This window comes from Sus scrofa, chromosome 1 (assembly GCF_054392235.1).
Source record: "Sus scrofa isolate SSC_HxYL_T2T_F1_AM1 chromosome 1, Sscrofa_HxYL_maternal_Yorkshire_Landrace_v2.0, whole genome shotgun sequence".
Lineage (NCBI taxonomy): Eukaryota > Metazoa > Chordata > Mammalia > Artiodactyla > Suidae > Sus > Sus scrofa.
Genome location: NC_139383.1, coordinates 101,317,640 through 101,389,728, shown reverse-complemented (window position 1 = coordinate 101,389,728; position 72,089 = coordinate 101,317,640). Strand labels below are relative to the sequence as shown.

Here is a 72,089-nt window from a genome sequence, read left to right as displayed (position 1 = left end):
CTGCCACATGGTGAATGTGATCTACATACACTATCATCATCATCACTGGTATCATTTTTGTTGGCACTATTTCAGATTTCCTCCAACAGCAATCACGGATTTAGCAAGGAGATCAGAGTGCTGGGGCCACATGCACCCTCTTGGGCTTCTCAGAATATCCTGACCTCCAGGTTCCCTTGTTCCTGGTGTTCCTCGCCATCTACACAGTCACCGTGACAGGGAATCTTGGCAGAATCACCATAATCAGGGTCAGTCCCAATCTGCAAACTCCCATGTACTATTTTCTCAGCCACCTGTCCCTTGTTGACTGCTGTTATTCCCCCACAGTTACTCCCAAACTCTTGAAGAACTTTGTTGTAGAAGTCAGAACTATCTCCTTCATCAGATGCATCATGCAGTTCTTCATATTGTGCTCATTTGCAGTGGCAGAAACATTTATGTTAGCAGTGATGGCCTATGACCAATTTGTGGCAGTTCTTAAGCCTCTTATCCACACAGTGGTCATGTCTCCAAAGCTCTGTGCATCATTAGTGGCCAGACCCTACCCATGGGGTATAGTCGCTCCCTTGATGTTCACCTTTTTCCTCCTGGCATTGTCCTTTTGTGGGTCTAACATCATAAATAATTTTGTCTGTGAGCACTCTGTCATTGTGTCTGTCTCCTGCACTGACCCCTCCATTAGCCAAGTGCTTTGTTTTGTCATCGCCGTATTTAATGAGGAGATCAGCCTTGTAATTATCCTCACTACTTATATATACATTTTGTCACTATCCTAAAAATGCTTTCTGCTGGTGGGCACCAGAAAGCCTTCTCTACTTGTGCCTCCCATCTCACCACCATCACCCTTTTCCATGGGATGGTCCTATTCCTTTATTGTGTACCCAAATCTGAAAACTCATGGCTCATAGTCAAAGTGGGTTCTGCATTTTAGGCAGTGCTGATTCCCATGCTGAATCCTCTGATCTACAGCCTCAGAAACAAAGATGTGAAAGAGAGTGCCAGAAGTGAAAGAGAGTGCCAGGAAGTTAATGAATCGCTTAATACAATGTTGTTGAAGTTTTGTATTTCCAAAAGAAATGTGATCATTACATAGAGCACTGTTCAATGCTTCTCGTAGAGACGGTGATTCCAATTACATAGTCAGCTTATGAGGTTTTTAATCATATAGTCATAAACCACTTTTTGATCATTTGGTTTCTATTCAGTTCAATGTATAGTAAAAGAGCTGTAAACCAAATGTGAAATAACATAAATGTTATGGGTGTATTGGTGTCCCCCCAAAATGTCCACATCCACCCAGAAGCTCAGAATATGACTTTATTTAGAAACAGGATCTTGGCAGATGTAATTAAGGTAAGAATCAAGATAAGATGAAAGTGAACCCTAAATCCAATGCATGTGTCCTTAGACAGAAAAGGACATGCAGAGGTACACAGGGATAAGGGGTATGAAGATGTAGGCAGAGATTTCCCCTTTTCCAATACCCATCAGGGGGCTTCAGGGGCCACTGGAATCTGAGAATGCAAGGAAGGGAGAGCCCTACCTGCTGCTAGAGTTAAGGCTTCCCAGTCTTGGGAACGGTGAGGTAATACATTTCCATTGTTTAAACCACCAAGTCTGTAGTCATTTCTTCCAGCAACACGAGCAACACAATAAATAACAGACCATAAAATCTTGACTCATACACTGATGCAGTAAATCATTTTTTTTTGAAAAATATTATTCCATTCCATGCAAGTAATCGGAATCTCAGGATTAGAGAGGAATTCTGAAAAGTTGTAGCTGACTCAGAGTGTGAATATGGGCCAATTAGCAATGAGAGCCTGGATGGACCATCACTAAAATGAGGCCAAGTTCTTTACTCCTTTCTTCCTGAGGCCTCCTGTGATTTTACTGTAATACAGGAAATGACGTTAAACAAAATGACCCTGACTTTCAAGGAAAAGTATGGATTTTATATCTGGAAAGATTAACAGGGGGACTGGAACAAAAATGCACAATTAACTGTTACTAATCCCACATATTTCACAGCCTGATGTGTCAAACTTGATACTGTAAATTTTATTTACTAATACGATATCATAATACATTCAAAAAATTTCTCTAATTATTGTTTTGCTTTCAAAGGTTAATCATTAGTTAACAACATGTTTTACTTGCATGGCATAAATTCATGTGCCAGACAAATATGGCAGGGTTACACTTATTTTAATTGAACTGTCCTCTAAATTGATTATTCATTTGTTGGTCTTAACCCACTAAGTGACTGAGTTAGAAAATAATTCAAAATGTCATCTGTGTTTATTTCTCGCTGACCATAGTCTGTATCACAGAAGTTTCCTTATGATATGTACTGTATAGATGTGTGATATTGTGGTTCCACATCACCTTTGTGATTAAATAATAGCCACATCTCCAGAGCACATGTGTTGGTCTCAAATAAAACACTTAACTTCACCTTATACTATAAAGGTATGTCACCCTACCTTGTGAGTAGGTAGACAACTATAAAACATAAACAGATATCTTACTTTTATTTTTTCTTAGCTATAAAGCAGGTTTCCCATGTGACTACCATAATATTCTGACCAGTTACTAAAGTACCCTATTGTCCATTTTACAGATAATGCCACTCAAAGGCTAGTCTTCATTCTGGACAATGAAATGAAAATTTTCAGTTTTAATTCCATCAGGAAGGATTGTATCTATCTTTCTTCTTTTTTTGTCTTTTGTCTTTTTAAGGTCACACCTACAGAATATAGAGGTTCCCAAGCTAGAGGTCTAATCAGAGATACAGCTGCCGGTCTACACCACAGCCATGACAACATGGGATCCAAGCCATGTCTTCAACCTAGAGCAGAGCTCATGACAATCCTGGATTCTTGACCCACTGAGTGAGGCCAGGGATCAAACCTGCATCCTCATGGATACTAGTTGAGTTTGTTAACCACTGAGCCATGATGAGAACTCCTCACTCCCTCTCTCTCTCTCTCTCTCTTTTTAATTTTTTTTTCTAACAGCTGCACCTGTGGCCTATGGAAGTTCCCAGGCCAGGGGTCAAATCAGAGCGGCCGCTGCCAGCTTATGCCACAGCCACAACAATGCCAGATCTGAGACAAATCTGTGACCTATACCACAGATCACAGCAATGCCAGATCCTTAACCCACTGAGCAAGGCCAGGGATCAAACCTGAATCCTCACAAACACTATGTCAGGTTCTTAATCTGCTGAGCCACAGCAGGAACTCCCTGGGACTACATATTTCTGTGTGTGTCTGTGTGTGTGTAGTGTGTGTGTGTGTGTGTGTGTGTATGTGTGTGTGTGTTTGTATGTGTGGTATTGGGATGCAAAATGTATAGACACTCCCTTTTCCAAAACACTTATGACAAAGTAATCATTGTCATCCATTTCCCTTCAGAAAGAATCACATTATTCCATACTTTGTGGCACATTGGCTTGCATATGGAGAAAACATGACTTCTCTCTGGACTTGAATTTGTGAATAAAAGAGGAAGAAGGTGATAAAAGACAACATAGAAAAAGGCAGAAAAAAGTGCCTGAATCTATTCATTTATTTTTATTTGGCCAAATTACCAAAATTTCCATCAAACCAAGATAATCATTGGTTTTAAAGCCTTATTCCTCTTGCACACCATTGAGGTGTGCATGAAAACTCAGATATTGGTGCTGTGGTCCTTGATGGACCCAAAGAGTCTGCACTTCTAATAGACTTCCAAGTAAGTGATTCTGGTATTATGTGACATTGGACCAGACTCTGAAAAGTAGGAATCTAAACAGACATTTTTATTTCAGGTAAAATTCAGCTGGTTTAGATGCATGTCGGATTGTGTATGGAGTCATCAGATGCCTCTTAATGTCAACTCCCCCTTTCCCCTTTCTTCCATAGGCAACAGTTTGACTAGTTATTAAACTGATTTAAGTTATGACTGAAATAAAATAATTTTAATCATGAAATTTTGATAATTTCACAAACTTTATAACCAGCATGTTTCCTTAATGTGAAATATTTAAATTAGAGAAATAAAGCCTTCATAACCTTGGGTCTTAGTACACTCCCTTTTTAAATTTTCTTTAAAGTTTTTAAATCTTTGTAGAAGTTAGAAAGGCAAGAAACATACTCAAGCAGGGCTTTGTTGTATATTTTAAGAGCAATAGCTTTTACTTTAAGGGAAATGGGGAAATACGTAGGATTTTAGAAGAGTGATATGATGTAGCCTAAATTTTAAAAGCAACATGTCTAATGTTGAGAACAAACTGTGAGAGAAGAAAAGGGATAGAAATCAGAAGCATGTTAAGTATATGTATATAGTGTACAAAAGATGATGAATTCTGCTTCTCTCTTTCCTCCTAAACCACACACAATTCTTACAAAAAAAGTCTAAGTTTTAGCAGCACTGGTCTTAAATGCTTCCTGAACACTTGTAAGTCCCCGAAAGCTCACAGTTGTCCTATACCAGTTGTGTTCCATCCTCCTGGCTGGATACCACAGTTGGGTATAGACTCTTCCCTACACTCATCCTCTTGATTGTATTGCCTGCTCTGAGCTCATCATAGTTAATATGTTTTGCATGAATATTTTGTTGCCCTTTTGTATCCTGTTCATTTTATCAAGATAATGTGTTTATTTTAGCCAATTTCAATGAATTAAGAAAGTTCACAGTCGTCATTTCCTAGCTTTCCTTTCGATCATTTTCCTAAAGGCACTTTCTACCTGGGAGCAACACAGAGTCCTCCCTACCTGTGTCGTCCACCACCATCATCCTTTCTCTTCATAGTATGCTAAACTCCAAATGCTCATTGGGAATTGTTCCAGGAGGGTCTGTGTTTTTACACTGTGCTAATCCCTACGCTAATCTCACTGATATATACCTTGAGATACTAAAGTGTGAACGATCCTGTGAGTAAGTTAATAGGCTCCAAAATATTTTAGTGCTCAATCTAATATTGATAAATATTTCCTGTGAAATTATTTATGGGCCTATTCAAATGTTACCTTCCCATAAATTCTTCCCTAAAAACTATAATGAGAGAGTCAAACCTTGTCCATTTGATCCGACTTAACGTTTTTTTCATAATAATTGATGATACGGTTAGGGCATGCAATGTTTTGTCTCTTGTTTGTTTCTCTCAGTAGAATATAAACTCTAAGAGTGGAAATTTCTTATATTATTATTATTGTACTTTATATCTCTACTGCTTAGAAAGTACCTAGAAAACACATTTGACCTTCAGTGGCTACTATCTGGATGAATAAAAGAAGAAAGGAAATATACATTTCAGATGAAACTGATAATATTCAGTATTATGTTTTGTTCACTTAGGTAAGACTTTAGGTATTGTCTCCGCAATGAATACAGTTGTCACTTGAGATTCAAAAAGCTAAACAAATGCAAATAATACACTCAAATTAACTGTGATTATTTATGTGAATGCTTCTGCTGATCATTGAACTGTGGAAGATATTTCTAGTCTAATTTTAAGTGCTTAGCTGTAGTTGGATATCCTATAGCCACTTACCAATCTTGCAGTTGTTAGAACCATAAAAATTATGCTTCCACCATCAATGGTGTCTCTTATAATTAGGCTGAGAATAGTTTTAAAAAACTGGTCATGCTTAATTTAAATATCCTTCCTTTTCAGATTTTAGCACAGATTTCAGAAAAATTGAAGAGTTTATTCAGCAATATAGTTAATATTTCAGGCAATATTGGCTCATTGAATTATTTAGACTCAAGAATTCAAACCTTTAAGGCTGTAGGTATAATTGATAAATAATATCCATAGATTAGATGGACCCTGGTTCGCCATAATGGGAGAAAGTTGTGTATAGCTTTGATTAAGTACCAGAACACTTCTGGATCATTCCATATATTTCTGGCTAAATTTCTTTGGGGCACTGGCCAAGCAATAATTTTGCTTGTTGTAAAGACTGAAATAATAATGTATCACCACCAGAATTCTTGAAGTATAGAACGTCAAAAATATTTAAGATTCATAAATAATTATGCACAATTCACAAGAAAAAGTGTCTGAAATATGTAAGTAGTCTGCAAAATATCTATGCAAAGCCCTCTGTAAAAAATAATTTCTATTAAGAAATCTTGGAGTTCCCTTTGTGGCTCAGGAGGTTAAGCACTCAACATTACCTCTATAAGGATGCTGGTTTGATCCCTGGCCGCAATCAGTGGGTTAAGAATTTGGCATTGCCACAAGCTATGGCATAGATTACAGATGTGGCTCAGATCTGGTGTTGACATGGCTGTGGTGTGATTTGCAGCTGTAGCTCCAGTTCAGCCTTTTGCCCAGGAACTTTCATATGCTGTGGGTGCATAAAAAGAGAGAGAAAAAAAGAATTCTTATAGGAGTTTCCACTGTGGTGCATTGGGTTAGGGATTCACCATTGTTTCTGTGGTGGTGTGGGTTTAATCCCTGGACCAGCACAGTAAGTTAAGGATCCAGTGCGGCTGTAGCTGTGGTGTAGGTATGGTTGCATTTGAGGCTTGAATTCAATCCATGGCCCAGGAACTTCCACACACATCAGGTGCAGCCTTAAAAACAAAACAAATGAACAAAAAAGGCCTCTCTTAAGACAATAAAGAAAATTTATTTGCAGTTTCGGAGTAGGCAAACACTCAAAAAGTGAAATAAATGTTACCACATTAAAATTAAAGCATATGTCATTGAAGAACATGGGGATATTAAAAAAGAGAAGCCTCAGAAGGAGAGAAAAAATTTGGAACATATTTAAAAGACTAAAGATCAACCTCTAGGAGTTCCCATCGTGGCGCAGTGGTTAACGAATCCGACTAGGAACCATAAGGTTGCGGGTTCAATCCCTGGCCTTGCTCAGTGGGTTAAGGATCTGGTGTTGCCGTGAGCTGTGGTGTAGGTTGCAGACGTGGCTTGGATCCTGCATTGCTGTGTCTCTGGTGTAGGCCGGTGACTACAGCTCCGATTCAACCCCTAGCCTGGGAACCTCCATATGCCACAGGAAGTGGCCTTAGAAAAGGCAAAAATACAAAAAAATTCAATATCTATAATAAATATGTGCTAAATATCAATATTGCAATATCCATGACAAATTAATTGGGAAAGTCATTAAAGAAAGTGATAGTACTGGGAAAATAAAACAAATCATCTTCAGTTTTTCCTTGTGTATCCTCTAAATATTATTTTCTGTGTATATCATGTTATGAGAAAAAGGGGGAAAAATCACTGCTCTGGAGAAACTCAAACACATATGCACAAAAAGAGGTCTACAAAAGCTCTTAAAGGAGTTCCATTGTGGTGCAGTAGGTTAAGGATCCAACATTGTCCCTAAAGCAGCTTGGGTCACTGCTGTAGTATGGGTTTGATCCCTGGCCTAGTAACTTCCATATGCCTCAGGTATAGCCAAAAAAAAAAAAAAAAGATTCCATTGTATATAGCTTATAATTTAAAAAAAGCAAATAGCAAAATAAATATTAAAAATAGTTACATTGAACTATACAAGTTAAAATTATATTAGAAAAAATATACCAGTTAGTATAAATATTATTGAAAATCATTTAAATAGTTGAGAATTACAATGAAAGTGTTCCCTGGTTGCCTAGTGGTTAAGGATTTGGCATTGCCATCACTGTGGCACAGGTTCAATTCTGCATACTGAGGGAAAGGCCAAAAAAAAGTGCAATGAATACTACACACACACACACACACACACACACACACATATGTATATTAGTTATGAATATTCACTTAGGAACAAAATAAATTGTATCATGAAAATGAAAATCACCAAATTAAAGATGAAGTTAGCACTGAGGAGGGAGAGGGGTATGAAATATCTGGAGGTTATGAAAGGGTCTTTGATCTGTAATGTAGTTTCTAAAAAACAAGTACATGTTAATTTGTTTCAAGTCAACCTCTCAAGTACTTTATAGGGAAAAAAAATCACAACAAAATGTTTCAGTGTTCTTTCATTCTGCCCCAAGGGAGATCATTAAACTGGAGCAAAATATCTTTTTCTAAGAAGCAATTACCTTTCAATACTCAGGGAGCTTGGAGTCAGTAAAACAACCTGTCTTCATATGTAGTTTGCTTGCTTACACCCATTATGACCGATTTCTCTGGTGTAAACCCAAAACTGTTTATGCTTTTATAAGGCAAGAAATTTCACATGTAGAAGGTTAGCAAGTTTCAAATCGTAAATGGTTCATATTTAAAGGTATATTGGTAGAGAATAAAAGAAACTCTAGAAAATTAAAGTATAAAAAAGCTCTTTAACTGAGCTTATTCGGTATTCTGAAATTATCTCATTGAAAAAAATTACGAAGTCTCAGCTAAAAGAAGGGAGTCACCTTGATTTACAACATAATTATAATGTTCTTCTTTTTCCTAAAAGAGGTAACGTATTATTTCCAAAAAACATACAAATGACCAATATATACACGAAAACATACTCAACATCACTATTAGGGAACTGGAAATCAAACCCAAAATGAGAGTTATCACCTCATACCTGTTAGAATGCTTATTATCCAAAACACAAAAAAGATAGAAGAAATGCTAAAATGGCTTAGTTTCTAGTAAGGAAAAGACAGAATCCTGGTGCACTATGGATAAGAATGTAAATTTGTATAACCACTGTGGAAAATAGTATGGAAATTCCTTAAAAAAAGGTAAATTAAAATGAAAATAGAACTACCATATGATCCAACAATCTCATTTCTGAGTATCTATCCAAAGGAAATGAAATTACAACTTTTTATTTTTTTTTCCACTGTGCTTGCAGCATATGGAAGTTCCTGGGCCAGGGATTGAGCCCAAGACACATCTGTGACCTATACTGAAACTACAGAAATGTCAGATCTTTAACCCACTGCACCACAGCAGGAACACATTTTTTTAAAAATAACTATATCTTTTTTTTTTTTTTTGATGGGCACACCTGTGGCATGTGCAAGTTCCCACTAGGTGTTCAAGCACAGCTGCAGCTTCTGGCCTACCCCACAGCCACACCAATGCAGTATCCGAGCCATATCTGTGACCTATACCACAGGTCACAGCAACTCCAGATCCTTAACCCACTGAGCGAGTCCAGGGATTGAACCTGTGTCCTCATGGATCCTAGTCAGGTTCGTTACCACTGAGTCACAGTGGGAATGCCTAAGTCACTATATCCTGAAGAGATATCTGCTCCTCCATACCTGGTGCAGAATTATTCACGATAGCCAAGACATGGAAACCACTTAAATATCCGTTAAAGAACGAATGGATAAAGAATTATATAAAGCTGGAAAAAGAGTTGAGCTAATCTATTCTCTTTATTCAGTGGGGCAGATGATACATATAGAAAACATAAAGATCAAATAAATAAGAATAGAAATACTAAATGATTGTAACACCAGGTCCTGAGAGAGGGGAAGTATTTCCTCTTAATTAGGAGCATTGCCTAGCATTTCATGGAGCTTAATGAAAGAAGATAAATAAATAAATACTGAATATACAAACATATAAATGCATACATACATACACACATACATAAAATGTCTTCACTGAGCAAAAGTAGAGGATTACTGTGATAGATTGAAGAAGGACCCCAAAGATACCCAGGCTTTAAACTCTGGAATCTGTGAATGTTACCTTTTAACCAAAAGGGACTTTACAGATATGATTACAGATTTTGAGATAGAAATATTGTCCTTCATTATCTGACCTGATCCTAAATATGAGTGTCTCTATAAAAGGGAGGAAAGGGGAATTTGTTAGGGAAGAGGTAGAGATGTAACCATGGAAGCAAAGATTGGATGCTGCAGCCATAAGCCAAGGAATGTCAGCAGCCAGCAGAAGAAGCAAGGAATGGATGTCCTCTGGAACATCCAGAAGGAACCAGCTTTGCAGACTCCTTAAGGCCCATGAGACTCTTTTTGGACAACTTGCCTGCAAGAACTCAAGATGATAATTAATGTGGTATTTTAAACCACAGCATTTTTGGTACATTTATTATTGTAGTGACAGGAAACAAATACAGTAATCTTTCTAAATAATGAAAACTGAAAGATGCATGATCAGAGACTAAATAAATATGACCACATTGACTAATCTCTTAGCCAAAGAGTTGGGACAAGAACATCACAAGAAAATCAGAAAACTTACTTAAAGTGAGGAGTATGTTCCTATTCAGTCCAGGACATTAAGAATCAGACTGACCTCTGTCTAGGAAAATCATGGAGAAAAAGGAAAATGGTTATTGTGAGGATGTCTCTGGAGTGTTTCCTTATTCCTATGATGGAAACGAGGTTACAGTGATACTCAAAGAAAGTAATTATGCTGTTTCAGAACACTGGCCCAGGTAAGCCTAAATATTTCTCTCCACAGTGTTGATCAAAACTTTTCTTGAAATATAAAATAAGTCCTATTTGAATACTATTCAAAACAGCCTGGGGCATGTTTCAAAAACTTATTTATCCCCTCCCAAAAAAAAAAGAAAAAAAAAGAAAAGGACGACAGTTTTATAGAATTGACAAGGTAGTTTTGTGAGCTATATAGAAAGAGACATTTGTTTAGCTTACTAGATATTTTATACAAACTAAATGAAAGAGCAATGATGAGTTCAACCATGAGGAGGGAGAGGAACCCATTGTAGTATTTTTCTCTGATTTCGTTTGGACAGAAATCACCTACTTATGGAATCCCATTACACACAGAGTAGCTGACTGTGAATTGATTTGTGTTCTATTTATGATAACTCACACACAAAACATATCTCAACCAAAGACTTTCTAGGAAAATAATCACATCAATGGGTACAGTGAGTGTAAAAAAATATTTTTTCATCCAAACTTCAGGAAAGTATATCTGAATCTTGTCATTTTTTGGTAAATGAGAAATAGATCCAGAACAGAATAGGTATTATACTATGTATTCAAGAAATAGACAAATCAAAATGCAAAGAAAATGTTGTGACTCAGCTTCCAATTGTGAACCTCAATTTATACATATATATAAAATGTTGCCTTTCCTTAGGTTAGTTTTATTAATTCCAGAGGGCATTTCAGTTATGTGCAAACAAAGCCTAGTAGTCAATTTGAAGCAACTGTTACTCTGTGTAATTTTAAAGAAATTCCAGTCATTAAAATGGTAAAAGAGACCTGTCATTTGCTTTAATGACCTGTTTTGATGCTTGTGGGGAATAAATTGCCAGTGATCCTCCAGAGTTTGAGTCCCCAAGGGCTACAAAGGTCGATGTAAGAAACTAGGTGCTCCAGAAATACCCACTTTACAGAGAAACGGGGTGGGGGGTGACCTGCTTCTCTGTAGCAGGTAAGTTTTCAGGCTGTTTATGAAGCAGTAAAAGGATTACTTTCTTTATATGGTAACTAGGATCTTTTTTAACTTTTCTTTTTATGTTAATTCACTGTAAATGCTATCCAATCCTGAGTCCAATAATATTAAAGAAAGAAGTGAACAATCATGCAGAGTTGGCCTCCTGACAAGTGGAAGCTATTTCACAAATAAGATAACCTCCTGGATGTAAATATTTATACATATTGCTCTATATGCACCTTAATTTGATATATAAATTTTCACAAGAATGAGGACAATTATTAGTTTTTAATGGCTGCACTTGCAGCATATGGAAATTTCCAGGTCAGGGATTGAATCCAAACCATACCTGCCACCTATGCTGCAGCTGTGGCAAAACAATATCCTTTAACCCACTGCACTGGGCCAGAAATTGAACCCATACCTCTTCAGGGACCTGAACCAGCTATGGTCAGATTCTTAACCCAGTGTGCCCCAATTGGAACTCTGAAGGAATTCTTACCTGATATGTCTTGTGGGCCTTAAGAGATATATATACAATGGAAGATAATTCATAGTCTATAAATGTTAATGAAGTATACACTCCATTCAGAATTCAAAATGAGCCCTTGTCCTCCTCAGCAGCTGAAATATTCCTTGAGAGAATTAGCCATCACCGAACAAAAGGTGCTAAAATGGGATTGCTATGTTCTGTTCTTAGATTTCTCTTCTAATTTACTTTATCCTTAGAAGAGAAACATATTGATTTGTGTATGCAGGCAGAATATACTAGCAATGCATGTTGTTCTTTGCAGCCAGCATGTTATGTTTTTTCTTAGACTCCTTCACTAGTTTATGCATTTATGTGCAAATGTTTTCTAACAGTTATGTGCATGTTATGTTACTAGCTAATGGGTGGATTTATACAGTATAATATGATAAGTATTTCATATGGAAATACCAATTGCAATGGGAGAGCAAGGACATTTCAGAGACTCAGCTTGGTTTAGTATATCCTTAGCCGTTATGTGTATGAGGCATGCTCTGTTTGGAAGAAACTAGGGTTTAAGATGGATAATTCTTTCTCCTCATTTTCCTTAGTCCACTGTAGAATGTCATGACATGTTTTCTACTCATTTCTGTATATCTTCTCTTTGTCAGGAACAACTCTCTTCCCCCACCCCTTCTTTTCAAAGACATTATGCTAATGGCTTCAAGAAACTTGAGTGTGGAGACAACCTTTGCCCTCTTGGGTTTCACAGATTACCCAGAGCTTCAGATTCCCCTCTTCCTCGTGTTTCTGATCATGTACATTATCACCCTGGTAGGAAATCTTGGGATGATAGTAATCATCAAAATTAACCCCAAGTTTCACACCCCCATGTACTTTGTCCTTAGTCACCTTTCTTTTGCTGATTTTTGTTACTCTTCCATTGTTATTCCCAAAGCTCCTGAAGAACTTGGTCATGGCTGATAAAATCATCTTCTACTCTAGCTGCATGTTGCAGTACTTCCTGTCCTGCACTGCTGTGGTGACAGACAGTGTCCTTCTTGCTGGCAGTGATGGCCTATGACTGCTTTGTGGCCATCTGCAATCCCCTGCTTTATACAGTGGTCATGTCACAGAGGCTCTGTGCCCTGCTGGTGGCTGCGTCATATCTCCGGGGTATGTTTAGCCCCTTGGTACTCCTTTGCTATGCTCTCCAATTGAACTTTTCTGGGCATCACATAATCAACCACTTTTTCTGTGAATACACGGCTCTCATTGCTGTCTCGAGCTCCAACATATGCATTCCCCACCTGCTACTCTTTGGCTTTGCCACCTTCAATGAGGTGAGTACACTGCTTATAATCCTCACTTCCTATGTCTTCATTTTTGTTATGGTCCTAAACATCCATTCTGTCAGTGGTCGCCGCAAGGCCTTCTCCACCTGCGCCTCCCGCCTGACCGCTATCACCATCTTCCACGGGACCATCCTTTCCCTGTACTGTGTGCCCAACTCCCAGAACTCTCGACAGACTGTCAAAGTGGCCTCTGTAACTTACACAGTGGTCAACCCCATGCTGAACCCTCTGATCTACAGCCTGAGGAATAAAGATGTGAAGGATGCCTTCCAGAAATTAATAGACACAAAAGTCTCATTTCACTGATGTCAAGGGGCGTCTTAAATCTCCATGAAAAATAGGAGCAGAGCCTTCTATAACCCATAGCATATACTTGCATGAGGTTTTTATAGATGTCTGTGATGTTAATATGTTAATTTGGTTAGTTCAAATCACTTGGTAATGCAAAGGAAGTAAATTCTGGGACTAATTTGACATGAGTTTGGTCATAAAGCATCTATTTCTTAAAATTCTCTAAAAGCAAACAAATAAAATATTACAAAGCAAAAGCAAAGATTCAATGTGGGACACTAGTGATTGGATGATGTTAACTCATCATAGAAAAGGATTTTCTTTTTTGTTACTGCCTATGACAATGACTCACTTGCCCTTAAAGTTTCTTGTATTGCATCTCACTGAAGCATCGTGTAATTGTTGAGAGATAAGATGGATATGCTGTGTGATAAAAGTGAGGGGACACTTTTATTTATTTTCTGATACTTTCATCCTTTGGGTTCTATGGATTCCATTGATGGACAGTCTTATACTTCAGTCAGCTTACGTGTAGAAGTACAGAGGGCAAGGACACTTAGACCAATTGTGTAGGTGAGGACACAGAGGTTCAAGAAACTGATCTGAAAATGACTGACATGAGAGAGGAAGGCACTTCTGGTGATTCTAAATCTAGTGCTTTTTTACCATGGTACTTCTAGGTCACAAAAATATGTTTTGTCCTTCAGAACGGACCATCATTTTTGTCATTTCAATACTCTTTGATATTATTGGATATTATTACTCAAAAGGCTTCAGTCTCAGTATTACTAGGTTTGGAAATCTCTACAGGCATTATCTAGTCTCCTTCATATGCATTAAAGCTGGTATGGATATAATATACATTATATCAGGAAATACTGAGGTCATATTTTAAAAGTTCTGTTCCAATGTTTATATGAATGACTAAATAAGCACAAATATCTGTTTACAAACCACCTAAAAATTAAAGCAAATTATATTACAAAGACTATCTGTATATAATTAAAATATTAAAACCCCATTATTAAAACAGTGTCATATTGGGACAAAGCATTAGCCATATGAGAAAATAATACAATTAGATCTTGCTTTATTTCACACATCAAAAGAGAGTTCTAAAAGTCACTTTAAAACTAACATTACATGAATATATATAAAACTTCTTGGCAAAATAGTAGAAAATGAAATAAAATTACAAATAACAAAGTGAGAAAAAGTTACCACTATGTCATATACAGCAGAGGAAGAAATGACAATCCTCTAGAAAAAGTTACAATAAGATGTAATTTCACAGTCTATACAAAAGAAATACAAATAGACCCTAAACGTGAAGAATTGTATAATTGTATAATTCTCATAATAACTGAAACACAAATGACAACTTCTCTGAGCTCTTGTTTTATGCCTATCAGAATGTCCAAAGCCCTGTTAATGCAGCTGTGGGGAAATAGACATTTTTATACATTGGGGGCATGAAGGTAGCATGTTACATGGAATTTGAAGTAATAGCAATGATACATGTGCATTTATCCCTTTTCAAAGCATTTACAGATCAGTAGGTATGCAGTTGTGTAAATGAAAATAGGAAGATTTCTATATATTGCTATGGCGTATCCTCTAGAACATAAGTGAATAAACACAAGATGTAGAAAAGATTTTATACTATGATAAATTATGTGAAAGGAGAGAGAAAGGCAAAATAAAAACCCATAAGCATAAGAGGAGATGAAAGAAATTGATTAGCAGAGTTCCCGTTGTGGCACAGTGGAAAAGAATCAGACTAGGAACCATGAGGTTGCTGGTTCAATTCCTGGCCTCTCTCAGTGGGTTAAGGATTCAGTGTTGCAGTGAGCTGTGGTGCAGGTTGCAGATGAAGGTCAGATCTGGCCTTGCTGTGACTCTGGCATAGGCCTGTGTCAACAGCTCTGATTAGACCCCTAGCTTGGGAATCTCCCTCATATGCCGTGGGTGTGGCTCTAAAAGGACAAAAAAGACAAAAAAAAAAGATAAAAAATAAATTGATTAGCAATGTACCTTATAGCTTTAATTTGGAGGACATTCAATATTTCACATAGTTTAAGACATAGGTTTATATCAAAAAGTATACCAAATATATATATATAATTAAAAAGAATAATCTGATTATAAATTTGGAAACATGGTCAAAAAGAGTGAAACATTTTCTATAAAGGACTTTAAACCCAGCATTTTGAGTGTACCATCTCATTATGTAATGCTTTATTGAAAAGCATTTATTTTAGTGAAAAGTAAATAAGTGAAATGACATAAATTATTAACATGCAGGTGAAATTCAAGTTATTAGCATGAGAGGAGAGTTACAGCTCTAAGAGAAGGTAAAAAGAAAAAAAATCATTTCAATTTAAATTAGAAATTCAGTTTGAAATACTTTTTTTTTCTCTTAAAACAAATATCACTAATAGTGACAATTCAATAGCAAAGAACATCTCTACTCTAAAAATTCCCTCTGAAAGGAAATCATTACCATCTGAACCAAAACAGAGCTTTTTGGAGAAATGGCTGATTTGAAGTATGAAGAAGAAAATAAAATGAGTCTTAAGCAACTTAATTTCCAAGAAACAAGAACTATAATAGTAGCTAGATGGATCAATTCAAAGAGACACAGGAGGCAATTTGAAATGGCTCCCACTGGCTTTTGATGAACATAAAATTAAAATTAAGTTAATATAAAGGCAGCAAATATGTTTAAATCTAAAACATGTCTAGTTACAATAAAATAAAAATAAATTATTTTTTTAATGTGTGGGGAAAGGGCAGACTTTTCTGTTGTTTTGTTTTGTTTTGTTTTGTTTTGTTTTATGGCTATGTCTGTGGCATAAGGGAGTTCTTGGGCTAGGGATTCAATCTGAGCCACAGCTGTGACCTAAGCCACAGCTGTAGCAATGCTGGATTTTTAACCCTCTGTATCAGGTCAGGGGTCAATCCCTCACCTCCACAGAGACCTGAGCCACTGCAGGTGGATTTTTAAGCCACTGTGCCACAAAGGGAACTCCAGGGCAGACTTTTTAATAAGTGTTTTGGGGATAATTTAACAGACATATGGGAAAAGATAAAATTAATTCTGTTCCTTATGCCTATCAAGATAAATTAAAGTTGGTAGGGGTATCAGGTCATTATTCTGAGACTTGGTAAATAAATGAGGTAATTGTTTATTCTGTCTTTCCTTCCCAAACTGTATTTCAGGGTTACCCAACAGTTATGAGGGGAAATTCAGAAGAAATACAATTAAAAAATAATTAAAAAAAGGATGGGAAGATCAAGGCATGACTTCAATGGGTATTAAAATCATTAATTGAGTAGTTGGTAGGAAATGTTAAAATGAAGTAATTAAGCTGACAGTACTTGAATCCACAGATAAGACTAAGCATGACTAAAAGTCAGACAACCAGCTGACACAGAGCTCACAGGGCAATGCAACTGGCAGCAATCAGAACCACATATGAAGAATTCTTGCCTAGAAGAAACTATAAGTGTGACTCTGAACTAATACAGCTTTTTTTTTTAATCTACTAATCTTCATGCATTTTTCTTAGGGCTGCACCTGTGGCATATGGAAGTTCCCAGTCCTACCTCACAGCAATTTGGGATCTGAGCCGCATCAGTGACCTACACCACAGCTCATGGCAATGCCAGATCCTTAACCCACTGAGTGAGGCTGGGGATTGAACCTGCATCCTCATGGATACTAGTCAGGTTTGTCACTGCTGAGCCACAACAGGAACGCCTACCTGCATTTTTTATTATAGTTGACTTACAATGTTCAGTCAATTTCTGCTGTACAGCAAAGTGACCCAGTTATACACACACATATATATACACATTCTTTTTCTCACATTTTCCTCCATTATGTTCCATCACAACTAGCTAGATATAGTTCCCTGTGCTATACAGCAGGATCACATTGCTTATCTGCTCCAAATGCAGTAGTTTGCTTCTAATAACCACAAACTCCCAGTTCTTGATGTAACAGTTTAAAAAATTTGTTTAGGAATAAATCAGATGACACCAAATAAAGCAATAAGTCAAATACAGGCTATGAAGCATTCTACAACTGATACAATTTCTCAAAAATAATTACCTAAACACACACACAAGGAACTGTTACATAATATCACATAACACTGGAATGGTCATATAATAAAGGAAATCTAGTTACAACTAAATTTGTTTGAATCGTGATTCAAACTTCCTGTAAAAATATATCTCGACGACACTTGTAGAAGTTTAAACATAGATCTGGTATGAAATTACATTAAGACTATGTTATTATTTTTGTTAGGTGAGATTTTGGCATAGGTATTTAATCAAATTCTTACTTCATTTGTGGTTACACCTTTTTAAACCACCATTAATGACTTAGTTATTTTGGCAAGTGGATTGATAGAGAAACATAATGTCCTACCAATATGATTATGTTTTACACCACTCCAGTTTATTGAATTGAAATGAGGGATTCACTGTCCTTGGAATGTCCTGATTCTTCAGGACGGACAAAGAATGATCTACATGCTCTCCTATTCTAATGCTGCATTCAGGAATATGTGGCCAAAAATTACATCTGGGACAGGAAAAAAGTATAGCAAGCTGTTCTTAAAATTATGATTTGAGGCTTGTAGCTTTGGCTTGAGTACTTTTTATTTCCTTGAAAATCTTCAAAAGACTTAAAATTTTAATTTTTTTTGTGTTTCAGTATCCAGATTATTTATGTTGAGCTTCAATTATTTAATAATAATTTATTAATGAAATTGAACTGGAAAAGTATTTTACAAGTGTCATCCCATATTTTGTTATTTTTCTAAGAACTGCCAATTCAGTGAAATAAATACATTTAAAAAAATACCTGTAGATATTCTCAGAAAAGTTTTCTTTTTTATTTCCTGCTATAACTAATGTCACTCTGATATATATATGAAATTTAGAATGCCTGGAATATCACTGTAAAATGCAGAATTATTGAGATGCATTTTTCTAAAGCTATTTGAAAATAAGTTGTGGATTTCCCGTCGTGGCGCAGTGGTTAACGAATCCGACTAGGAACCATGAAGTGGCGGGTTCAGTCCCTGCCCTTGCTCAGTGGGTTAACGATCCGGGGTTGCCGTGAGCTGTGGTGTAGGTTGCAGATGCGGCTCGGATCCCGAGTTGCTGTGGCTCTGACATAGGCTGGCAGCTACAGCTCCGATTGGACCCCTAGCCTGGGAACCTCCATATGCTGCGGGAGTGGCTCACGTAAAGGCAAAAAGACAAAAAAAAAAAGAAAAAAAAAGAAAAGAAAAGAAGTTGTTTTCCATTCCCTTTGCCCAAACTCAACACTCTTCCACCATTTATCTGTATAACTTTCTCCCTCACTTCATAATGGTCCATGCTCAAAAAGCACCTCATAGTAGACTTGTCTGAACTCCCTATTGAAAATGGTGCCTTCAATTATATATTTTTAGCACTTAGAATTATTGGAAAATGACTGCTATATGTATTTTTGTGTGTCGCCCATCAAATATAAATTGTTGACAAAACAAAGATCTTTTTCTTTTCCCCCAATATCTAAGAACCTAGCTCAGGGTAAACCTATAATAAATATGTATTTAATAAATGCATGAATGAATGTAAGAATGAGTAATTATGTATCCTCATTTTGTACTCAATAGTCTCTATTGCTTGTCATATAACAATTAAATATATCTACTATTCTTCCCTTTTAAAGAACCCTGATTAAAACAATGAAGAGTTTGGGAGTTCCCATTGTGGCTCAGCAGAAATGAATCTTACTAGTATCCACAAGGACATAGGTTCGATCCCTGGCCTTGCGCAATGGGTTAAAGATCTGGTGTTGCTGTGAGCTGTGTTGTAGGTTGTAGATGAGGCTTGGATCTAGGTGATGCTGTGGCTCTGGTGTAGGCTGCCAGCTAGATCCCCAGTCTGACTGACCCCTAGCCTGGGAACCTCCATATACCACAGATGTGGCCCTAAAATGACAAAAAAAAAGAAGAGTTTAGAAAATTTTACATGTTGAATTCATCAAAACTTTCTTCTAAAATGGTATTATTTTAGGTGGATTAAATACAGTTCATCAAAAACTTAGAACTTCATATTTAGATTATTCAACTTATGGGATAATGGTCATGAAATAAATTGCAATAATATTTTAATATTTAATTTTTAAAAAAAACCACTTTCCGACTCTTTATGATTAAGATAAACAATTAAGAAAAGCAACTTTCCTGTGAGTGGGTTGCTCAGATAGTGTAAAGTTTCACTGCCAATGATGGTCTTTATAGATTTTGTTTAGTTTTACTGTCATGAGACTCTTTCATTCGGGGGATATATTTTGTGACAAGAGGTTCAGGACAACAAAAAAAAACAGATACTAAACAAATCTCATCAAGCTATTAGTATCTAATTTCAAAACATCATTGTATTGGCTGAAACACATCTAAAGCCATTATTTTCCACAATAAATTGTACAGGTAGGTAGGTAGATAGATGATAGAAAGATAAGGATATATAGACTTGATTAAAGCTCCATGGAAATAAATATTTCACAGAGCTCTTATGTTTTAGGTTTTTGAAGGCTGCTTTCATTTTTTTTTATTTTCCCACTGTACAGCAAGAGGGTCAGGTTATCCTTACATGTATACATTACAATTACATTTTTTCCCCACCCTTTCTTCTGTTGCAACATGAGTATCTAGAGATAGTTCTCAATGCTATTCAGCAGGATCTCCTTGTACATCTACTCTTTTTTTTTTTTTTTTTTTTTTGTTGTTGTTGTTGTTGCTATTTCTTGGGCCACTCCCGCGGCATATGGAGGTTCCCACGCTAGGGGTTGAATCAGAGCTGTAGCCACCGGCCTACGCCAGAGCCACAGCAACTCGGGATCCGAGCCGTGTCTGCAACCTACACCACAGCTCACGGCAACGCCGGATCGTTAACCCACTGAGCAAGGCCAGGGATCGAACCCGCGACCTCATGGTTCCTAGTCGGATTCGTTAACCACTGCGCCACGATGGGAACTCCTGTACATCTATTCTAAGTTGTGTCTGATAAGCCCAAGCTCCTGATCCCTCCCACTCCCTCCCCCTCCCATCAGGCAGCCACAATTCTCTTCTCCAAGTCCATGATTTTCTCTTCTGAGGAGATGTTCATTTGTGCTGGATATTAGATTCCAGTTATAAGTGATATCATATGGTACTTGTCTTTGTCTTTCTGGCTCATTTCACTCAGTATGAGAGTCCCTAGTTCCATCCATGTTGCTGCAAATGGCATTATGTCATTCCTTTTTATGGCTGAGTAGTATTCCATTGTGTATATATACCACATCTGCCAAATGCAATCATCTGTTGATGGACATTTGGGTTGTTTCCATGTCTTGGCTATTGTGAATAGTGCTGCAATGAACTCTCTTTTAAGTAGAGTTTTGTCCGGATAGATGCCCAAGAGTGGGATTGCAGGGTCATATGGAAGTTCTATGTATAGATTTCTAAGGTGTCTGCAAACTGTTCTCCATAGTGGCTGTACTAGTTTACATTCCCACCAACAGTGCAGGAGGGTTCCCTTTCCTCCACAGCCTCTCCAGCACTTGTTATTTGTGGATTTATGAATGATGGCCATTCTGACTGGTGTGAGGTGATATCTCACGGTAGTTTTGATTTGCATTTCTCTTATAACCAGCGTTGTTGAGCATTTTTTCATGTGTTGGTTGGCCATCTGTATATCTTCTTTGAAGAACAGCCTCTTCAGGTCTTTTGCCCATTTTTCCATTGATTGATGGGCTTTTTTACTGTTGGGTTGTATAAGTTGTTTATATATTCTAGAGATTAAGCCCTTGTCAGTTGCATCATTTGAAACTATTTTCTCCCATTCTGAAAGTCGTCTTTTTGTTTTCTTCTGGGTTTCCTTTGCTGTGCAAAAGCTTGTCAGTTTGAGGAGGTCCCATGGGTTTATTTTTGCTCTTATTTCTATTGCTTTGGGAGACTGACCTGAGAAAATATTCATGGTGTTGATGTCAGAGAGTGTTTTGCCTATGTTTTCTTCTAGGAGTTTGATGGTGTCCTGTCGTATATTTAAGTCTTTCAGCCATTTGGAGTTTATTTTGGTGCATGGTGTGAGGGTGTGTTCTCGTTTCATTGCTTTGCATGCAGCTGTCCAGGTTTCCCAGCAATGCTTGCTGAATAGACTTTCCTTTTCCCATTTGATGTTCTTGCCTCCCTTGTCAAAGATTAATTGACCATAGGTGTCAGGGTTTATTTCCGGATTCTCTATATTGTGTTCCATTGGTCTGTCTGTCTGTTTTGAAACCAGTACCACACTGTTTTGATGACTGTGGCTTTGTAGTATTTCTTGAAGTCTGGGAGAGTGATGCCTCCTGCTTGGTTTTTGTTTCTCAGGATTGCTTTAGCGATTCTGAGTCTTTTGTGGTTCCATATGAATGTTTGGATTGTTTGTTCTAGTTCTGTGAAAAACGTCATGGGTAAATTGTTAGGGATTGCATTGAATCTGTAGATTTCTTTGGGTAGTATGGCCATTTTTACAATATTGATTTCTCCAATCCAGGAACATGGAATATCTTTCCATTACTTTACATCTTCTTTGATTTTTTTGATTAAAGTTTTATAGTTCTCGGCATATAGGTCCTTTACCTCCTTGGTCAGGTGTATTCCAAGGTTTTTGATTTTGTGAAGTTCAATTTTAAAAGATATCGTGTTTTTGAATTTTTTTTTTTTGGTATTTTTGTTGTTGTTGTTGTTGTTGCTATTTCTTGGGCCGCTCCCGCGGCATATGGAGGTTCCCAGGCTAGGGGTTGAATCGGAGCTGTAGCCACCAGCCTACGCCAGAGCCACAGCAACACAGCATCCGAGCTGCATCTGCAACCTACACCACAGCTCACGGCAACGCCGGATCATTAACCCACTGAGCAAGGGCAGGGACCGAACCCACAACCTCATGGTTCCTAGTCAGATTCGCTAACCACTGTGCCACAACGGGAATTCCTGGTATCATATTTTTGAATTCCTTTTCTAATATTTCATTGCTGGTATACAGCAATGAAATGCGACTGACTTCTGAATGTTAATCTTATATCTTGCTACTTTGCTGAATTTATTAATCAGTTCAAGTAGTTTTGGGGTTGGGTCCTTAGGGTTTTCTATGTATAGTATCATGTCATCTGCACACAGTGACAGTTTGATCTCTTCTCTTCCTATATAGATGCCTTTTGTTTCTTCTGATTGTCTAATTGCTGTGGCTAGGACTTCCAAAACTAAGTTGAAGAGCAGTGGTGAGAGTGGGCATCCCTGTCTTGTTCCAGATTGGAGTGAGAAGGCTTTCAGTTTTTCCCCATTGAGGATTATATTTGCTGTGGGTTTATCATAAATGGCTTTGAATATATTCAGGAATGTTGCCTCTATACCCACTTTGGCAAGGGTCTTGATCATGAATGGATGTTGGACTTTGTCAAATGCTTTTTCTGCATCTATTGATTTGATCATATGATTTTTGACTTTTCTTTTGTTAATGTGGTGTATGATGTTGAATGATTTGCGTATGTTGAACCATCCTTGTGAACTTGGGATGAACCCTACCTGGTCATGGTGTATGATCTTCTTGATATGTTGTTGAATGCAGTTGGCTAAGATTTTGTTGAGAATTTTTGCATCTATATTCATCAAAGATATTGGGCGATAGTTTTCTTTTTTGGTGGTATCTCTGTCTGGTTTTGGAATGAGGGTGATGGTGGCATCATAGAATGTGTTTAGGAGTATTCCTTCTTCTTCAACCTTTTGAAAGAGTTTAAGGAGGATGGGCACCAGTTCCTCTTTATATGTTTGATAGAATTCACCTGTGAAGCCATCTGGTCCTGGACTTTTATTTGTAGGGAATGATATTATGACCTCTTCAATTTCATTTCTAGTGATCGGTGTGTTCAGTTGGTCTGTTTCTACTTGATTCAGTTTTGGAAGGCTGTAAGATTCTAGAAAATTGTCCATTTCTTCCAGATTGTCAAACTTGTTGCCGTATAGTTGTTCATAGTATGCTCTTACGGTTTTTTGTATTTCTGCTGTATCCCTTGTTATTTCTCCTTTTTCATTTATAATTTTGGTTTTTTGGGTTCTTTCTCTCCTCTTTTTAGTGAGTCTGGCCAGGGGTTTGTCAATTTTGTTCACCTTTTCAAAGGACCAGCTCTTGGTTTTATTAATTTTCTCTATTGTTCTTTGAGTCTCTATTTTATTGACTTCTTCTTTGATCTTTACAATTTCCTTCCTTCCGCTGACTTTAGGATTTCTTTGTTATTCTTTTCTTATTCATTTAGGTGGAGGGTTAAGTTGTCCATTTGGGATCTTTCTTCTTTTTTGAGAAAGGCCTGGATTGCTATAAATTTCCCTCTGAGCACTGCTTTCGCAGCATCCCATAGATTTGGAGAGGTTGTGTCTTCATTATCATTTGTTTCAAGGTAGTTTTTAATTTCCTTCTTGATTTCCTCATTGACCCATTGGTTTTTCAGTAGCATGCTGTTTAGTCTCCATGGAGTAGGTTTTTTCTCTTTGCTTTACCCATGGTTGATTTCTAATTTCATGGCATTGTGGTCAGAGAAGATACTTGAGATAATTTCTATGCTCCTAAATTTATTGAGATTCGCTTTGTGTCCCAATATGTGCTCGATTCTTGAGAATGTTCCATGAGCATTTGAGAAGAATATGTATTCTGATGTTCTTGGGTGTAGTGTCCTGAAGATATCAATGAAGTCTAACTTTTCTATTTTTTCCTTTAGGATCTCTGTTGCTTTATTGGTTTTCTGTCTAGAGGATCTGTCCATTGATGTGAGGGGGGTATTAAAGTCTCCTACTATGATTGTATTCTCATCAATATCTCCCTTTATGTCTGTTAATATTTGTTGTATGTATCTGGGTGCTCCTATATTTGGGGCATATATGTTGACCATAGTCACATCTTCTCCTTGGATGGATCCCTTAATCATTAAGTAGTGTCCTTCTTTGTCTTTCTTTATGTCTTTTGTCTTAAAGTCTATTTTGTCTGATATGAGCATTGCGACTCCTGCTTTTCTGTCTTGTCTATTGGCGTGAAATATTTTCCCCACCCTTTCACTTTCAATCTATATGTATATTTTGTCCTAAGGTGAGTTTCTTGTAGGCAGCATATTGAAGGTTTTTGCCTTTTTATCCACTCAGCCCCTCTGTGTGTGTCTATTGATTGGGGCATTCAGTCCATTGACATTAAAGGTGATAATTGAGAGATGATTATTTATTGCCATTTGAACCTCATGTTCCAGTTGATTCTATGGTTCTCCTTTCTTCCTTTCTTTATTCTTTTTTTTTTTTTTTTTGGTTGGATGGTCTCATGTTATTATCTGCTTGAGTGTTTTTTTTTTTTCATTTTTTGCAAATGCAATATTTGCTTTTGGCTTGTGGTTGCCCTGTTTTTTAAGTATGCTAACCCCTTCCCATAATTGTGTGTTTTAGTCTGATGGACCTGTAAGTTCAAACACTTCATTACTATATTAAAATGAAGAAGAGAAACATACAAACAAACAAGCAAAAAGGGTTATTTACTTCCTAACATCTCTTGCCCACATTTTATGGTTTTGATGACTCTTTTTTATTGTTTTCTTTTTAATTTTATTTTGCTTTAAACATGTTCATGATTAAATCTGTATGCTGGCTTATATGAGTGACTGCTCTCTGATTGCAGTTTCCTCAGTCCTAGTTCTTCCTCTTCTTTTTTTTTATTTTTTCTTTTCTTTTTTCTTCCCTTTCCTTCCTTTCCTTTTGGTTTAGAGAAGCCCTTTCAATATTTCCTTTAACCTGGGTTTTGTGTTGCTGTATTCTTTAAGTTTTTGTTTGTTGCAAAAAATTTTTATTTCCCCTTCTCTTTTAAATGATATTCTTGCTGAATAGAGTATTCTAGGTTGCATATTTTTTCCTTTTAGCACTTTAAATATCTCTTGCCATTCCCTCCTGGCCTGTAGTGTTTCTGTAGAGAAATCAGCTGATATTCTTATGGGGGTTCCCTTGTAGGTAACATTCTGTTTTTCTCTTGCTGCCTTTAGGATCCTCTCTTTATCACTAACTTTTGCCATTTTTATTATGATGTGTCTTGGTGTGGGTCTGTTTGGGTTCAGTTTGTTTGGGGCCCTCTGTGCGTCTTGTATCTTGAACCCAGTATCCTTTAGATTTGGGAAGTTTCCATCGATAATTTCTTCAAATATATTTTCCATCCCCTTATCTTTTTCTACTCCTTCTGGAATTCCTATTATGCGTAGATTGGCCCGCTTTATATTATCCCATAGGTCTCTTATATTGCTTTCCAGTTTTTTGATTCGGTTTTCTGTCTGTTGACCAGATTGAGTGATTTCCATTATTCTATCTTCCATATCACTGATTCGTTCTTCTGCATTATTCATTCTGGTTTTTACTGCCCTTAGTTCAGTTTGCATCTCTGCAAATGAGTGTTCTAGTTTTTCTTGGGTCCTCATATTTTCTAGTTCCTTTCTGAGGGCATCTGCTTTACTGTTTATATCTTCTCTTAATTCCTTCAGTATTTTCACTCTTTCTCTTTTAAACTCCAGGTATGTCTGACTGCAGAGATCTGTTTCATTGTTGACTGTTTTAGGTGAGTTCTGTTGGCTTGACTGGGGGTGGTTTCTCAGCTTCTTCATCTTTTTTGTTGTTTTCTTTCTCCTGAGGGAGTTGTCCTCTCTGTTATCGGGCAGTGTTTGCCTTGTCACTGCCGTGGAATATTTCCTGAGGGCTGGCGTTGTTGGTCAATCTTTTTTGAGGCAGTGTGGCTTTTCTGGAGTGTTGATGGGGCTAACAGTGTTTCTTTGAAGCAAAGGAGGACTTCCTGAGGGCAGACAGGACTGGGAGGTCCACACCACGATGGTAGCAGATTTCACTTGGTCATGCAGAGCTTGCTCTGGCGTTTTTAGGCTTTGGGGTTCTTGCAGAGGTTTGGCGGTGTTGGGCAGCTGTTCCTCAGGAGTGTAGCACTCCCTGATGCCTGGAGAAGCTATCCGGGTCACTGAGAACCTTTGAGGCTCTTCCCTAGGGCAGCCCAACTCAGAAGGACGGCCTGAGAATGTAGTTGGATATTTTCACATTCTGGCCAAGCTTCTTGCAGCTTTTCTGGGCTTCAGGGCCTCTTCCAGGGGGCTGGTGGTGCTGAGCAGCTATTTCATGGGAGTGGGGCACCCCCTGGGGGCTTAGGTGGGTAGAAGGGCCAGTGGAAACCCAAGAGGTTCCTCCCCAGGGCAGCCTGACTCAGAAGGATCGTCTGAGATTTTTTCCCAGCCAGGCCGAGCTTGTTGCAGCTTTTCTGGGCTGCAGGGGGTCCTGCCTGTAGCTGGCAATCCTATGCAGCTGATCCACTAGGTCTCGGCACTCCCTGGGGGCTTTGTTGGGTAGCAAGGGCTCTGGAAGCCCAAGAGGCTCCTCCCCAGGGCAGCCCAACTCAGAAAGACCGTCTGAGATCTTTTCCCGACTCGGCCAGGCTTGTTTCAGCTTTTCTGGGCTGCAGGGGGTCCTGCCTGGAGCTGGCAGTCCTATGCAGCTGGTCCACTAGGTCTCGGCACCCCCTGTGGGCTTTGGCGGGTAGCAGGGCTGTTGGAGACTCAAGAGGCTCCTCCACGGGGCAGTCCAACTCAGAAAAACCATCCGAGAATTAGGCAGATCTATTCACGGCCTGGCTAGGCTTGTTCTAGCTTTTCTGGGCTGCAGGCCTTTTCTCAGGGGCTGGTGGTGTTTGGTGCTGCTCTGCAGAAGTGTAGCCCCTCCAAAGGGCAAGCAGGCCTGTGCAGGGACAGCCCCTGCGGTGGTAGGCTTCAGGCAATTGTTGAGGCCAGCCCTCCTGGATGGCAGGTAGCCCCAAGTTTGGCGAGAGAGTAGGGGGTGGTGGGGGTGGGGGGGTGGGGGGAGGGGATGCACTGGGAAGCACAGCTTTCTGCTAGCTAGCGGGCCTGTAAGCTTCCTGTGGCGTGGGGGGTATTCTATGGGGACCCACCCCTTCTTCTCTCCCCTCCCCAGCATGGGCGCAGACCAGGCTCTTCTCCCAGGTTCCCTCTGATGCGGCTTTCCACTTTCCTGCCCCTAGAGTATTGCTCCCTTCCTCTGCAACAGCTTTGTTTTCTAGTCTCCCAGGCAGTCTCTGCCCCGTCAAATGGTTTCTAGACCTCCCAAGCAGTTTCCGCTCCACCCCGCCCCCCAGCCCATTCTCAGGGTCTAAACTCTGGAGCCGAGGTCTCAGTGCCCAGCCCCCACCCAGGCGTCCCCCGGCCCTTTCTCAGGGACTAACCTTCGGAGGCGAGGTCTTGGTGCCCAGCCCCCACCCAGGCGTCCCCCTGCCCTTTCCTGGGGACTAACCTCTGGAGCCGAGGATTCAGTGCCCAGCCCCTACCCAGGCGTCTCAATTTTTGGTGACTGTTCTGGTAGTTCAGATGGTCCATTCGGTTCTAGATCGGCTTTTCCGTACTCCAACTTACTGCTACACTCTTCTCTGCATCTGGAGATTCCTCCGGTTCGATTGATCTTTCTCCCGTGTAGGTGACTTTCCAGGGTGCAGGATCCCTTTCTCCTCCACAGTTCCCTTTCGGGAGCACCCGTCCCGCTCGGATTCACCTTCTCTCACTCTCCTCTTTTCTCCCATTCTGCCCAGTAATGTCACGAACTTCTTGCCGTTATTGGAGTTTAGGTTCCTCTCCAGTGATTGGTTGCTGTTCTGTGCGAGTCATTTATTCTGTAGATGTGTTTTTTTTGCTGTGTTTGTGGGAGAGGGAGATTGTGTCCCCATACTCCTCCGCCATCTTGTCCTCTCTCTGCTTTCATTTTTTAATTTGGATAACTCACAGAGTAATAAGATAAATCCTTGCTTTTAAAAAAATGAAAGAGTGGAAAGTGAGAGTGCTAGGTGGAATGGAAACACAGAAGAACTATTCAATCTCAGGGAATTATCAGATTGATCAGTTTTAGGGAAAACCTCATAGGTTATTGAGAATTTGGAAACAGATTACCTGAAACTAATTATATTTAAGGAACTCCTGAAATATTTGGTGTATCCAAAGACACAAACCACATACTGCTGTTTACACACTATTGGTTTAGGGAGACATTCTATAGTCAGCAAAGGAGCAGATCTGGGAGAAGTCCTTCCAGCAAACCTAATAAGTGGCCTCTGGCATCAAGTAGAGAGTAGACTATTCAGGACTGTTCAGTAGTTCTGCTATTTACAGGATTGTGTGGGTGGCACAGGCCAAAGAATTATATGTGAACTCATTCTATCAGCGATTCCACTTATGGCTTTGTGCAACTTACACCCGTCTGTGCAACTGTCACCTCATTCATAACGGTGCATGATTATACTTAACTCACTTATTTCTGGAAAGTGAAATGTGTTAATAGGTGTATTCAGAATACTACCTAACACATAGGAAGTGGTTAGTGTACATGAGCAGCTTTATTCTCATAAAGAAATTCATCCAAAACAAGACAAAGATACCACCAAAAAAGAAAACTATCGCCCAATATCTTTGATGAATATAGATGCAAAAATTCTCAACAAAATCTTAGCCAACTGCATTCAACAACATATCAAAAAGATCATACACCAAGACCAGGTAGAGTTCATCCCAGGTTCACAAGGATGGTTCAACATACGCAAATCATTCAACATCATACACCACATTAACAAAAGAAAAGTCAAAAATCATATGATCAAATCAATAGATGCAGAAAAAGCATTTGACAAAGTCCAACATCCATTCATGATCAAGACCCTTGCCAAAGTGGGTATAGAGGCAACATTCCTGAATATATTCAAAGCCATTTATGATAAACCCACAGCAAATATAATCCTCAATGGGGAAAAACTGAAAGCCTTCTCACTCCAATCTGGAACAAGACAGGGATGCCCACTCTCACCACTGCTCTTCAACTTAGTTTTGGAAGTCCTAGCCACAGCAATTAGACAATCAGAAGAAACAAAAGGCATCTATATAGGAAGAGAAGAGATCAAACTGTCACTGTGTGCAGATGACATGATACTATACATAGAAAACCCTAAGGACTCAACCCCAAAACTACTTGAACTGATTAATAAATTCAGCAAAGTAGCAGGATATAAGATTAACATGCAGAAGTCAGTTGCATTTCTGTATACCAGCAATGAAATATTAGAAAAGGAATTAAAAAATACAATACCTTTTAAAATTGCACCTCACAAAATCAAATACCTCGGAATACACCCGACCAAGGAGGTAAAGAACTTATATGCTGATAACTATAAAACTATAATCAAAGAAATCAAAGATGTAAAGAAATGGAAAGATATTCCATGTTCCTGGATTGGAGAAATCAATATTGTAAAAATGGCCATACTACCCAAAGCAATCTACAGATTCAATGCAATCCCGATCAAATTACCCATGACATTTTTCCCAGAACTAGAACAAACAATCCAAACACCCATATGGAACCACAAAAGACTCAGAATCGCTAAAGCAATCCTGAGAAACAAAAACCAAGCAGGAGGCATAACTTTCCTAGACTTCAAAAAATATTACAAAGCCACAGTCGTCAAAACAGTGTGGTACTGGTTTCAAAACAGACAGACAGACCAATGGAACACAATATAGAGAATCCGGAAATAAACCCTGACACCTATGGTCAATTAATCTTTGACAAGGGAGGCAAGAACATCAAATGGGAAAAGGAAAGTCTATTCAGCAAGCATTGCTGGGAAACCTGGACAGCTGCATGCAAAGCGATGAAACGAGAACACACCCTCACACCATGCACCAAAATAAACTCCAAATGGCTGAAAGACTTAAATATACGACAGGACACCATCAAACTCCTAGAAGAAAACATAGGCAAAACACTCTCTGACATCAACACCATGAATATTTTCTCAGGTCAGTCTCCCAAAGCAATAGAAATAAGAGCAAAAATAAACCCATGGGACCTCCTCAAACTGACAAGCTTTTGCACAGCAAAGGAAACCCAGAAGAAAACAAAAAGACGACTTTCAGAATGGGAGAAAATAGTTTCAAATGATGCAACTGACAAGGGCTTAATCTCTAGAATATATAAACAACTTATACAACCCAACAGTAAAAAAGCCAATCAATCAATGGAAAAATGGGCAAAAGACCTGAAGAGGCTGTTCTTCAAAGAAGATATACAGATGGCCAACCAACACATGAAAAAATGCTCAACAACGCTGGTTATAAGAGAAATGCAAATCAAAACTACCGTGAGATATCACCTCACACCAGTCAGAATGGCCATCATTCATAAATCCACAAATAACAAGTGCTGGAGAGGCTGTGGAGGAAAGGGAACCCTCCTGCACTGTTGGTGGGAATGTAAACTAGTACAGCCACTATGGAGAACAGTTTGCAGACACCTTAGAAATCTATACATAGAACTTCCATATGACCCTGCAATCCCACTCTTGGGCATCTATCCGGACAAAACTCTACTTAAAAGAGAGTTCATTGCAGCACTATTCACAATAGCCAAGACATGGAAACAACCCAAATGTCCATCAACAGATGATTGCATTTGGCAGATGTGGTATATATACACAATGGAATACTACTCAGCCATAAAAAGGAATGACATAATGCCATTTGCAGCAACATGGATGGAACTAGGGACTCTCATACTGAGTGAAATGAGCCAGAAAGACAAAGACAAGTACCATATGATATCACTTATAACTGGAATCTAATATCCAGCACAAATGAACATCTCCTCAGAAAAGAAAATCATGGACTTGGAGAAGAGACTTGTGGCTGCCTGATGGGAGGGGGAGGGAGTGGGAGGGATCGGGAGCTTGGGCTTATCAGACACAACCTAGAATAGATTTACAAGGAGATCCTGCTGAATAGCATTGAGAACTTTGTCCAGATACGTATATATCAACAGAACAAAGGGTGGGGGAAAAATGTATACATGTAAGGATAACTTGATCCTCTTGGTATACACTGGGAAAAAATGAAAGAAAAGGAAGGAAGGAAGGAAGGAAGAAAGAAGGAAAAAAAGAAAGAAAGAAAGAAAGAATGAAAGAAAGAAAGAAAGAAAGAAAGAAAGAAAGAAAGAAAGAAAGAAAGAAAGAAAGAAAGAGAGAGAGAAAGAGAGAGAGGGAGGGAGGGAGGGAGGGAGGAAGGAAGGAAGGGAGAGAGGGAGGAAGGAAGGGAGAGAGGGAGGAAGGAAGGAAAAGAAAGAAGGAAGCAAGAGACAGACAGTAAGAAAGAAAGAAAGAAAGAAAGAAAGAAAGAAAGAAAGAAAGAAAGAAAGAAAGAAAAAGAAAGAAAGAAATTAAGAAAGAAGGAAAGAAAGAAAGAGAAAGAAAGAAAGAAAGAAAGAAAGAAAGAAAGAAAGAAAGAAAGAAAGAAAGAAGGAAAGAAGGAAAGAAAGAAAGAAAGAAAGAAAGAAAAAGAAAGAAAGAGAGAAAGAAAGAAATTTATTATTCCCATCCCTTTCTGGTGTTCGGCACTACTCTGCTGTGCCTTCAGACCCTCAGCCCACCAGGAGGGAGCCTGTTGAGTAATAGACAGGCAAAAGTAATAAGACGTATTCTATTTCATGATGGTAACATGATCCCTGGTTCACTGAGGGATGTTAGGATGCAGTATACAATGCTCTAATATTCTTCATGACCTCTGAAGGGGAGCATGTCTTATTAGAATGATATGTACCAACTTGGGATAGTTACTCTCATCAAAGTCATTAATTATTTGAGTCCCAAGATATCATTGTTTTGGTCATGTCTTGTGAATGTCCCACAGAGATCAATGATTGATTTTGGAAATAGGAATATGGTCTCCAGGGACACACATGCATAAAAGGACAAAGCCTGTAATGTTTACCTATCCTAGCATCTTTAGAAACAGGAAGCAATCTTTATGCCACAGGTTGGTTGGTAGGACTACACTCTGATTGTTTGGGGAACTTGAGAGCAGTTGTATTGATGTGTGTTTAAGAATCTGTATCTAGTCCTCTTTTAATCAGAAAGTGAAGAACTGCAAGGATTTGGCACTCCTATAAAAATAAGTTTCCCTTTTTGTCCTAAGAAACCATCTCAATGGGAAATGGTAGCAATTTAATTGGCAGAAGGGAATATCGTATAACAACTCTTGGTGTAACAGGGAAGAGTGATTTCAATCTCCTTCCCTCTTCCTCCTCTCTCGATTTAACTCTATCCATGGCACCTGGCAAAGACAGCATGGAGATTGTCCTAACAGTCATTCTAGTGCTGAGAGTGAGAATGAGCGGTCTCCAGGACTGTTCATGAAGGGACATAGACATGGTAACCAACTCTGAAACAGATAGGAAAGGAATTACTTGGACCTTGTGCCAAAGGGACATTGAGATGTCTTTCCACAGAAAGTGTCTAGATAATGACATTTTTGGAACTGAGTTCTAATTCCTCTTCCACCAGGAATATCTGGCTCCTCTAAAGCATGTATAACTAACAAGGATCAGGAGAGAAAGATAGGAAATAAGCATGTTTGTACCCCTGTTGCTATTTTCTAGATATCAAAGTCCATTCCTAAAAAATCCCACCATCCTTTCCCATACCACCCCATAATGCTTATATTTTGTGAGAAATCAGACATTTCCATCTCATTTTTTTAAGTTATCTGGAATAAAATATTTATGGTTCAATATTTTGTGAGTATTAAATATGTACAGAAATATAACATCCTATCTATTCAATCTGTTTTACTATCTTTTAACTTGATATCTTTCATAATCTTTTTTCAAGGAATTAAAAGTTCTTAAAAAAGCTGCAGAATTTTCCATAATATATATGTGTCATAGCTTTGACCACTTCTCTGGTGTTTACTGTTTGTTTCTAAATTTAAAAAAAAACACTGCAATGCAGCAGCAAGCATTTATATAAATTTTATAGTCACCTCTTTGTTCGGGTTCTTCAAATAAGTAAAAGCAGTGATTTATTCATTAAATATGTCTTCATAAGGCTTTAGAGTTAGTTACAGAAATTTTGTATCTGAGTACCAACATACTGAATGAGAACAGACATTCTATAGCATAATTAACAAAATATCTATGCAAATTTTGTAGAAAAATGCTAATATTTTATAAAGACTAATTTTCTATCTAAAACATATTGATAAAAAATTAACACTCATGGTTTAATGACCTAAAATAAGGATGTTTCTCATCATTTCAGTGGGAATAAAGAAAGTTAGTATGAGTTATTTTAAAAATTATTTCTTGGAGCAACAAGTTACTACTATATAGCACAGGAAGATATATCCAGTCTCCTGGGATGGACCATGATGGAAAATAATATAAAAAGTAGTATATAATATATATATATGTCATATATATGTATGACTGAGTCATTTTGCTGTAGAGACGAAATTGGCACATTGTAAGTCAAGTGTGTATATATATATATTTATATTTATATTTAACATTTTTTTTCTTTTTAGAGCCACACCCATGGCATATGGAAGTTCGCAGGCTATGGATCAAATGGCAGCCACAGCCACAGCAACACGGGATCTGAACCATGTCTGTGAACTACACCACAGCTCATGGTAATGCCAGATTCCCAGTCCACTGAGTGAGGCCAGGGATTGAACCACCATCCTCCTGGATACTAGTCAGATTCGTTTCCACTGAGCCACAATAAGACCCCCAATCAACTATATTTTAATAAAAAAGTAAAAAATATTTCTTAGGATCTCAATATTTTCAGTTGTGTTTAATGAGTCTTCCATTAAAAAGAAATTTGAATTTCATAAAAAATATGGCAAATTAAATTACATTGGATGTCTTGCAGTTGATTCAATTCCAAACTTTAAATTGTGTAGAGCAGATTAAGTAATTATACAGGCTCTTATGAATATCAAACTTTTTCTGAGATTTGTAAATAAAACTATGAGCTCTATGCATTTGTGTGATATAAAATCTGAACTTTTCCTAAACTTCACACTGGTCTATTTATTTGCTAAAAAAAATGCTAATCTTATTTATTCTTATGTGTGTTTTAGGAGAGAGAAAACTAGACTGGGATGATATAATGAAAAATAACTACTAAAATGTTTCTCCAGCGCCAATAGTATGGGGTCCATGGGCGAGGAAAACTGCACCTCCGTCACAGAGTTCATTCTCCTGGGATTCTCAGATGTCCCTGAGTTGAGAGTCTTCCTCGTCCTGGTGTTTCTTGTCATCTACGGAGTCACCGTCTTGGGTAACCTAGGCATGGTTGGGCTGATTCAGGTCAGCCCTCGACTCCACACCCCCATGTACTTTTTCCTCAGCCACTTGTCCTTTGTGGATTTCTCTTACTCCACGATCATTGTGCCCAAGATACTGGCTAACATCATAAACGAAGACAAAGCCATTTCCTTCCTGGGGTGTGTTGTGCAATTCTACTTGTTTTGCATATGTGGAGTAACTGAGGTCATCCTACTGGCTGTGATGGCCTATGACCGCTTTGTGGCCATCTGTAACCCTCTCTTGTACAAGGTCACCATGTCCCGAAATGTCTGTGTGGAGCTAGTGTCTTGTTGCTACCTGTGTGGGACTGTGTGTTCTCTGATTCACCTGTGTTTAGCTCTGAAGATCCCATCCTACAGATCAAATGTGATCAACCACTTCTTTTGTGATCTGCCTCCTCTCTTATCTCTTGCTTGCTCTGATGTCACTATGAATCAATTGCTGCTGTACATTGTGGCCACGTTCAATGAGATCCTGTCCAGTGTGATCATCCTCACCTCCTACTTGTTCATTCTCATCACCATCCTGAGGATGCGCTCTGTGGAAGGAAGGTCCAAAGCCTTCTCCACCTGTGCCTCCCACCTCACAACCATAGCTGTCTTACAGGGAACAATCCTTTTCATGTATTGCCGACCCAATTCTGGAAACAACAGTATGGCCATTGACAAAGTGGCCACGGTGTTCTACACTGTGGTGATTCCCATGTTGAACCCCCTGATCTATAGTCTGAGGAACAAGGACGTGAAAGAAGCTCTCAGAAAAGCAGTGAACTCCAAAGTATTTTCCTAGAGGATATTTTCCTACCAGGACTCAGGTTTCCAAAGTGAGGCTGGAAGAAGCATGAAATGATAGGCTGCCCTGTTGGAAGAGGGAGAAGAGTGAAGGGGTTGGTAGCTGTGGTTGAGTATTTTTGATTCATTTATATTTGTGACTTGTCAATTTACAAGGGAGGCATTGAGAATGATTCAAAATTTGCAGACTACTTTGCTTTTATGCAATCTAAAATGTTTGAAATGCATTTCAGAAATGAATTGTTAAGACATACGCACTTAGTTTGCTGTAAAACTTTCATAAATTTAATGAACTCACATTTTATTTCAGTATCCATTATGAAAACTAATTTATTTCAAAATTTAATTTCTGTCCTTTCACAATTAAAGATAAATCTTCTTCAGCAGATTTCCTTTTTTCATTTCTCTTTAACTGTCCCTCCTTTCTCCCATCCTATCCCCCTCTCCTCAACCTTTTTAACCTTTGGAAATGTGAAAAGAAAGCAGCTAGCAAGGGCATCTGGGGATTCAGTTTTCAAATCCCAGTAGCAGCAGCACAGCCCAAGAAATAGAAGACCAGCCGTGAAAATAGAACATAAAGGAACAGGTGACTTACAATTTATGATGCTAAGAAAGAGATTCTTTTTATCTTTTCATGTCTTCCTTGGATTACATAAATCTCTATAACTGAATATTGAAATATACCTCAGATTTCTTCACACTTAATTTTTGTTATGATGTTTATAGATGCATTTTATTCTTTTTTTTTTTAATTTTTTTACAATGATTTTTATTTTTTCCATTATGGCTGATTAACAGTGTTCTGTCAATTTTCTTTTTTTTTTTTTTTTTTTTTAATTTTATTTTCCCACTGTACAGCAAGGGGGTCAGGTTATCCTTACATGTATACATTACAATTACAGTTTTTCCCCCATCACTTCTTCTGTTGCAACATGAGTATCTAGACATAGTTCTCAATGCTATTCAGCGGGATCTCCTTGTAAATCTATTCTAGGTTGTGACTGATAAGCCCAAGCTCCCGATCCCTCCCACTCCCTCCCCCTCCCATCAGGCAACCACAAGTCTCTTCTCCAAGTCCATGATTTTCTCTTCTGAGGAGATGTTCATTTGTGCTGGATATTAGATTCCAGTTATAAGTGATATCATATGGTATTTGTCTTTGTCTTTCTGGCTCATTTCACTCAGTATGAGATTCTCTAGTTCCATCCATGTTGCTGCAAATGGCATGATGTCATCCTTTTTTATGGCTGAGTAGTATTCCATCGTGTATATATACCACATCTTCCGAATCCAATCCTCTGTCGATGGACATTTGGGTTGTTTCCATGTCCTGGCTATTGTGAATAGTGCTGCAATGAACATGCGGGTGCATGTGTCTCTTGTAAGTAGAGCTTTGTCCGGATAGATGCCCAAGAGTGGGATTGCAGGGTCATATGGAAGGTCTATGTATAGATTTCTAAGGTATCTCCAAACTGTTCTCCATAGTGGCTGTACCAGTTTACATTCCCACCAACAGTGCAGGAGGGTTCCCTTTTCTGCGCATTTTATTCTTTATAAAATTTATAAACGCAGTGTGTCGGACCGCAGCTGTCAACCCCTAAGGCCTACCTATGTAAAATTACATGGTTTTATAGTATGTTAACTATACTGCTTTCCCTACAATTTCTAAAAATTGAAAAGTCTTATATTTCCCTTGGCTGATTGTAACCATAGTAACAAAGATGAGACTTTCTTTGGCAACTTTTCCCAAAGGAATTTTAGTCATCCATAATAAATTCTCTTCACATAAGATAGATTGCAAAGGATGATTCAGAATTTGGAAAGGGGGTGAGGGAGAGGCATAAATTATTGGACCATAGAGAGTAGATAGAGTGCTAAACTTCATTTCATTATTTTATGTCTTGGGTCAAATAAAATGATATTTAAATTACATAAAAGTGTATAAAGAAACATCATCTCAATAGTAATGTTTTAGATATTTAGACTAAGACTTCAGGAACATTCTAATGCTGATTTTTATCCAAGAGTTAGGTTTACTTTTTGTATCAACCTAAACATGAGAGACAAGAGAGAAAAAATAAAAACAGCAGGATGTCTGAAAATGAAGTGTTTTAGTGTTCAATGATTTTTAACTCTTTTCTGTGAGGTTTCTATTCAAACACTTTTCTCACATTTCCACTGGGTGTTGATTTTTTTTGTAATTATTGAAAGATATTTTACATCTTAAAAGCCTTAACCTCTAAGGTTGATATTCATAAAATATCATAATTTGGTATTGTCATTTAGTTTTATGTAATAGGCATGATTTTTGATCTGTAGTTTACATTTTTATATATTTATATTCATTATTTGGTCTTTTGAAGAATCAGTGCAGTGAAAATAAATCTTTATCCATTCTGTGTTTTATCTTAAATTCTTATGACTTTTGAACTTAAATCTTGGTAAGTATTAAGCTTCATTTTTAAACATCTTGCTGTTTTTATTTTTTCTCTACAACATTCATTTTGAAAGATGGGATTTGAACACTTGCCATATCAGTTTACTTTAACTACATTAAATGGTTAGGGTTCAGCATTCTCCCCCCACAGCTATCCAAAACCAGAAATGCTGGCCAAGGTATAAATATTTAAGAAAGATGAATAAATTCTGATGATATAACATATAACAATGTGACTATAATTAACGAGACTGTATTGTTTTCTTGGAACTTACTGAGAGGGTAGAACCTATCTTAAAAAAAAAAAGACCGTACTGAGAGCTGATATATATGTTAATTAGTTTGAAAGTGTGATTCTTTCATGAAATATATGTATATCAGAACATCTTTTGTACAACATAAATATGTACAATTTTGTTTATCAATTTTACTCAAATACAAAAAAGTTATAAAACAATATACTAGAAAAGAGAAACATTTGCTGAGTAACTTTTGTTATCCAAAAATTTTGGAGTCTGTGGAGATGATCATGGAGCATGTGGAGAAGACATTCGATCTTTTGATGAATGTTTCTATAAAATGCTTGTACAACTGCTAGTTGTATTTCTTTAGGTTTTCCAAAACACCAGAATTACATCCAAAAGCAACAATTAATTTTAATTGCTTATTTTGAGGCCTCTGAAAGATGGGACAAGAGATTTTTCTCCAGGGTCCTGAAGGCACAGGGAGGGGAAGACACTTGAGACTTAGCCTGTCCCCCAAACCAGGAAGCTCTCCAGAGGCTGGACAAGGGGCCCTTTTAACAAGTAGTGTTGTCTGAATGTCTGAGAACATATGTATATTTTTACCATGTAAGATATGTAAAAGATACCATAGGTTCAGTCATTTTTCATGAGAAAAATCATTTGGGGGAAATTTTGAGCCTCTGCAAATATTAGGTATCAGTGATAGGAAGTGCATACTTTCTACAGAGCTTTGTAGAGGAGGCCTGGCTTACCCGAGGTCTACATAGTTGTGTCCTGAACAAGTGTTTCCTGGAGTGGGGAACCAGAAGGGCCCTGAGAGTTTTCAGGTATATGTGTCTCTGCTTATATGAACTTTTAGAAGACATGTACATGGGAGAATAAGCTGGTTTTTATACAAGATTGAATCAAAAAGAATTTATATGACTCTTTTGGAGAAATAGGAATAACAGATCAGCTCTAAATAAGATTTTAGAGCATGGGTGAAAGAAGCTGATTCACAGGAGCAAAAAGAAAATAAAATGGGAAGAAATTATATGGATAAAGATTTTAGAAACCTGAGTTCCCATCGTGGCACAGCAGAAACAAATCCAACTAGGAAACATGAGGTAGTGGGCTCGATCCCTGGCCTCACTCAGTGGGTTAAGGATCCAGAATTGCCATGAGCTGTGGTGTAGGTTGCAGATGTGGCTCGGATCTGGTGTTGCTGCAGCTGAGGTGTAGGCTACAGCTCCGATTAGACACCTAGCCTGGGAACCTCCATATGCCACCGGTGCAGCCCCAAAAGGACCAAAAAAAAAAAAAAAAAGGAAAGAAAAAGGATTTTAGAAGCCATTCTTCTCTGGTTTAATGATAATACAAAATGTTTAATCTATATAATAATATCATTTAGGATGAGGGACTACATATTTAATTTGCACATTAGTCAAACAGAAGAACATGAGGGAGTTCCTGTTGTAACTCAGTGGGTTAAGAACCTGACTAGTACCATGAGAATGAGGGTTTGATCCCTGGCCTTGTTCAGTGGGATAAGGATCCTGTGTTGTCTCAACGTGCAGTGTGTAGGTCACAGATGAAACTTGGGCCTGCATTGCTGTGGTAGTGGTGTAGGCCTGCAGTTGCCTCTCTGATTTGACCCCTAACCTAAGAATTTCCATATGTCTCAGGGGCAGCCCTAAAAAGACAATAAAACCAAAAACAAAAACATAAGAATCTGAAATCTGCTAGATTCAAGACAATAAGGCAGTAGTTCCCAACCTCAGTAGATTATGTACCTCGCTTCCCATCACAAAGGGACATTTGACAATATCTGGAGATATTTTTGATGTCTCGCAAAGGAGGGACACAGTTGAGGGTGATACTATCATCTCCTGGACAGAGGCCAGAGATGCTGCTATACATACCAGGCACAGGGTAGTTCCCCATAAAAAGAATAGTACAGCATGAAATATCAATAGTGCCAAGGTTGAAGAACTCTGAAAAAAATCACTGATAAAGAATTTTATAATAATGGGAATTGACTTGGAGAGATTGCCTTCTGATTGATTCTTAAATCCTAGTATATCTGAATGATTTATGTTAGGAACTATCTCACTGTTTTATGTTTTATGGGACCTCTAACTTTTAGTGCTGAAACATCTAGAATCGGCTAGGTCTAAAGTTGTAGGAATAGAGATGATCTTGTCATAAATGTTTATCTTAGAAAAAAATATTTATCATACAGGGGTATGTTTGAGGGATTTCTTTGTTTGTGTGACTTACAGCACTAAATTGAGGACAGTTCCAGGTGAACTGGGTGTGCTGATCACCACAATATTCTGAATTATTCCCATTATTAATATGTTACCCATTTGCCACATACTTTTTTTCAAAACATCCTGAAGAGCAAAGTTTCATGATTTCTACCTCATTTTGGTATTTGAGAGCACTCTGGTATGACTTCAGACCCTATTGCCTCTAGGAAGGAGTTTTGAGTACAGACTTACTCCAAACTCAATAAGTTAATCAGATGTATTCATATATTTCATAATTGTAACATAATCCCTGCATCACAGAATGACTTTTGGATGCAATGTACAATGCTCTACAAGCCATTATGACCTCTGAAATGAATTATGTCCTATTATAACAACACACTTGGGATGATTTTCCCCTGCTTTCATTTTATGAAAGTTAAAGGAGTCCCAAGGTGATTTTTTTTGACATCTTGTCCCACAGAGATCAATGATTCTTGGAAGCTTAATGAATATGGTTTCCAGGAATGCATGCACATAAAAACCTAAAGCCTCTAACATTGTCCATCATAGCATTTTCAGAAACAGGGGAAGCAATGCCTATACTACGGGTTGGTTGAACTGCATTCTATTTTGGGTGAATGGATTGAATATTATCTTGGGTCTAAAAGTTTGTTGGTGTTTCTCATGATGGAAATTCACTATCACCATGTATCAGAGGAAAGGAATTTTTTAAAAAGGCAGTGATAGTAGACTTAATTTTAGAAGTCTATATTTAGCCCTCTCTTAATTAGAGAGTGTCAGGAAATGCCAAGGTTGAAGCACTCCTTTATGAAATATTTTCCATTATTGTACTGAGAGATAATCTCTGTTGGGAATGGGAACAATTTAATCTGCAGAACTAAATATCTTCTAAGAGCTATCAGTGTAAGAGGGTGAAGAGTTGAAAAAAATAGGGAAGAGTGCTTGATTTCTCTCTCCTTTCCTCTTCCTTCTCTCTCACTCTAACTCCATCGATGGAACCTGATGAAGACCTCATGGAGATTGTCCTAGCCATCACTCTGATGCTGAGGGTGGGAATGAAGGGTCCCCAGGACTGTTACAAAAGGACACAGACATGAGAACCACCTCTGAAGCAGACAGCAGAGGAATTACTTTGACCTTGTGCCAAAAGGACTTTGAGGTGCATCTCCATAGCAGGTTTCTCACCCTCGGGATTACTAACCTTTGGGACCAGATCATATTTTGGTGTTTGCATGTGTTGTAGTATGTGTGCAGAGAGGGGTCGGGGAGGCGATGCTCTCCTGTGCCTTGTAGAGTTGTAGAGTGTATGGCATTGTTACCAAGGGTCAGGAGAGAGAATAAAAGAGTAAGTTATTATCTTTTGTTGGCATTTTCAACATGTCAAAGGCTTTCGGTATATTCCTTCTCTATTAAAAAAAATTACAGCACCACACAACACAAGTTTTGTGAGAATTCAGGCCAGTCGTTTCATTGCTTTTTTAAAAAAGTAATTGGAATAGAATGTCATGGGTGTTTTGAGAGTTAATTATACAATGTGATTTATGTATACACATACAATATTCTATTTTTCAACACAGCTTTCTATTTTTTGACTTGCCATTTTATTATAGTCTTTCAAATCATTAAAATTTCTTCAGAAAGCTGCATAATATTCCATATATATATATATATATATATATATGCACTGTAACTTGGACCATTTCCCTATACTTTTACACATTATTTTTAAGTTTTGCTATTATAAATAATGCTGAGATGATGCAGCAAGCATTTCTATTAATTACATATTCATGTATTTTAGTTCTTCAAATAGATTTAAGGCAATGAATTCCTTTGTAAAGTAAGATGCAAGAGTCACAGTTTAAGAAAGTTTGAAAATAGTACCAATTCTCTGAATAATGACAGACCTTGTATAGCCTAATTAGCAAATCGCTAAATTCATTTTTTGAGAAAATGCTGATATAGTATAAAAACTACTTTCCCAATTAAAAATATTGCAAAAATGAACACTCGCGAATTATCAATAGTAACAGGCATGTTTCACATAATTTCAGTGGGAAAAAAGTGCTATTTTTATTTATTTATTTATTTATTTATTGTCTTTTTTCCTTTTCTAGGGCCAATTCCTCGGCCCTAGGAGCTAATCAGAGCCATAGCCACCGGCCTATGCCAGAGCCACAACAACGCAGGATCCAAGCCATGTCTGCAACCAACACCACGGCTCGCCACAATACTGGATCCTTAACCCACTGAGTAAGGCCAGGGATCGAACCTGAAAGCTCATGGTTCCTAGTCAGATTCATTAACTTCTGCATCACGACAGGAACTCCACTTTTTATTTTTTTATATAATGATTTTTATTTTTTTCCATTATAGCTGGTTTACAGTGTTCTGTCAGTTTTATACTGTACAGCATGGTGTCCCATTTAAGCATATTTTTTCTCACATTATCATGCTCCATCATAAGTGCAATGTGCTATATTTAGTTAAATTATTTCTAGGAGCAGTAATATTTCCAATATTAAAAAATCTGCCAATAAAAAGGAATTTGAATGTCCAAAAACAAAATGGCTAATTAAATAATATTGATGTCTTTCTAATAATTCAGTTACAAGCTCTTAATTCTGTAGAACTGATTTAAAGAATCACATTATGGATGTGAATGCATTTGTGTGATTTGTGAATTAAAGTATGAGCTCTATGCATTTGTGTGCTACACTATCTGAATTTTTTTCCTGAACTTCCAACAGCAATGTTCTATTTCTCTGCTGAAGAAGCTTAACTATTTGATTTTTTCTAATGTCTTATTTAGGATGGAGTCAAAAACTGAATTTGTGATGCTATAATGAAAAATAACTACTAAAATGTTTCTCCAGCGCCAATAGTATGGGGTCCATGGGCGAGGAAAACTGCACCTCCGTCACAGAGTTCATTCTCCTGGGATTCTCAGATGTCCCTGAGTTGAGAGTCTTCCTCGTCCTGGTGTTTCTTGTCATCTACGGAGTCACCGTCTTGGGTAACCTAGGCATGGTTGGGCTGATTCAGGTCAGCCCTCGACTCCACACCCCCATGTACTTTTTCCTCAGCCACTTGTCCTTTGTGGATTTCTCTTACTCCACGATCATTGTGCCCAAGATACTGGCTAACATCATAAACGAAGACAAAGCCATTTCCTTCCTGGGGTGTGTTGTGCAATTCTACTTGTTTTGCATATGTGGAGTAACTGAGGTCATCCTACTGGCTGTGATGGCCTATGACCGCTTTGTGGCCATCTGTAACCCTCTCTTGTACAAGGTCACCATGTCCCGAAATGTCTGTGTGGAGCTAGTGTCTTGTTGCTACCTGTGTGGGACTGTGTGTTCTCTGATTCACCTGTGTTTAGCTCTGAAGATCCCATCCTACAGATCAAATGTGATCAACCACTTCTTTTGTGATCTGCCTCCTCTCTTATCTCTTGCTTGCTCTGATGTCACTATGAATCAATTGCTACTGTACATTGTGGCTATGTTCAATGAGATCCTGTCCAGTGTGATCATCCTCATCTCCTACTTGTTCATTCTCATCACCATCCTGAGGATGCGCTCTGTGGAAGGAAGGTCCAAAGCCTTCTCCACCTGTGCCTCCCACCTCACAACCATAGCTGTCTTACAGGGAACAATCCTTTTCATGTATTGCCGACCCAATTCTGGAAACAACAGTATGGCCACTGACAAAGTGGCCACGGTGTTCTACACTGTGGTGATTCCCATGTTGAACCCCCTGATCTATAGTCTGAGGAACAAGAACGTGAAAGAAACTCTCAGAAAAGTGGTGAAGTCAAAAAGATTTTCCCAGAGAACAATATCATAGTGGGTACTCAGGTTTCCAAAGTGAGACTGGGTGGAATTGTGTAATGACAGGTTGCAGTGCTGGGGGTGGGGAACAGTCAAGAAGCGAGGAGCAATAGTGATGTTTTCTCATTCACTGCTCTTTGTGCCTTGTCAGTTTACATGCTTAAGATTGAGCATATTTCAATATTTGAAGCCCATTTTTTTCCTTTATTTAATCTAAAATGTGTTAAATGGGTCTGGGGAATGGATGTTAAGACTTGCTGTAAAGCGTTCATAGGTTTAATGAGGCACTCACATATTATTTCAGTATCTATTATGGAAATGTAAGTTTATTTCCAAATTGGATACTTGTTATTTTTCAATGGAAGACTCACCTTGTTCATTTAAGCTCAGAACAAGATTCCCACAAGTGTATATATTCTTTTATTTCTTACTTCCTTTATTATTTTTTATTGTTGCCATTGCTGTGTCAAGTATTTTTGAGACTTTATATATCATCACATCTGAAAAATTTAGACATTAATGATAACTCATTCATGGAAATCTTAAGAAAGTTATATAATTTTAGGTCATGTGCAAATAGGCTAGAACAATCCCCAGATCATAATAGCTCTCTTTCTCCATCTCTTGTGTCTGTGTTTCTTTCTCTTTGTCTCTCTCTGTGTCAGTGTGTGTTTGTATGCAAAAGCATATGTCTTTTTATTGAACTTCAAATATATTTTGTGTTTTTATTAATCTAAATTCAGTGTTTGTGGCAACTATGCATTAAGTATATTTCAGCCGTTTTTTTTTTCCCCAAAATAAATTATTCACCTCATGTCTCTTTATCACATTTTGTTAACTCTGGCAATATTTCAAATTTATTCATTATTCTGTTATTATTGCGATTGGTAATTAATGGTGATTGATTTACTATACCAAAAAAAAAATGCTATGGTCTGGAACCCAGATTCCAGTATCTCCTAGGTAGTATGCCTCTGTGTGTGTGTGTGTGTGTGTGTGTGTGTGTGTGTGTGTTCATAATGACTTAATAACTGTTATAATGAGGAGCAGGTAGAAAAAATATAAAGAAACACTTTCTCTGTAACAATATATTTTGAATATGATAAGACTTCAGAAAACATCCTAATATTGATTATATCCAAGAGATCAGCTTATTTTCTGTGTCAACCTGAAATTTGGGACGAGAGAGAGAAAATAAATGAAAAGAGCAAGAGAAATATGAAAATGGAAGCATTTTAATGGCCAATGGTTTGGAATTTTTCTGTGAAGTTTCTGTTCACTTTGTTCAAAGCTCCACTGGGAGTCACTATTTTTCAAAATGATTTACAGGACATTTTGCATTTTAGAAGCATTCACCCCTAGGATAATATTTACAAAAACACTATAATTTTGTAATGTCCTTTAAATTTATGTATCAAGTATGTGTTTAATCTGTAGTTTATATTTTTATGTAATGATGGTCTCTCTCTGTCAATTTAAAATATAAATACAATAAAAGAATTAAACATTTCAATTCAAAAAATACCATGGTAAAGAAATAGGGGATAACTGTTCAGAGTAAAAATAGCCCATATTTTGAAATTTTAGAGTTTCTTTAATGATATAGGCACTCTAAGTGGAATCCAGCAGTGACCTCCCCCCATTCCAAGTACAAAGACCTTCTATGTCCCTTCCCTCGTTTGAAAAGCTGAAATTTTCCAGGCCTCCCTCAGTAACAAATAGTAGGTGTGAGCATTTAATGATCAGGACGATAGTTAGGATGGTAGACTCACAGACTCAGTGGTACAGGTTCCTGGGTTGTTATACAGGTACTATAACTGCCTCCAGAGGGGAAAAAAACCCTATCTTCCTCTTCTTTTTTAGGACCACACCTGTGGCATATAGAATTTCCCAGGCTAAGGGTTAAATTTGAACTGCCACTGAGACCAAGGCCTCAGCCAGAGCAACACTGAGCCTCATCCAAGGAGGAATCCAAGCCTCATCAGTGACCTATATTGCAATGAGTGACCATGTGTGTGGCAATACCAGATCCTTAACCCACTGAGTGATGCTAAGGGTTGAACAGGCATTGTTAGTGGGCTCTTAACCCCATGAACTACAATGAGAACTCCAAAAGCTAATTTCTTGATGACTAGACTGTGGTCATGACATAAGCTTCTCCATCTTGAGCAGTACTCATTCTATGGTACTGAAACTGTTCCAAAACTGGGCTTAAGAGACTGGAATTAACACTCTTGCTTATAATAATCTATGTCTCTTTGGACGTAAAAATAATTCCAGCTTGTTCTGTCTGAAACTGTAAGCTGCCCACTCAAACTGTCAGCAAAGAGATGCTTCAAGCCCATGTTTACATCTTTCGTCCTAAGACCTCAATACCTTTTCTAAGCATGAATCACTTATAGAGGATGGACTTCCCTCCCTAATTCCATAGAAATGGAATGATATTTGATGGGTAGGGGAAGGGCGAACAGATCTTTGTAGAAAATTACCCTACACAGGAAACCCCTTTTGCCTTGTCACTACAGCAAAGCTACATTGCAACTAAGTTTTTTTTTTTTTTTTTTTTCAAATGTCCCTGGTATTTAGAAGTTCCAGGGCCAAATATCAAATCCAGGCCATGGCAGCAACCTAAACCACTGCAGTGACAACATCAAACCCTTAACCTTCTGTGCCACAGGGGAACTCCTGTAACTAAATTTATAACCAGAATCCCCTATGCTCTGCTCAACTCCAGCTCTGGCACTCTTTAAAATCTTTTGATCATGCAACACCTTGCCATTAACATGTTGGCTCTTTCTGTACATTAAAGAAATAGAAATGAAGAATAAGTAATTAACAGATGACCAGATTGCTTCCCTAGTTCTCCTTCAGTAATCTGGAGAATAGAATTTAAAGAAGATCATGAGGATTCAACAAGCCTGCCTGTTGTGGGGGAAGGCTACAAGTCTGATCCCCTATCTCACTGGTTAATTGAGATTATTTCCCCTTTTTCCTTTATAAATTTCACAAGCAGAATTTTCAGAGTTTGGTTTAAAAACATGAGCCCACTCTCTCCAAATGCTGCCTACATTCTGACTTAAAGCCTCTTGGCATTGCTATTCAAGTGGTGAGCAGAGCCGTCTGATTTCCATAACAGAAGCAGAACCATCTTTGAAAATACAGGAGTTAGAGTTGTTCAGGACATTTTCAGCCTACAGAAAATCATAATTTATAATTATAATGTTATAACACCAAATTCAGTGTGTGTTTGTTTTTTTTATTTTTCAAATATACAAAACAAACAAATGAACAATGAAACATTCATTCCATTGCATTTTGTCCATGTCACTATCTGTAAGTTTAGTCAAATCCACCTGGACTCTGTGGCCTTTGTTTCATCCATAGTATTTATTCTGAAAGACAGTATTTGGACAGGAATCTCATTTTATTTTCAAATTAATCTTAACTTAGACATGATTACCCTAAATGGAGATTTGAGGACACTGCTACTCAGTCTCAGGAATGCTATCTCTGAATATTTTTCAAGAAATCAGAATTACATCAGACCATAGTAATTAATTTTAATTGCAAATTTGGAGGCCTCTGAGGAATAAGACAAATAATTTTCTCTAGGGTCCTGGTGATACACGGAATGAAAGCAAGTATAGAAGCCTTAGACTCTCCCCATAAGCAAAAATGCTCTCCTGGGGCTGGACAGGGCTGCCTTTTACACCTGCAAGGGTGTATGAAGGTCAGAGAAAATACAGAAAATACAGATATTCTCTATCATATGTGGACTATAAAAGACACCTTAGGTGCAGTTATTTCTTCATGAGAAAAATCATTTGGGAGAAATTTTGAGCCACTGAAAACATTAAGTATCAGGAACAGGAAGCACATAATTTCTACAGAGATTTGTAGAGGGGAACTGGCTTAGCTGACATCTACATAGCAGTGTCTTAAACAAGTGTTCTCTGGGGGTGAGGAGCAGAAGGGTCCAGAATGATTCCAAATATATATCTCAATGCTTCTGGGAAATTTAGAAGAATTGAACACTGGCTAATAGACAGGCATTTTAAAAAACGGAATAAAAGTGAATCTTCTGGAGAAATAGAATCAATAGGGTAAGTTCTAAGTATGATTTTAAAGCATGGGAAAAAGATGCTCATTCACAGGAGCAAAAAGAAAAAAAATGAGAATAAATTATACGGATAAAAATTGTATATCCCTTTTTTTTCCAGGTTTAAAGATAATATAGATTGTTTAATCTATATAATAACATCATTCGGGATAAGGGACTAAATATTTTATTTGCACATAAGTCAAAACCTTTTTCCTTAAAAAATCTAAAAGTATACCTACCATATACATGGGCATATACTTGGGCATGTATCTGGAGAAAACCATAAATTGAAAAGATAAATCAACTATACTTCAATAAAACTTTAAAAAAAAAACCCATACATAGTTAATGTGAAAAAAAAGAGTGAGAGAGAGAGAAATACAAATCAAAACTACAAGGAGATATCACCTCACACCAGTGAAAATGGCCATCATTAAAAAGTCTATAAACAATAAAAGCTAGAGAGAGTGTGGAGATCATTTGAGATCACTAATATGCAGAAACACTTGTTTCTTCTCTTATTTTTCTCAGAATAAACACAACATATATTATTTTATTTCCCAAACGTAACATATGGTAACATTGTCCCCCTGTTATAGAGTTCATTGCTGCTGGACAATCAAATTCAAGTGAGGAGAGAATTTTTCTCTCCTTGCTGTTCCTTCTCCTGTATGGAATCAGTTTTGGCCAACCTGGGCATGCCTGCACCAATTCAAGTCAGCGCTCTACGTCACACTCCCATGAACTTTTTCCTCAGACACTTGTCTTTTGCAGATTTTTGCTACTCCACAATCATTGTGCCAAAGATGTTAATATCTCAAGCATGGAAAAAAAATCCATCCCCTTTCTGGGGTTCATGGTGAAATTCTAATATTTTGCACGTGTGTAGTCACTGAGGTCTTCCTTGTTAACTCGGATGGTCTTATGACTGTTTTGTGCCCGTCCATAGCCCACTGCTGTACAAAGTCTTCATGTCCTGAAAACTCCATACAGTGCTGGTTTCTGGTTGCTTACTTTTATGGAACTGTGTGTTCTCTGACTGACTTGCATTTAGCTCTTGAGATCCCATCCTATCGATCGACGGTAGTTAGCCACCTGTTTTGGGATCTATCTGCCATCTTTATCTAAATGCCTTCTGTGACATTTCAAGTAATGAGCTCATGGTGTCTTGATTAATGAACTCAAGTCCACTTTCAATCATGGCCAGTGATTGGCAAGATCATTGCCAATGTGATCATCCTCACCTCCTGTGTGTTTATTCTCATCACCATCCTGAGGGTGTGCTTTGCTGAGGGAAGATGCAAATCCTTTTCCACCTGTGTCTCCCACATCACAGCATGGTTGTCTTTCAGGGAATAGTCATTTTCATTTACTGCCAGAAAGCTTTGATTTTAGGGTTTGCATTTTAGGGATTTTAGGTACATTGCTGTAAAACAGTCACATAAAATTTTATTTTGTATTTCTTTAAGTGGTTTTATTTTACATATAAAATCTGGTTACTTCTTCACTTGCAAATTATAGGGATGAATATGCATTTCTCATTCTCTTACCAAAAGCATCTCAATTTCCTGGCAGGGACCCAGCCTCTCCTGTTGTTTGTAGGTCCTGGTCTTTGTATCCAACAGCATTTGGTGAAGTATTTTTTCCTTTTTTTTTTTTTTTTTAGGAACACACCTGTGGCACATGGAAGTTCCCACCTTAGGGGTTGAATCGGAGCTGCCGGCCTATACCACAGCTCACGGCAATGCTGGATCCTTGACCTACCGAGCGAGGCCAGGGATCGAACCTGCATCCTCATGGTTTCTAGTCAGGTTCATTTCCACTGAGCCACAGTGGGAACTCCAACATTTGTGACGTGCTCATGGCCAGTCACCAAGAGACCCAGTGATTGGTTTCTGAGTGGACGCTAGTTAGCTATGGACTTAACTGTGGGATTTTTCTGGAATTACTGGAAGATTACTTTCTGCTGAAGTTAATCCTATGGGCAGGTAGAGGCTCAAAATTGCTCATAGCTCTCTTTTTCAAGATATATATATATATATATATTTTTTTTTTATATATAGATATATTTATATTTCTTCGTTAGGCAACATCTTCTTTCTAAATCTCAAGTCTTCAAACATGCCATGGACTTGCCAGTCTCCTTGAAACCCCTTATAGTTTTTGGTTTTGATTTTTTTTTTCCTCTACCATGTCTCATACATTATTCTTTACTTGACAAAATTCTAAGTGTCCAGTTCAATTTATCCTCTTTTGCTCTGTTTTGTATCTAGAACACTATCTGACACAAATTCATAGACTGAATGTATTTATTGAATTAAGACATTCAGATTGATTCTGGACTTAGATATGCAAATTCCATTTGCATATGATGCACATATAGCACATATTCAAATTATTGACTTCATTTGTAATTTCCTTTCTACCTGCATGGGCTTTTAAAAAAAATTTTTTTGTAGTCATTCTACCCTCATTTTGACTTTATGGATCTTCTCATTTTAAACATCTGTGTAGATGCATGTTTTTTGCTTCTTTCCAGTTTATTCCACATCCTACTACATAGAAAACTCTGTTAGATGAGATTATTTGAGATTATTTGAGCACTTTAAATCAAGTTAGATAGCAAGTATCGTAATCCAATTTGATGTATAATAATCAACCACTTAGAAAGCTGTAATATATTTTTTACTTGATACACTATTAAGATGTAGAAGAACATTTCATAATTTTGTGTTTAATCAACTCAGCAGAATTATAATTTCCTGGGTAAATGGTCCCACTGGCATTGGGTATCAGAGTATATGTGCCTGGGATTTGATGTGAGATGAGAAAGCTAATCTCAAAAGAATCAAAGCAAAATATAAAAAGGCTTGCATTACCCTAGAGAACTACCACCTTCCTATGGGAGGCACACCTTTCTTCTAAGAACACAGAAGGCCTGCTCAAATGGATTATAAAAAAAAAAAAAATTCCAGTGGGCCAATTTCTTTAGTGTCAAAGTGTCAAAATTGATTTTTCACATAAAACATGAACTGATGTTAACAGTGTGGTAAGAAGGTAAATGAAAAAGATAATCTGGTAAGTGTTCTTACCTTAATCTTAAAGGTTAAAAGTTGATGGAATTTTAAGTGCTTATCTTCCACAGCCACTGATTTTATATTTAGAAACTGATGTTTTGAGCTTAAACATGTCTGGGGTAACACAGGTTTTAAGTTCTCAAGATTTATCCAACAAAAGCAACAGCAACTACAAAAACATTTAACAGGAGGTTTCAAAAGTGCTGGATTTCAGAACTAAGATTCACTTACTTATGTAGCTTATTTAGAATCTTTTCGCTTTTAATTTTATCAGTGGATTTCAAGCACTGTTAGTAAGTTCCTTTGTTCCTCAGAGGCAAAGCCACATCTCAAGGTAAAAAAGATGGAACTTCTACTCATCAATATTAGACTTCTCCTGGAATGGCAATATTTTATTTTAACTAGGAGAGTAGAGGCTAGTTACTCTGAGTTTGCTGTATAGCAGTGTAATCAACTGCAATCACTTGGTATTGATGGAAAATGAGAGAGCTAATGAAAGTCAGAGTGGAGCCCAGATTTAAAGTTCACCTACTGCTTTGATGGTGTGTCATTTAATGTGGAAAACAATGGCTTTAAGGAATAGAAGTTAATGTTATCAATATATTAAAAAAAACTATGCATTATGCTGTACTTACTGTATATATCTAGATGTTATCAGGATGCCCGCACTGATTTAAAGTTACTATTCTAGGGAGTTCCCTTGTGGTTTAGTGGGTTAAGGATCCAGGGTCGTCACTGTAGTGGTTTGGGTCACTGCTGTGTCACAGGTTCAATCCCTGGTCAGGGAACTTCCATGTGACGTGGTTGTGGTCCAGAAAACAAATACATACATACATATGTAAAATTACTATTCTAATTATTTTAACTATTTAAAAAATTTTTTGTTAACATTGAGGTTATTATTTGCACTGCCATTTTTACTCTGCCACAACCTCAGTAGTCCAGGAGCACAGCAGAGAATGGAGATGGAGTATAGCACTGTGAAGATAAAGTTCTTTCTCATGGGATTCAGTGACCATCCAGAACTACAGGATGCGCTTATTGCTATGTTTTTGTTCATTTACTCTGTTATTGCTCATGGGGAACCTTAGGATGAAAACGTGACCAGAGGCTCACAGGAACCTAACCTTTATTTCTCCTAGGATCCAGGGTTCAATACTGGCTAACTCAGGTAAATTTACAGAACACGGCCAATGCAAATAATGGTAATTGACTGTGCCTGGCAATGAAAATGTCATTGATGAAGTGGGAACCACAAAGGCAACAGAATAGAGAGATAACTGAATGTCACGACACCCATGGTGTGGGTCTGGGTCTGTGCATGGCCTTCTAAGTCACTCTGTGTGGGAGGTCAGTGCCCCTTGCACACCCCTATGTACTTTTTTCTGTGAGTATTGTCTTTCATAGATGCATCTATTCCGTCATCGCCCCCAAGTCACTTGCTGACTTGCTTTCCAATAAGAAGACAATTTCTTACAATGGTTGTGTGGCACAGTTATATTTTTTTTTTTGCTCTTTGGTTGACACAGAATCTTTCCTATTGGCTGCCATAGCTTATGACCGGTATGTAGCCATCTGCAGCCCTCTGCTCTATTCGGTTATTATGTCCAAAAGGATTTGCTGCCAGCTTGCCATTGGAGCCTTTTTGGGAGGCACCATGAGCTTGGTTATTCACACCACTAATATCTTTTATCTGTTTTTCTGCTCCAAATAAATTAACCATTTATTTTGTGATATCTCCCCACTCTTCTCTCTGTCCTGCTCTGACATGTATATACATGATGTTGTTCTGGTGGTCTTCACTAATTTGGTGGAAGCTATCTGCCTTCTGACAGTTCTTCTCTCTTACGTCTGCATCATAGCAGCTATTCTTAAAACAGGTTCTTCCCGGGGAAGAAGAAAATGATTCTCCCACCTGTGCTTCCCATTTGACTGTGGTCACTATCTACCACAGTACCCTGATTTTCACTTATTTGCGCCCGAGTACTGGTCAGTCCCTGGATATTGACAAAGTGACCTCCGTGTTCTATACCTTGATTATACCTATGTTGAACCCCCTGATTTACAGTCTAAGGAACAAAGATGTGAAAAATGCCTTTAGGAAAATGATGAGCAGGAAATTGCTTTATTAAGCAAGGATGACACTGAGCCTGAGAACAGTTCAACACTGTTTCTCAAGTATTGGTTCTAACCAATGGAAAAGTCAGCTTGATATAGAAGTTCCTCAATTCTATAGGCCAAGAGGACTCAACCATAAAGTAGGACCAGAGCCTAACATTAGAGCCAGCCCTTCTCACATCACTTATATTATGCTTAATTCTTTATCATTTTCAAGTTGAAATTTTTATCACATTCATTGTTGGTGGAAGTGAAAATTAGTATTTTTTATAGAAGATTGTTTGCTAATATTTGTTATGGAGCATAATTCATTGAGCATTTAAAAATTAAATATGCATGGACCATTTAAACTAGTAATTCTGCTCCTAGGAATTAAACTTATAAAAGTTCATCACTTTCAAAAATATCTGTTGCATCATACTTTGGAGTAGAAAATTATTGAAAACAATCTAAATGTCCCTGAAGAGGGGACAGGTTAAATAAAAGAAATTTGAATGTTTAAATATGTATTCCACGGGTAGAAATATTATATTCCATATTTCCTATTCTTGCTCCTTTTCTCTTCTCATCCTATGAATCTTGTTATTAGCTAGTCTCAATATTACATAAGCCATTGATATATATCACGAGAAAGGAAATAAAAGCAATCCACTGAAACTCTTTGTTAATGTGATTTCTGAGTAAATACACACACATCTGAGCTGTGTAAATTGTATTCATCATAAAAAGATTTCCTCAAATATTAACACATTCATGACCTCTTTTTCTGACTTCCCTCTTCAGTTACTGATCTTAACTCATATTCTAAACATCACTAGAATCTTCTGTGTTCCTCTTAAGACTCAGAATTTACTTATCATGGAGTTATGTGTGTCTGTGTTATAATCCTGTACTAGATTTATCCATTAATAATTATTCTTTATTTGAACACTTGCCTCTTTATCGCTGTAGCTTCCCTATTGTATATACTAAGATTTTATAAAATATACAAATTTTTATTATTGATTATTTTTAATTTAGATTATATATCTGTAATAGAAATTATTTCTTCCTCTTGCAGTATTTTTGGTTCATTTCTCGAAGGGGTACTGTATACACACATGTCTATTTTAAGATATTGTCAAGTATGATGGCTTTTTACAAAGCAGTTTGTGAATATCAACTACATCGATGCCTGGCTCATAAATTTTTTTTCACAAATAGATTTAGTCTGGGAGTCCTGTCGTGGCTCAGTGGTTAACGAATCCGACTAGGAACCATGAGGTTGTAGGTTCTATCCCTGGCCGTGCTCAGTGGGTTAAGGATCCCACATTGCTGTGGATTTGGCATAGACCAGCGGCTACAGGTCCAATTCGACCTCTGGCCTGGGAACCTCCATATATCTTGGGAGCGGTCCAAACAATAGCAAAAAGACAAAAAAAATTAGATTAAGTCTGAAAAATCTTGATGGGTAAGTAACAAATATTTCTGGAAGATACCCTCTGAGAGCAAGAAATGGGAACTGAAGCAGATGAATGATCAGATGATAGTTTGGTCGGCTGCTGGGGCATGACCAGTAAAGAAGACATGGGTGGAAAGTCTAAAGCAAGTGACAGTGGTTCACATGTACCTGGACCATGTCCACAGGCGGGACGATCTGCCCTACTCTTCCGTGGACAGGTTCCATTTACACTGCTTCCTGGGTGTCCAGTTGGTGACCTTTTTACTCTCAAAAGTGTCCCTATACAAATTAGACTATGGTGTTCACTGCACAATTCTATGCATTTGCTAAAAATCATTAAATAATACACTCACCCTGGATAAATTTCATGATGTGTCAATTATACCTCAATAACTTTTTTTTTTAAGTCAAAAAAAAGCAAAAACCCTAAGGTGAGTTGAATAGAGTAAGAGAGGATGAACTAGAGAGGAAAGCCTTCTGAAAATAAAAATGGATGCCTGCTGAGACCAGCTCAGCAGGGGAGGGCTGAAGAACAGGTGCTGTGAAACTCAAGGAAAAAAGTTAACATAAAGCAAGACACAGAGATATTTATCTTAATTAAGGGTGGGAACCAGGGGACTCAAGGTCTCAGGGACCAAGAGCACCACCTCAAGAAACCACACTGCTTTAATTGTGCTCTTTAGGATTATGTCAAGTGAGGTACAGGATATAGTTATATATATATATATATATATATATATATATATATATATATATATATATATTATTTTAAAAGTTCTTTTATTATTTTAAAAGTCTCACAGCTGGTATATGGTTAATATTTTATTCTGACTTTTTGGCATTTAACAATTATCAGCATTGAGGAAGCTTGGCATTAGCTATCTATGCATAGCATTCTAGAGAATCACCATTGTGCTTCTGCAGACAGTGTGCCTATCTGCAGCAACCCGGGGTGCCTGGGTTTGCACCTCGGTTCTCCTTGCTAATGCATATCCTGCTAATGACCACTCATAAACCACTTGGGACCATGAGGCTCATCTTCCTCTTATTATTTAGAGGACATATCATGTTGTGCAAACAGCATGCCTATCTGCACAGTCCGGCTTGCCTAGACCAATGCAGTATGTCTTCATTCAGCTGACCCTATGAATAACTTATGCCTTTAGGTCTTTGTTCTTAAGCTTAAGTCATTTACCAGCCCTGTGACTGTTTTCCAAGCAGGAATACGGGGTACAATAAAGCAGGACAAGATGGAGTTTTCAGCTTAGAAAATAGAAGCAAAGAGGCTAAGAAAATATTGTAGAAACATGTCTCGCGACAGACCCCGGGTTCTAAATCCAGACTTCCATTCCACTCACTACAGTGGAAACTTATTTTACAAGAAGGGTTTTGTCCGCACAATGGGTGGTGAGATATGGTTCGGCTAATGTGGGATTTCAGTGGGGACAAATGGAATGAGAGTCTGAGAGAGATAAGAGCCACGTGCTTTGCCCTAGACAGCAGGAAATGGTGCCAGAAGTGCATTGGTTCTCACAACAGATAGTGTTCCCTTTGTCGGTGAGTGGGACCTTTCAGCTACACCCCCTGGGACAGAGCCACACAGAACATAAAGCATGGTATTTCTGGGTTGTTTAAACCCATTTCTTGGTCATGGGGGATCTGGGAATTAGATTACTAGAGTAGTTGCAGGCATCTGGCCTGGGTTGGGAGTGGTATGGCCAGCATGGTCACTGTAAGAAATCTCCACTCATTTCCAACCTGGAATGAATTCAGGGAAATGCAAGTCCTGGGGTTGCCAGGCAGAAAACTCCAAACATGAGCATGACCTGAACCTGGATGTGCAATTGGAATCTGAGAGACTGGGTGAGCTGAAACTCCATCTCATGACTCGATGTGGTGAACAATACCATCTTTTCTTTCAGCACCAGGGCCTTAGTCCCTGATGGGGAGGTAGTTGGCTAAGGTCACAGATCTGACAAGTGAATGGCAGTATACAGGTTTGAAATCAGGTCTATCTGAGTTCAAACTGTTATTTTCTTAAATTCTCTTCTGTCTTTATCATTTTCTTAAAGTGAATATAAAAGGAAAACAAAAACAAACAAGATGGGTTTCCTGACCATTTGTAAAGTCTCTTAAATTGAAATCTTGAAAGGAAAATCTAACAGAAAAAAGGGAGTATCTTTTATTGTTACATGTATATGTGACAGATGGCCAGTGAAGCCAATTTTACATAGTAGAGCGGGTTTCATTTTTATAGATATGAATATTTTGAGGGGTTTTTAATAATGTACATTGGGTTAAAAAGAGGTTTGGACAGTGATTGTGTGTTCATGATATAGGATATATTCTATGAACAACAAATAAATTGTCTATATTATAAAAGAAAGTATTGAAGACATTGTAAAACATTTTGGTCTAAAATTCTGTTTAATCTACAATGCAAGACAAATGACCTGCTGAAAATTTCATGTCTCTCATATGTTGTTTCCTTCCTATGATGCTTTGATTACAAAACAACTGACACATTTTGTACACGAAAGGAATATTCATAATTAGGGGAGAGGACCTACATAATAACCTTGCATAAGACATTACTCTCTCCTCTTGGAACCAAAAATAGATCCTCCATGTTCCTTTCTTGGCAACAACCTAAGATAAAATTAACACTTCTGAGAAGTTGAAATGGTGGTATGTTTTCACAACTGGATTAATTGTTTATTGAATACAGGGTGAATCAAATATGCAAAATTAATTTAGTTTTTAGAAGAGGTTACAGGATTCACTAACATCAACCACTAAGCACAACGCAATAGCAGTGACCAATGTTAAAATTTTGTTTACCATTTCCAATGTAAATTATATATCAATGAAGCATTTCAGTTTTTTTATTTATTTCTTTTTTTTTGTGGGTGGCACACCCACAGCATATGGAAGTTCCCAGGCTCGGGGTCAAATCAGAGCTATAGCTGCCGGCCTACACCACAGCCACAGCAATGCAGGATCCAAGCCAGGTCTGTGACCTACACCACAGTTTGTGTTAATGCCAGATTCTTACCCCACTGAGCAAGGCTAGGGATCAAACCTGCATCCTCATAGATGCTAGTCTGATTCATTACTGCTTATTCACAATGGGAATTCCATTTCTTTCAATTTTAAGTGGTGTAATGCTATGAACCCCTGGGGAGCTGGAGGATGGGGGAATATTTGCTGATATACTTGAGGCAGAAGGAAGAGGAATAGTCTAAGATTTTTGCAGCAAATAATGCCTGTCCTAGAGTCTCATTTCTGCCTAAGGCAAAAGAAAACAAATGCAGATAGATTTCACCTAAAGTGAACATGCTAGAATGAAATTAAAAGAGGATCTTGTTGGGTTTTTTGTTTGTTTGTTTGGGAAATTTACAAATGTTCAAATTTGCATTACTTTTTCAGGCTATACTCTTTCATTTATTCAATAAATATTAATTAACAGTATCCTGAAGCCAAGCATTGTGAAGAGAAAAGCAGAAATAATGGTGACTAAGACAGTAAGGTCTGTGCTTTAATGGAATATTTAGTATAGAGAGGGAAATTTCTTATTTATTTATGCAACAATTATTTACTTCTCAGTGTTGGAATATTTATAGGATGATGTAAGTACATAAAAAGATAAAAACAAATCTGATTGGACCCACTAACCCTCACTTTTGCCTGAGCAAGTTTAAACAACATATAATATAATTTCTATGTGGAATCTAAAAACAATACAAATGAAATTATTTGCAGAACATAAACACTCACCGGTTTGAAAACAAGCCTGTGGTTACCAAAGGGGACAGGTGTCAGGGAGGGATGGACTGGGGGTTTGGGTTTGGCATGTGCACACTGTGGTATGTGGAACGATTGACCAACAGGGACCTCTACCTGATATTCTGTAATAATCTGTATGAGAAAAGAATCTGAAAAGGAATGGATGTGCATGTAGCATGTATGTATAACTGAATCACATTGTTGTACAGCAGAAATGATCACAACACTGTAATTTAACTATACCTCAATAAAACTTTAAAGAAAAGTAAAACAACAAAAAAGTTTGAAGGCTTAAGGAAGATAACTTAAATTAACTTGGTGGAAATATTACTTGCCCAAAATATCTCATACTAGAGCAACTCAAGAACAGGAAAGAGAGGTATAAAAATACTATCTTTGCAAAAAAGTAAAGTGACTCCAAGATGACTTTTCCTTAGTTTGGAGAAAAGATGAAGGTCAACAATACCTACTCCCTACAATCAACTTAGGCACAAAGGTAAGTAAGAGGCAATATCCTGTACAGGTGAGACTACAGGAATCTATATCAAGGGACTTGAGCTTCAGCTCTCAGAATCTTTAAATAGATTTGGATGAAAACCCTGTATTATCCAGCACATAGTTTAGTGCTGATTGTTTTCTTTGGGGCACCATTCACTTCCTTATTCCTTAAGCTGTAGATCAGTGGGTTTAACATGGGGATGACCACTGTGTAGAAGACAGAGGCTACTTTGTCCATGTCCATGGAGTAACTGGAGCTGGGTCTGAAATACATGAACGGGAGTGTGCCATGAAACACAGCCACAGCAGTTAAGTGGGAGGCACATGCAGAGAAGGCTTTGCATCTCCCCTCGGCTGAGTTCATTCTAAGGATGGTGGTTAGGATGTAGCTATTGGAGAGGAGGACAGTGATGATGCTACAGCCCACAACACAACAACTGGAGATGAGCAACATTATCTCATTGATGGTTGTATCTGAGGAGCTGAGGGCTAGCAAGGGTGGAATGTCACAGAAAAAGTGCTTAATGATATTGGAGTTGCAGAATGACAGTCGAAATGTACAACAGGTGTGGATTGCTGAATCCACCAAACCTACAATGTAGGCAATAGCCACAAGCCGGGTACAGACTCTCCTGGACATGGCCATTGTATAAAGGAGTGGATTGCAAATGGCTACATAATGGTCATAAGCCATGGCAGCCAACATAAGACATTCCACATCTGCAAAGGTCCCAAAAAGGTACATCTAGACAGCACATAAATTGTATGGAATCCTCTTTTGCTCACATAAGAAATCAGCCAGCATCTTGGGAGAGACAGAGGAGGAGTAGAAGACATCACAGAAGGACAGATTGTTCAGGAAATAGTACATGGGTGTGTGGAGTCTGAGGTCCTTCTGGATCGGCAGGATCATCCCTAGATTGGCCACCACAGTTATGCCATAAACCAGCAGGAAGAGCACAAAGAGCCCCTGCTGCACGTCCTGTCTGCTTGAAAGTTCCAGGAACGTGAACTCAGTAAACATGGTACAGTTCTCAGCTGCCATCGCTCAGACCTGGAAATCCCTGGTTGTGAAAGAGGAAATGGAAGTGAAGGTTTAGTATAATTTTACTATCTTAACAAAATGCTGGTCATTTTTATATACCCATAATTATAGAAGAGAAAGACAGTGCTAGGTCTGCTTGATGGTAACCTGACTCTTTGGAAATATATGCAATTTGGAATGTATTTATAAAATGATTATGATGCCACTTAGCATTTCTATAGCATTGTGAAGTGTTTGCACCACACTTTCAATTCAATTAATCACTCTGTTTCTACTTCATTCTATGTCGTATTTAGGATAAATTAGGCTACTTTTATCTAATATTAAGAAGTTGATGTTCTCAGAGTCAAGGAACGAATTTTTACCATCCACCTGGCCAGATAAACTAGGTCATTTGACAAAATTATTTTTATTCTTGTTTTTCACTTGTTTTTTGTTTGTTTGTTTGTTTTTGTTTTGGGGCTGCACCCACCACATGGGGAAGCTCCCTGTGCCAGGAATGGAACCTTGCAATAGCAGTGACCCAAAATGCTGCAGTTACAAAAGTGAATCTGATTTAACCTGCTGCACCTCCAGGAAATTCCTATTTTTCTGTGTGTGTGTGTTTTTTTTTTTTTTTTTTAGAGAACTGTGATTATATCTGGTATATAGAGAAATGCATTAAGTATTAAGTGAGAGGTACAGATAATGAATAAACTCCTTTGTTATCCACTCATTCAAAGTGGTGGACAGGCAGCACTGTGATGAATTCCTAATATAACATTCCCCTTTTCCCTATGAACTCCTCAGAACATATGTAGCCTTAATAAAAAGTGATGAAGACACACAACATCCAGGACCCACTGGAGTGGAAAGAGTGGTGTTTTGAATAATAGGGTAGAAAGGTCACCACATTGGTGTGGACAGGCTGTAATATACAAGAGTTGATCATGCTGGCTTTGACATTTGCTATTTTCAGGGAAATTGTGAAGACACTTTCCTGGTTTTTCTATTCATTGTTTTAGTCTGATAATATTAAAATAATCTAACTATCTCCGCCCATCTAGTTTGAGACATTCTGCTTGAAATTAAAGATTCACTTTTTTCTACTTTACAATTTATTATAAATTGTGTATAAGATTAGCTGATTAATGGTTCTCATTTTCACTATAATGATTCATTAGTAAGGAAACGCCTGGATTCATCAAGTCTATTAAGTACAAATCACTTAGAAGTGTAAATTGGGGAGTTCCTGCTGTGGCACAGTGGGTCAAGAATTTGATTATAGCAGCTCAGGGTGCTGCAGAGGCACAAGTTCAATCCCTGGCTCAGTGCTGTAGGTTAAGGATCACGGCATTGTTGCAGCTCCTGTGTAAGTAATGGCTGTGGCTCAGATTAAGTCCCTGGCCCAGAAACTTTCATGTAGCATAAATGTGGCTATTTTTAAAAAAATAGGAAGTGTAAAAGTGTATTCTGAACCCTAACATTGCTTAGAATAATTAAATGATGTCTAGTGTAAATGTCAAATAGATGAAAAATTGACATACTGAGATTGAGATTGGAAAAGAGGATCACTTTTATTTCTTTATTAAAGAAAAAGAACTTATTGTATAACTGACAATGACATTTCATATAAGCTAACAAATATAAATTATTATGGTACTGTTATTGGTTTATAACATCTTTAATGTTTGCTGAAACATAAAACATGTTTTATTGAACTATTCTATGATGCTCCTTCACTGGTTTTGTCACAACATTTAATATCCATTTGTATGACTGACCTTTGCCTGAGAACAAACACATTGAAAGCCAAGGAGAAGTGATAAAAAGAGGTAGCGATAACAGACTATAGTGGATAAATTTGCATACATTTGGATTGAATTTGCAGATTTTGGTATTCCTAATATGTTATATCTCTTATTATGACAAAAGATAAGTATAAAATCTTAAATTTACATGTTCAGTGATATCACACATGATAAAAATAATAATTTACTTATCCACCTTGATTAAAATATAAATCAGTAAAATATTTCATATCCTTACACAAATGACAAATGTGGTTAGTCAAATTTACACAGGCTTAAGAAAGAAATATCAGGAGTTCCCATTGTGGTGCAGTGGAAATGAATCTGACTAGGAAGCATGAGGTTGAGGCCTAGATCCTTGGCCTCACTCAGTGGGTTAAGGATCCAGCGTTGCCATGAGCTGTGGTGTAGGTCGAAGATGCAGTTTGGTCCCACGTTGCTGTGGCTGTGGCTTAGGCCAGCAGCTGTAGCTCCAATTTGACCTCTAGCCTGGGAACATCTATATGCCATGAGTGTGGCCCTAAAAGAAGAAGAAAAAGAAAGAAAGGAAGAAAGAAAGAAAGAAATATCACCCTTTCCCATTAGATTACAGAGTTTATTTAAATAAATAAAACAATTTATTTATAAATTTCTCTATAACCGATTCCTCATTTTTCCAAAAGGATATAGTTTCTCTCCTTCTATTCTTGAATCTTTTCCATTTTTAGGCTTACCCAGTTGAGAAAATCTTTCTGTTCCTATCTCTTGTCCAAGAACAACAGGAAGATTGCATTTTACTTCTATTTAGTGACTTTGGGGACTTAAATCTCCAAAGCCTCTGTCTTCTTCTGTGTTATAAGAACATGATTAATTGGATTTCTGATTCTGCATTTTCTCCTGTGGGTACAACAACTTTAGCAAGGGCTGAAATTTTAATCATTCACTATTTTCACCAAGTTTATGAAAGAAATGTTAAGAAAGTTAACAGAATTTAATGCTATGCTTTCTGGCTATCATAAATTTCTGCAATACTCCAGTGAAAGCGGATGTCTAATGAAATTAGAATAGACCCTCCACTAATGATTTTCCTTTCCTTTCCTTTGCCATACAGTGTCTTCCATTTCTGAAAGACCAATAATACATATTGCTTTTTTCATTAGTCATCGTCTGGATCCTTTCCCCAAAATAAATGTCAACCACCCTCATTTCAATAATTTTTTTAACTGTGTAGGGGCAGGAAATGTTTCCCTTCTTCCCCCTAGGTTCTTTGACTGTCCTAATAGTTAAATTGACATAAGACAGAGTAAAGAAGAAAAAAATAATCTAATTTTATATTTATGGGAGTCCCATGAAAAGAATGAGATGCAAAAAATTGACCAAAGCAGACATATTTTATAACTTTCAGACAAAGAAAAAAAATAAATTTGTGAAGAACTGACAAGACAATGGGATTTGGAATTGTGGTATTAATTAGTGAAAAAGTAACACAACTGGTGAATGTATTCCTCATAGCCCTAAATTTCTTATTTCTGGTGATAAGGATGTCTCCTACCTTTCTGTATAGGGAGGGTACTTTTCACATGGGAGATTTATTTCCAGCTTTCAGTAGGATAGAGGAAGCTCAGAATGTCTTTTTCCCATAACTATTTTTTAAGTAACTTATATTCAAGGTAATCAATATCCCAAAGTGACATCATAGGAGGGTATATTCTATTCTTCTTCAACTCTGCAATGCCCACTAGACACAGTACACTCGTTAACAAATTATGTGTTTTATTCATTTATATATGCGCCTTTCTACTTGCACAGTGAGGTCTTTATAAATATAATCAATTTGCTGTTATAGAAGATATTGTTAAGGCCAAGCTCACACTAAATAATTATAATAATTTGCCATATATTAAACTGAATATGCTAATGTGTTTGCCACCCAAGAACTTCATTACCATTGTCTTCTTCCTAGGTACAGATTTGAAGGAATGAGATTTGTCTTTCCTTCCTTTACTCTGATTCCTTTCCAAATTCATTTTTGCATCAGTCACTTATACCTCCAGGGACGACAAAGCATTTCAGCATTCACTCTGTTGAGACAGGACCTAAATTTAGCTTCCTAAACATGATTGTGCTTGCAGACTATTTAGTGTGGCTTCTCTCCATTATGAGACGATGAGCTGGAATGGCTGCACTATTATTAAAAATTGGATTGCCATGTTCCTAAATGGATTCAGATTTAATTGAAGTTTGTTTTCATATATCATGGAAGAAAATGACTTAGCTGAAATTTATATGAGAAAAAAACAACATGTCTCTATGACACCCCTGCTGCTACTGTGCCTCTATCTGTAACACTATGTAGGCAACTGTCTACTTGAAACCATCTGCCTTTAGAAAATAGTTGGGTGGCCTTGAGGCATTTGTTATTATGATGATTGATTAAAATCCCCTGTTTTTTCCAAATCCTCACCAATACTTAATGTTTCTCTGTCATTTTAATTTTAGCCATTATATAAAATGTATTTTCCCTTATTGCTAATAAATCTGGATATCCACTTTTATGAAGTGTCCCTTAAAGTCAAAATACAGAATGCATGCCAGTTAAATGCATCTGGCTTGATGGTATTGAGGCTCATGCAATCTGTACTGTTTTTCCATCTGTCATCATTGTGGGACTTCAAGGCCCCTTCAAGGAGATAGCACTCAAAGCTTCTGGCCAAGCAAAGAATCAGTAATTAAGCAAGTATATTGTAAGACATCTCCTCTCCCTAAGCTATAAAAACAAACTTGAACACGGACTTAGAGTTGGCTCTCCCTGACTATCAGGGAGTCATCCCATTGTGCTAGCAGGGTCTCATACCAATAAACACTTTTTTCTTTTCACCCCACTATGAATCTGGAAAATTCTTTTCCAACCCATGTACACAGAACAAGACAATCATTAGCATCTCCATTTCAGGTCAAATAGGCCTTGGGATGCAATATAGTGCTTTGGTATGAATATGCCCCACCCATTTTTTTAATATCTCCAGAATTAAAAGTAGGTTTGTTCATTATTCATTGATGGAATAAAATCCAATAGAATGTGGTAGCTGGAATCGACAATAAATATTATTCAGTTGAAACATTTTGTAGTGGAGAAAAACGTTTCCTTTGTTCCCTTTTAGGGTCTTGGCTAGTTTAATAAAAAAAATTCATATAAGACATTAACAGAAGAGAATAAATTTAATGTCTTTTGTCTGAGAATTCTGTAAATAGATTAAATGTTTCCTGACAGTCAAGCAATTGAGATTTATGTGCTATCCTGAGCCAAGAAGGACAGTGGGATCTGGGACTTCAAAGGGAAAGAAAACAATTTATAAGAATATTAAAAAAACAAATATTTGGTAAACAAATGTTGGCCATGCCATGGAGATAAGTATATGTATATATATTTTTTCTTTTTAAAGCCTCATCTGGGACATATGGAAATTCCCAGCCTAGGGGTCAAACCAGAGCTGCAACAGAGGCATGTGCCACAGCCACAGCAACACCAGATCCAAGCCACGCCTGCAAACTACACCACAGCTTGTAGCAATGCCAGATCTATTATCCCCTGAGCAAGGCCAGGGATCAAACTTTCATCCTAATGGGGGCTTTGCGAGGTTCTTAACCCTCTGAACCACGATAGGAACTCCAAAATAAGTATTTTTGATTTAAAATATTTTATGTTCTAATAACTTTCTTTATAGTAAGACACCATATCTGAATTATTTTAGGCAGTTGAGGAAAAGGAAAATCTCTCCGCAAATCTATTGGGTGTTGACTATTTTCAGCCTGAAATAATTCAAATGCTAAAGTGGTATGTTCTGGGATGTCTTCCCTGAGGCCCATCACCCTTTTCTGATAGAATTAAAACTTTGCACCAAGGAAGAAATGTGATGTGTTGAAGGTCACACAATAGTGTGTTATGGTGTAGGGTAGATTTATACCAACTTTTGTTGTCATTATTTCTCCAGTTCATAGTGTGTCTGGAGAGAATATCAAGCTAAGTCAAATTTGTTTCCTCTTAAATAAGAGCCACATACTTATAAAAGCCATGAGAAATTGTAGCTTTTTGTTTTAATAAATAATTTTCACCAGCTTTTTGCCATTTTGTAGATAATTGCTTGTATCAACAAATAAATATCCTAATCTGTCATCATCAGATATGCTCATATTTAAGAATGTCAGTACTTGAGCAGAAACAAGAAAATATGATGATGATATTGAGTTATAATGAGTTTTTACACATAGAAATTGTTACTGTCTGTCTTAGACAACATCTGCCACCAATTGGTGGTGAATATACTATGAGAAGCATATGAATTAGAAATACAAAAAAATGGGAAATATAGTTAGGATTTAATTAGATAATGTAAGATAAAGTATTTTTTCTAGATTTCCTTGATTTCTATGGAAAATAGACAGAAATCAATTGCATGTCATTAGCCCGATCCCCTAGTCGAATCATGAATCCCATAACATCTATTAAGTAATTATCCATCCTTTGCTTTTACAACTTTAGACACAGACATCTAAGAAATATTACCAATCAGTCCCTTTTATTTTTAGACATCCTTTTATTGAGCTTGAATTCTTCATTTACTTCTCAACATTTCTCTGTTTAGTGTACATGTTAGTTATAGATTTGTTTCTAGGAGCTAAGATTCAGTTGATACCCTATTTTAAATATGTTACAGTTGCCTCATGGGAGAGCAATGTGCTAGCTAGATGATATTTTTACACTTCTGAGATTGATGCCCATCTTTGCTTGGGCTTTTAATTCATCCCCACTCTTGTCTTTGCTGCAGTTCAAGAGAGTTCCTAATTCTTATGTAAAATCTCCAAAACATCATGGGTTCATTGATGAAATGCTATAAACTAAAAGAGGCATCATCCATAGTTTTGTTTGTTAGTTTTTCCCTTCCTCTATACTTCCCTTTCCAGGTCTCAGAATCTCAGAAAGACTTTTACCCAGGAGAACAGAAAAGTATCATTGTCTTACAGAGTTGGATTTTACTGGCAATCTGAAATATTTTTGCTCAAAGGTATTTTACAATGGCACCTAGATAGCCTTAAATACTGAATGACTTTTTTTTTTTCCATCTTTTTGCCATTTTTTTGCGCCGCTCTTGTGGCATACGGAGGTTCCCAGGCTAGCAGTCCAATCGGAGCTATAGCCACCAGCCTACATCAGAGCCACAGCAACACAACGCAGGACCTACACCACAGCTCACAGCAACACCGGATCCTCAACCCACTGAGCAAGGCCAGGGATCAAACCCGCAACCTCATGGTTCCTAGTCGGATTCATTAACCACTGTGCCACAACGGGAACTTCAAATACTGAATGACTTTTATCTTGCTTTATTGTTGCAAACACTTAATATTGCCCCTGATTCTTGTATGTTCCTTTGAATATATGTCTTTGTTCCTGTTTTACTGAACAAGCCCCTTTCAGTGATTTGATCATGTGAAACTGTCAAATATTTTGCACACTTCCAGAAAATATCTCTTTGGTAATTATTTTCCAAATAGTCTACTTGTATGTCTTTAGCTTTCCATTATGTCTAACATTCACAATCACTTTATGTACTTATATGCAAGATACAAAACATGTATTTAGGGCACATACTAGAACTCAATAATTTTTTTTCATTTGACTTATATGAATAAATATTCAATAAAATTAACCATTTTGTGTATATTTCTCTCTTCGTTTACCCATATTTATGTTGGTGTCTGGAAGAGAGATAAAATATACAATCTTTAAACTTGGGGTCTATAACCCTGCATAGGAGCTTAATGATTTAGAAAACAGAGTCATAGTTTCAAGAATGTTCTGAGGCACAGTGGGGAATGGATGTGTGAACCAAGCTTAGAGAGTGTTAAAGGGAAGGAAAGCCTCCTGGAGGAAGTGACCAAGTTGTGGGTGTAGAACTCTAACCTACCATACTGGTTTATTTTAAATGACACTATCCTAAACACCTCTGGGCTTCTCTAATTACTCATCCATCTGCGCAGAATGCTTTCTCTGCTGACTCGCATTGATCAGTTAATTCCTGCTTATCTTTTCCCTACCAGATTAACTGTCTCCATTTTCAGGAAGCACTTGTCAACTTCCTTCCTTATATTTGAACAATGAATTTTGGGCTTATAGTATATGGCCTTTTTTATACAATGTCATAATTAAAGTTTATAGGAAATAATTTTAATAATTATTTAATTGACATTCATCACTTCCCTTAAAAGACAAGATTAATTAGTATAAAAACTGCTGGATTCACCATGAAATAAAGAGCATATAGAACTGCAACGGTAAGTTAGAAAATACTCTATGACTTTCAGAAAATTTAATTAATGCACATATGAAGACCAAAAAACAAAAATTTGGCAAACGAAGAGGCTGAAACTTTTCCACAAATGAGGAGTACCAAATAGAAATTTAAGACATAAAAAGAAGCCTGTGTTATTTAGGAAATCACACATATTGGAATGGATATTACATAATATCTATTCCATAATACCTATTGGATCACACAACATTAGGGAAAACAATTTCAATTTTCATAAATTATTGTGTAAGATTGGGAAAAAAACAGATATATGCTATTTTCAAAAGAACCTCCTTTTATTTTTAAATTTCTTCAGAGCCTCTTTCACATCCTTGTTCCTTAAGCTATAAATCAGAGGGTTTAACATGGGAATCACAAGGGTGTAAAACAATGAGCTCATTTTGTCTTGATCTAGAGAGTATGAAGAACTCGGCCTGAAATACATGAAGAGCATAGTTCCCTGGAACATTGCCACAGCAGTGAGGTGGGAAGTACAGGTGGAAAAAGCTTTGAACCGTGCCTCTGCTGAGTTGATATTTATCACTGCTAGGATGATATAACAATAAGACACAAAAAGACCTGAAAGGGTGGTCAGTTCAATAAAGCCAAAAACGGTAAATATCACTAACTCATTGATCTGTGTATCTGAGCAAGACAGCAAAAGGAGAGGTGGAACATCACAGAAGAAATGGTTAATCTCATTTGACCCACAGAAGCATAAGCGGAATGTTAATGTTGTGTGTATCAAAGCGTCTGCCATCCCCACCACGTAAGCCCCAGCTGTGAGCATGGAGCACACTCTGCTAGACATGCTGACCATGTAGAGCAAGGGGTTGCTGATGGCCTTGTACCGATCATAGGCCATAACTGCCAGCAGTAGACACTCAGCATCTACAAAGATACAGAAGACCAAGAATTGCAGAGCACAGCCGTAGAAGGGGATTGCCTTGTACTTGGCAAGTAGGTCCACCAGCATCTTGGGCCCAACTGCTGTGGAATAGCAGAGGTCACAGAAGGAGAGGTGACTGAGGAAAAAGTACATGGGTGTGTGCAGCTGGGGATCCATTCGAATTAAAGTGATCATTCCAAGGTTTGCAACAAGAATAATGAGATAAACAACTAGAAACATGGTAAACAGAGTCACTTTGATTACAGGGTGATTACTAATTCCCAAGAGAAGGAATTCATTCAAGACAGAGCAGTTTTCTCCATCCATTCTTTATTCTTCTAAAAGTGCTCCAGAAATAATCAAGAAATGGAGAGATCAATGTGTTCCCCCTTTTGAACACAAAACATAATGTGTAAGTCAGATTTAATTTTTTTCAGTACATGATATTCTCAGAAAATAGCCCAGACACAAGGCTAAGCTATTTGATTGAAAAAAGGTAGTGTCTAGGATGGAATCTTGAGAAAGTTTGATTCTAAATTTGGATGTTATCCATGATATATGTGACAAGTGTAAACCTTCACTCCTTTATCTCATCAATCAATCTGAACTGAAATCTCATTGCAGGTCAAGTATAATATGAAAGCCACACCTAAATTAAGGACAAAGCTGGAATACTCAGCCTTATATTTTAAGAATATATATATATGCAATTAAGCATAAAAGTGATTATACTTACTGAGTACTTAAGAATCACAATTTATCACTGTATAATTTAAAAAAGACACAGTCAACTTATTTATGATTTAAAAACAATGAATATATGCTATTATTATTTCTGATCTACACTTTAATGTGTCTACTGAGACATTAGATATGTTTTAGTAATATTTATCGAGCAATATTTTACTGCTTTGCCACATTATTATTACTTACAAGCAGGAGTGGTTTGGTACCAAAGGACATGTCTCTTGACCAGCCAAAAAAAATGCTGAAAAGAAGTGAAAACAACAGAATTCAACTGATGCATTCTCATCCTGTTAGATTTTAACCTGACTTGTTCATTAAAAACAGAGATGACGTTTGACACCTAACCTAACCTGGGAAATTCCATATGCCGCAGGTGTGGTCGTGAAAAGAAAAAAAAAAAAAAAAGACAGAGAGAGGAACAAGAGTAATAAACATATGTTTGATATAAACTTCTGTTTGTGTGTTTGGGTGCATCTGCATGAGCCTATGTCTCTGTTGATAGAGTGCTGCCTCTTGCTATCCGATCACTGGTTTGGTGCAGGGAAGTTCAGTCATGTGAAAGGCACCTCAAACGTATTCTCCTTTAAGGAGAAACCTGATTTGGGATGAAAATGCCTTATTTTTGCAAGTTGGATAAAGCAGCCCTTAGCTAGCTAGTACACCCAGGACAGAATGGCCAGCTCACAAACTCCACAAAACAAGAGTTTGGAAGTGTCCTGCTTGCAAAAGATGTTCAACTCAGTGGACTGGGAATGATGGACCAATTTTTGTTTTAGACTTTAGTAAATAAGTAAGTGGTTTGTATGGGGTTGCATTTACACGAACATGTATTTGTATTGTGATATATCACTTTTCCCTTATTAAAAACAGAAAAAAATCTTGAATTTGCATATCCCTTTTCACAATGAAGTTAAAAATTCAATCTTTTCTTAATTTTGTTTAATATATAGTACATAAAACCATTAATTTGATAATCAACATGAACCTGCTTTATCTTGATTTAATAAGAAATGCAATTTTTGCCATTAGATTGCAGATTATTAACCCAAGCAAATAAATAAAATATTCATTTACAAATTTCTAAATATTTTATTCTTTATTTTTATAAATGTAAGGTCATTATTCTTCATTCTTTAAATGTGGCAACTCAGAAACCTACCTGTGATGAACAAGTCCTTCTGTGCTTGCCTCTGAGAACTGAGAAATACAGACACATCACATTTTATTTTTACTTAATGACATTTGGGACTTAAGTCTCTAAAGTCTCTGCCTTCTAGCATCTGTGATATTTAAACAAGTGATTAATTAAATATCTAGTGCTCTATTTTTCCCCATGAATGTTATAACAACTTCAGCAAAAGCCAGACTTTTAATTCTTCACACTTACACCAAATTGATAAAAATCGGGAAGTTAAAGTGATTTTTACAGTATGATTCATTACTATCCTCCAATCAAATCAGACATCTAATGAAGCTCAAATAGAGCTTCCACTTTAATTATTTTATGTTATTATCTCTCCTGTAAAAATTGTGAAATTAATTCATTTATTAAATAATTACATTATCTACTTATTGTTTATCCATAGTTATTTTATACTGTTTCTTTCATTTCTGAAATAATCTCTTGCATCTTTCCACTTAGAATCATAACAGTTTTTCACTGGATATGTTAAATACTCCTTTTTATTTTATCATTAAACATTTCTCCAGGCACGTCATCAGGTTTCAATTATTTATATAATTTCCCATTTAAAAAATCATCTCATTATTCTCCAAATGGATCCTGGGGAAAAAAAGATATTTCATATTTAGACTCAGTTCTAAACTAATTTGACTGAACAGAAGACCTTCCAAATTATCACTTACTTAGCTTCCTTGATGATTACATTAGAGGACTATCTTTAGTTCATAAAAACGATTGTCTCACGAGTATTAAAGAGTTATCCTGTTTCATCTTATATTT

General features: G+C 37.4%; 3 protein-coding genes and 4 pseudogenes across 3 annotated transcripts; 5 read left to right on the top strand and 2 right to left on the bottom strand.

The window, feature by feature from the left end:
- The window catches only part of LOC146406245 (olfactory receptor 5D3-like), a 3,623-nt pseudogene extending 2,530 nt beyond the window's left edge, over positions 1–1,093 (top strand).
- An 11,416-nt stretch (positions 1,094–12,509) lies between these two features.
- Positions 12,510–13,459, top strand: LOC110258256 (olfactory receptor 5D14-like; annotated as a pseudogene).
- Positions 13,460–34,593: 21,134 nt separating this feature from the next.
- On the top strand, positions 34,594–35,532 carry LOC146406244 (olfactory receptor 5L1-like). The gene has a single exon (XM_085003125.1). It carries the CDS (start codon positions 34,594–34,596, stop codon positions 35,530–35,532), a length of 939 nt encoding a protein of 312 aa, XP_084859251.1.
- A 7,834-nt stretch (positions 35,533–43,366) lies between these two features.
- Positions 43,367–44,320, top strand: LOC110258263 (olfactory receptor 5L1-like). Its single transcript, XM_021081444.2, has one exon. The coding sequence runs from the start codon at positions 43,367–43,369 to the stop codon at positions 44,318–44,320; it is 954 nt and encodes a 317-aa protein (XP_020937103.2).
- An 8,122-nt stretch (positions 44,321–52,442) lies between these two features.
- On the top strand, positions 52,443–53,615 carry LOC146406243 (olfactory receptor 5I1-like; annotated as a pseudogene).
- Positions 53,616–59,432: 5,817 nt separating this feature from the next.
- Positions 59,433–60,371, bottom strand: LOC100520482 (olfactory receptor-like protein OLF2; annotated as a pseudogene).
- An 8,399-nt stretch (positions 60,372–68,770) lies between these two features.
- Positions 68,771–69,706, bottom strand: LOC146406242 (olfactory receptor-like protein OLF2). Its single transcript, XM_085003103.1, has one exon. It carries the CDS (start codon positions 69,704–69,706, stop codon positions 68,771–68,773), a length of 936 nt encoding a protein of 311 aa, XP_084859229.1.
- Between the last annotated feature and the right edge of the window lie 2,383 nt (positions 69,707–72,089).

What these genes read in the sequence shown, in the direction of transcription:
- LOC146406242 (XM_085003103.1), bottom strand. Translation starts at nt 69,706, where the DNA reads ATGGATGGAGAAAACTGCTCTGTCTTGAATGAATTCCTTCTCTTGGGA.
- LOC110258263 (XM_021081444.2), top strand. Translation starts at nt 43,367, where the DNA reads ATGGGCGAGGAAAACTGCACCTCCGTCACAGAGTTCATTCTCCTGGGA.
- LOC146406244 (XM_085003125.1), top strand. Translation starts at nt 34,594, where the DNA reads ATGGGCGAGGAAAACTGCACCTCCGTCACAGAGTTCATTCTCCTGGGA.